The 69,645-nt window shown below is 43.9% G+C and overlaps 5 protein-coding genes across 8 annotated transcripts; 3 read left to right on the top strand and 2 right to left on the bottom strand.

The window, feature by feature from the left end:
- Nucleotides 1-2,860: 2,860 nt before the first annotated feature.
- On the top strand, nt 2,861-8,336 carry LOC121675573. The gene is made up of 4 exons (XM_042051137.1): nt 2,861-3,128; nt 3,830-5,607; nt 7,158-7,298; nt 8,170-8,336. The coding sequence occupies exons 1-4, from the start codon at nt 2,968-2,970 to the stop codon at nt 8,334-8,336; spliced, it is 2,247 nt and encodes a 748-aa protein (XP_041907071.1). The 5' UTR covers nt 2,861-2,967.
- A 3,186-nt stretch (nt 8,337-11,522) lies between these two features.
- On the bottom strand, nt 11,523-29,135 carry INTS13 (integrator complex subunit 13). Of its 2 annotated transcripts, XM_042050480.1 has the most exons (18): nt 29,055-29,135; nt 27,722-27,953; nt 26,762-26,836; nt 25,815-26,017; nt 25,464-25,544; nt 24,198-24,288; nt 23,130-23,258; nt 22,957-22,980; nt 21,384-21,468; nt 19,216-19,305; nt 18,659-18,748; nt 17,523-17,701; nt 16,616-16,786; nt 16,081-16,235; nt 14,898-15,128; nt 13,848-13,987; nt 13,045-13,180; nt 11,523-12,238 (listed from the first exon to the last, which is right to left on the bottom strand). In XM_042050480.1, the coding sequence occupies exons 2-18, from the start codon at nt 27,944-27,946 to the stop codon at nt 12,199-12,201; spliced, it is 2,145 nt and encodes a 714-aa protein (XP_041906414.1). In that variant the 5' UTR covers nt 27,947-27,953; nt 29,055-29,135; the 3' UTR covers nt 11,523-12,198. The 2 variants fall into 2 exon arrangements, with proteins under 2 accessions (XP_041906414.1, XP_041906415.1); XM_042050481.1 differs by lacking the exon at nt 22,957-22,980.
- A 1,362-nt stretch (nt 29,136-30,497) lies between these two features.
- Nucleotides 30,498-41,711, top strand: FGFR1OP2 (FGFR1 oncogene partner 2). 2 transcript variants are annotated; one of them, XM_042050478.1, is made up of 6 exons: nt 30,500-30,615; nt 33,490-33,626; nt 34,758-34,875; nt 35,774-35,916; nt 38,910-39,023; nt 39,370-41,711. In XM_042050478.1, the coding sequence occupies exons 1-6, from the start codon at nt 30,612-30,614 to the stop codon at nt 39,505-39,507; spliced, it is 654 nt and encodes a 217-aa protein (XP_041906412.1). In that variant the 5' UTR covers nt 30,500-30,611; the 3' UTR covers nt 39,508-41,711. The 2 variants fall into 2 exon arrangements, with proteins under 2 accessions (XP_041906413.1, XP_041906412.1); XM_042050479.1 differs by lacking the exon at nt 38,910-39,023 and having other exon boundaries at nt 30,498-30,615.
- Nucleotides 41,712-44,319: 2,608 nt separating this feature from the next.
- Nucleotides 44,320-62,564, bottom strand: TM7SF3 (transmembrane 7 superfamily member 3). Of its 2 annotated transcripts, XM_042050980.1 has the most exons (12): nt 62,435-62,563; nt 56,227-56,381; nt 54,255-54,405; nt 52,997-53,117; nt 52,064-52,235; nt 51,569-51,746; nt 50,204-50,290; nt 49,730-49,810; nt 48,874-49,026; nt 47,689-47,786; nt 46,984-47,146; nt 44,320-46,515 (listed from the first exon to the last, which is right to left on the bottom strand). In XM_042050980.1, the coding sequence occupies exons 1-12, from the start codon at nt 62,502-62,504 to the stop codon at nt 46,253-46,255; spliced, it is 1,692 nt and encodes a 563-aa protein (XP_041906914.1). In that variant the 5' UTR covers nt 62,505-62,563; the 3' UTR covers nt 44,320-46,252. The 2 variants fall into 2 exon arrangements, with proteins under 2 accessions (XP_041906914.1, XP_041906915.1); XM_042050981.1 differs by lacking the exon at nt 48,874-49,026 and having other exon boundaries at nt 62,435-62,564.
- A 1,029-nt stretch (nt 62,565-63,593) lies between these two features.
- MED21 (mediator complex subunit 21) lies at nt 63,594-67,817 on the top strand. The gene is made up of 4 exons (XM_042051225.1): nt 63,594-63,705; nt 63,949-64,063; nt 64,295-64,395; nt 67,100-67,817. Exons 1-4 carry the CDS (start codon nt 63,664-63,666, stop codon nt 67,274-67,276), a joined length of 435 nt encoding a protein of 144 aa, XP_041907159.1. The 5' UTR covers nt 63,594-63,663; the 3' UTR covers nt 67,277-67,817.
- The last annotated feature ends 1,828 nt before the right edge of the window (nt 67,818-69,645 follow it).

The raw sequence follows: 69,645 nt of genomic DNA, 5'->3' as shown, positions 1-69,645 counted from the left end.
CAGCTTGAAGCCATTCCCCCTTGCCCTGTTACTACGCGCTCTTGTATGAAGTGTCTCTCCCACTCTCATTTTTGTTTTTATCAAAAGGCATTCACCCAACAGAATGCCACATGCCTCTGTTGCAATTTAGCAAGAACAATTCATTATGAGGTCAGTAATTATACAACAGTGAGGATTACAGGGAGGCTCCAGAGAAATTTTAAAAATCTAATTATTTTAAGCCGTTGTACATTCATGGGAGGTTTCAGTAAGTTTATACCCAGAACACTATGACAGCAAACATTGTTAAAATATTCTGCCTCACGTGACACTACAGAGTAAATACATGATGTCCGCTGCTGTCAAAGCCAGGGGGACAAATGTTGCTAAGAAGGGACAGGACCCAAATAGGTGGAACACTCACTGGCACCTCCCCACCTGAAGCACAGGTGTGTCCATAGGCTTTGGATTCCTGCACTGGGCAGATGTTGCCCTTCCAGGGGTGGTTTGGACTCCTGTAAGCTCACAGCAACCAAGGCATCTCGGAGTATTCCCATCATTTCAGAGCATGCTGATGATTCATGCATGGTTACATGGCAATATTTACTCAGCTCTCAGGAGGCAAATTCATTAGGAGGTATTAATCAGCTGTCAAGCACCCATTCCCTTGCATAAGAATGATACTCCCTAAGTAAAAGTCCTTATCTGCAACTTGAATTTCTGCCCCACCACCTATTCCCTCTTTTCATAAGGGGTGAATGAGGACTTGTCATTGTTTCCAGGGATTGCAGGAGAAAGGAACACAGGAGATGTTGACAGTGAAAAATGGAGAGGTGAATGTAGTAACTTGTTTCTCAGCACAGCTGAGCATAATCAAAGAAGCACAAACTTTTGATTTCTTCAGAGCCAATCTTGGTTACAAGGGAAACAAAGTTTGCTGGATAAATGTTCATCTCTGGCCAAAAGCAGACATCAAGCACTGCACACCTATCAGTAGGGTTTCTGTTTTTCCCAGAGTATAGGAACACACTGCAGGCACTAGCAAGCCATTGTCTTCTGGTAGATACCACACAATTTTTGTCTTTATGTAAGATTTGCATCACCACTTCTTGCTCTATCCAAAGCACGCTCGCCTCATAGCTAAAATGGAAGGGATCTGCACAACAGAGCACGACAGAAAGCTTGGCAACTACTGCAAACACCTCCACAAACAGAAGCAAGAAAATACTTGTTAAAAGCCAGCAGAGCAAAACCTGATTCCTTGATAAATGGCCACTGGGGTTGTAGGGCCAAAGCAAAGCAGGCTGTGGTTTTCAAGCCATCTTGCTGTCAGAGCTGTACCAAGAAAGGAGCACTCCCTGCCCTGCTGCTGCAGTCATCTGGCTCCAAAACATCATCCATGCTTTCTCAGTTCTATCTTTTGAGCTAGTAAATGTTCTTTTCTTCTTGCGTGCTTTTAAACAAAGCTGTCCTTAGCAGGATGGACCAAGCATGTTGTATGCACTGCTCATCTAAAAGCTGGAAGCCACTCACAGGTTTATGAGAGCCCTTATTACTGTTCTCTTATCCTCTCTTGTAGAAGCAGCATCAAACATAGCAAATCGAATTCCAGCCCTCGATGCTACGAAGGATAGTGAGTCTCAGCCTGCCTTTGTCCCCGTGATCAGTGCCATTTGCCATACTCACCTTTCCTTTTGTCACCACTACACCACAAAATCCTGGCGGGTCAGGTTACTGCACTGTTCACCTGGCTCTGCCCTATGTTGGAGGCCCCCCTGATGAGGCCCCAGTGTAGCATTTCACTTCTGAGTGGGCTTTTATCACAACAGAAACAGAGACGGGAGCAACAGCAAGACTGAAGGCAACTGGGTTAAAAAGCATGATGAACCAGCTTTGTTTCCCCGTGGAAATCCTTTGGCTGAACAGAGCAGTGATGGTGAGTACCGAGGCTTCTTAAAGCCCAGAGCCCTCCCCAAATGTCACCGTGGCCCAAAGAGACCAGCAGGGCTGTAACCAATGCAGTGAGAAGCCTCAGACATTTGCCAGCGTTCTGCTTCGCTGGGAGATGGGGCTGGCTGATCTGAGGAGCACATGCCCACAGGTTTGGGTTTTCTCTTTCCCCTACAGCTCCAGTAGCAGCACCCAGCTGCCAGCGGCACTGGATGAGATGGATGATGCCTGCAGGTACCCAGGGCACATCCAGCACAGCTCTCCTGCCTCGGGGACCCCTGTGCTCCCAGGGCTGAGAGTCTTGCCCCTGCTCCCTCTTCTCTTTGCGCTGCTGTCTGTCTGTGTGAGCTCTCCTGCTGAGGTTGCCAAGGGATTGAACAACAGATGGGAAGAAACAAAGAACCTGCAAGGAATAATCCCAGATGCAACTGTCCTCATGGGAAAAATATTCTATTATACAGTGCCAGCATTTGCCTTTCAGGGAACAGTAACTCAGTACAAGGTAACACTATTCAATACATTTCCTGGTACAATCCTGCAGCAAAGACATTTGCTTTATGTTTAAAATGAATTCACTAACAATCTCCTTCTAGAAAGTGCCTCAAATGTATTAGAAACAGGTAGAACTGATGGCAAAAATCTCACCAGCATTCACTGCTGGTGCAGCACTTCCCTACTGAGCAAGTAAACAACCTACAGACACATGTGTTTTGTCTACCTGCAGTCTAAAGAATGCAGGGTCTTGGAAATGGACAGTAAGTGTTGCCACTATGCTAAAAAACACCCAAGACAAGCACTACATAAAAAACCAAGGCACCGTGGTTTCTAAGATTTCCAAATGGATCAGTTGTGACTGTTTCTGAACTTTTATCCAGCTAGAGCTTAGAGTATGTAAAACTGGAGTAGTAAAAGCATTTGCTATCACTAATTCTGTTCCTCTGCCATCCTCTTACGGAGCAGGTCACTTTAGCCAGTGGTGCAGATTTGCCAAAATGGCTGGAATTCAACCCCAAAACAAACACGTTGCAAGGGCTGCCGATGGCAGGGGAGGGAGGAGTGTACCTGTTCAACATTGCTGCCTCTGGAGGGGTGCCTGCCCAGGAAACACTGAGGGCTGCTGGAAACTTCACCATCCATGTGCAGGACAGCAGTTTATCCTTGGAAACGCAGAATTTGAACCGCATGCCAAACAGCTACCAGTGAGTACTGCTGGCCTCCGTGGCTTCTGCTCTAATCAGTGAGGGGAGGGAAAAATTATTTAAAAAAAAAAAAAGATGGGTGCTCCCTAATTGACACAGGGCAGGTTTTTCCTGCTGTGGAAATGTGACATCAGGGAACCAAAACTAGAACAAAACCCCACAAAATATTGAACAAGCACATGCTGAATATAAAAGCTGGAGGCTTTGTTGTCCCAGAGCTACAGTGCACAGCAGACATGGGCACAGGGACACTGACTCTCCATTGTACAGATGGCATCCAGCCTCCCTGCTCCAGTTCCTAACTCTTCTGTGAGCAGGGAGAGAGGCAGGCTCCCAGTGAGCCTCCAAATTGCCCCATAAGACACTGTTACCACTGGTGGTACTTTCTCAGTGTCAGTACCTACATTTGATGTCTAATGGACTGGGAATATCTCTGAAGTGAATTACTTCCATAATGAGGACAGCGTTTGGGAAATTCAGACCACGCCGCTGTGTTCTGCACAAGCAGTGGGAACAAACTTAGTGATCAGTGAAGTTAGTGGAACGGGAAACATTCATATATTCATGGAGAAGGAAGTTTTGGATTAAGAGGTAAAATTTTGAACAATGATCTACTAAATTCAAACAGGGATCTTCACAAAAACTGGGAGGGGTAAAAAGAATTATTCTTATCCACTTTAATTCTGGACTTTCCATGTCAGGTGTGGGAAGGAAGCTCCCATCACTTCTGCTGAAATCATTCTCTCTGCTGGAGCGGAAACTCTGGACATCCAGGAGCGCCTGTCCGTGGTGTGCAGGATGGCTGAGTACCTGCACCTGGACAGCTCCCTGCTGACCCTGCTGCAGCACCCAGGCCCAGCAGCAAGGGCCTCACACATCCTAGCTGAGGACACCGGGCACATCGACCTCACCACCAGCCACTACGTGGGGCTCTCCTGGCCGGTCACGTGCGGAGGCTTTGCCCTGCTCCGTGAATTCATCCAAGTCCTGCGGCACAACGTGAACTCACATCACCTCTCACAGCTGCTAGGGTATGAAATTGCAGGCTGGAGAGTACTCAGGAGAGGGGATTATGAAAGAAAGTCTCCAAGACTACACCGCAGGCAATTAATGATCACACCAACACCTGCATTAAAACCAACTAGAATTACCCAAAGACCAGCTGCAGGAGAGGCTTCCAGGCCCTTGTTCTTTACTGTGCCAAGCCAGTTACTCACACCACTTGTGCTGTCACCTACTCAGAGCTCATCAACTTTCTGTGCAGAAAGTAGAACCATAGCAAGTTACAAGATGCAGAATAATATCCACCTTGCAAGTCAAGAAAGCTTGGTCACTTTAGAAATGGACTCAGCACAGGACATGCCAACTAACCCCTCAGTATCCATTATGTTTGCAGACTCTCATTGTCCAGATCTGTCACCTTCCCTGATAACTGAAACCAGGCTTCTCTTCTCTGAACTGGAAGTGCTGCCTGCTAGACCTTCTGGTACATTCTTGCTGTCAGAGCAGCCAGAGCCTCACGTGCCTGAGACACACTCATATTTCCTTTCCAGCAAATCAGAGATATCCACATACCATCTCCTACAGGACATCACTTCAGGCACAGAGCAGCTTTCCAGGCCATGGGTGAGAAACACTCTTCAGGAATGGCCTCACAGCTCAGCAATGGCATTTTCTCCCAAGACAGAATTACATCCATCTTTGCCAGGAGAAATGTCAGTATCAGAAGTGCCAGATTACATCAATGAGGCAAAAAGCCACTTTCCAGAACTTGAAAAGCTTTCTGGTGCATCCCTCTCTCCAGAAGCACTCCCTTCACTATTCCAAAAAGCTTCAGTAAGGGCCACAGCTTTGTCTGGCTTCACATCTCCCATCGATGACACATTCCCAGCTGTCACAGCAAGAAGCAGTCTGAGCCAAGTCTTCACTAATGGCTGTGAACCTCAATCTAAACCTTCTACAACTATCCCACAGCCCAGTGGTTTTTCATCTGCTGGAGGGAAAAGCACAGCTTCTTCTGTAGCCCAGAGAGAAGCACAGACCCTCTATTCCAAATTGTTTTTTAGTCCCGAAGCCTCAGCCAGCTTTCCTCACACATTAACCAGCACTGTCCCTGGTAAAGCTGAAGCACCTCCTGGACCAAGTCTGATCACTCTGTCCCACCCTGACACTGCTCCAGTTCTTACTGTGCCAGACTTTTCTACCTTTCACAAGTCCAGGTTATCCAGACCAACAAATACATTTCCTCCTCCTTGCAGCAGCAGCATGCTCAGAACAGAGCCACAACCCGCAAGGATTTTATCCAGTGGCACAAAGGAATCACTTTCAGACAAAGATCTGGGAACAAGTGGAATTTTGCCAAATGTCACCGAGCCTACCTTGGAGGCACACATCATCTCAGGCATCAAGCCAGATGCTGTAGAAGCACCTCTGGTGACTTTATTTAATGCCACTTCTCACCTGCCCAGCAGCATACCGGGTACGTTTAAGATTTGACTTTCCTTTTATCCTCTTTCCTGCCCTGAGTCCTGCCAGAATAGTTCAACACAGTTTCTTGTGCAAAAGCACAACTTCCCTGCACTAGGGAGGTGCCAGCAGCAGTCTTCCCAATAAGCGAATGCAATTTTTTTGCTCAGCTGGGAGCAGATAACAGCTCAGCTGAATGACCAGGCCCAGCTTTGGCCATCCTATCTAAGGAAAGATGTGGACCCTTAAAAAAGCTCCAAAGGAACACAAGGATGGCCAGAGGTCTCAAGAACATGTCAAACTGAAACCATTAATCTAGAAGACTGAGAAAATACATAGCTTTATATAATATTTTGCTTAAAAGATAAAAGAAGCATTCTCAGAATCTCCTGGGAACTAACACAGCACTAATGACCTTCAAGTGCAGTTAAGATGATTTAAGTTGGACATTAGATAAACTTTCTCACAGTAAGGATGATAAAACATCAGAAAAGATGCTTGAGGAACGTTGTGGAGGGTTTTTAAGAACTGAAGAATAAATATTTATCGAAAATGACACAGAAGTAGTTGAGTATCTTGTGGAGTAAAGAATTAGGCCAGACACACTTTTTAGTCTGCCTTCTCTTTCAACTGCGTGAATCTGTGACTCAGGCTTAAGTTAAGACAACAGAGATCGTTTGTTTGTAGTGCCAGTTGGGTAAATTCATGGCATTATGCCTGAATCACCTTACATTAAATCTGTAAAAGTGTACACATGGGAGATTTTAAACAGTTACAAAGTGCAGAATTCCAAGCCTTGTTAACACCCCTCAGAGCCATCTTATTTGTAAAACTTTATTAGACCTACATTAAGTGTGTACCCAAAGCCTAAAACTTTAGCTTTGCAATCAGGTGTCTCAGCAAGCATCATTTGGAGAGAGACTATTTTACAAGAGCATGTGGGGTGTGACAGGAAAAAGGGGAATGGCTTCACACTGACAGAGAGGAGGTTTAGATTGGATATCGGGAAGAAATGGTTCCCTGTGAGGGTGGGGAGGCCCTGGCACAGGTTGCCCAGAGAAGCTGTGGCTGCCCCATCCCTGGAAGTGTCCAAGGCCAGGTTGGACAGAGCTTGGAGCAAGCTGGGATAGTGGAAGGTGTCCCTGCCCATGGCAGGGGGTTGGCACTGGATGAACTTTAAGGTCCTTTTCAACTCAGGCCATTCTTTGATTCTATGATCTGTCAAATCCCGCAGATGGACAATAGAGCCCTAACACAATACTGTTATTAGTGCTCTGGCAAGCACAGGCCATGTAAAAATATAAAAAAAAAAAAAAAAAAAAATTTCTTCTCCAGAGATAGAAGCCACTTGCATTCTCTCCTTTTTTAAAGGGGAGGTTGAACTCCAGCCTGCTTCCCATGGTCCTTCCTGTGCTGGCAGAAACTGGCAAAGGTCTTCAATCACATGCCATAAAAGCTTTTAAACTGTATTCCCAACACTGTGACACATTATTTACATAAGATTCCTTTCACATAGATCTAAATGACCTTTCACCTTGAACTGTAATGATCTCACTTTCACAGAGGTGGGTGAGACACTGCTGCCATCACACCTGGATCCAAGCAGCCGGCTGTTTCCCTCATCTGAAAGACTACAGTTTGTGGAAAGTGCAGGAACTCTTCCTCCATGTTCTGCTTCACAAGAGCTGCAGACTGTAATTCAAGGTAAAAACAAGTTTACTTTTCTGTTCCTGCTTCTGAACACAGCTGCCATTAACCTTTTCATCCACCCTGCAAGGTGCCTCTGGTTTCCTGTATTAGAACCCATGCAGTCCTCAGACTATTTATGACCTAAATATTTGTGTCCTGAATTAATCCCTCTCTAATATTTACATTAGGTAATATATAAGGAGATGGCATGATTTTACTAGTCCTTATCATAAGTGTAGAAAGCACAAATACACATGATCCAGAAATGGCAAGAAGAAAGGACCATTTTTGCCACAAGCTGCAGGAACTCTGTGTTGTGATTCTTCACTCCTTGAGCCTGGTAGCAAACTTCACCTGACAGTGACAGAGAGGAAATTTCCTTTCAGATTTGTCCCCACACTTTATCATCCTCCAGCTTACCTGGTGTCCACTCCCAAATTCTCTGGAACTCTTCAAACCAGGCAGACATGCAGCACTCACAGCAATCCCATCCCAGGCACCCATACTCTCATAAAATCCCCAAACAAAAAAATCCATGATTAATGCTGGAAATAGAAGATGAAACAATACCATGTTGTGGTATTTCTGTGTAAAATTTACTAGAATGAGATATTATTGTTTGGGAAGGGACTATACAAGACCTGAATAATATTTTGGACTAGACAAAACATTGTTGAGGATATTTACAGCTCTTTAAATAAACAGATACCTAAACGCTTAACAAATGAGGTTAAGATGTGATCAAGGACAAGACTTTACTGTTATAAGTTTCAGTTTCAGCACACTCCACAGTCCTGAGGCTGACAAGTTTTCTTTGCCATCATCCAGCAAGAGATAGCAATTTTTTCCTAATTCTTTCCCTCCCTTTTCTCCCTCCTCTCTAAAGGGCAAGCAAACATTTCCCCAAAGCTTGTTCATTCCATTAAATTCCTAACAGCAACCATCGGATGCCTGTTCTTTTTCCCTTTACCTGCCAACACATTTTATGATGAGGAAGATGGCAACTCCACTCAGTTATCTCTACAAATCCTCCCAGCTGACGGCTCTCCGTAGGGATCGGAGAGCTGGCTGCAGTTTGACACCTCCCAGCAGGCCATGCACGGCTATCCCCTGGAGATCGACTTCCAGTATTCCCCTCAGGAATTTGTGCTGTCTGCCACGGACTCCGGAGGTCTGACAGCCTGGGAATCCTTCACCATCGAGCTCCTGAAGCCCCCCGAGGTACCGTGCCACCTTTTCACCATGCGGACCAAGAACAGCTACTCCTCTTTCCTGAGGGAGAGGAAAAGGGTGGGTCTGTTCCTGGAGAAGCTCTCCCTCTTCCTGAACTCCAGCAGCCCCAAAGACATCGCACTGGCAGCTCTGCAGCCCGGCTCCACAGTCATCTCCTGGTACAACAGCTCGCTGTGTGCAAGTGCCAACAGATCTTCCAGCTGGTGCGGGAAAGACGAAATGCAGCAGGCCCTGGAGAAACTGCGAGTGCCAGCTGGGTCTGTGAGCCCACGCTTTGTCCAGGCCATGCTGCCAGAGTACAGAATCGATGTGACTTTCAGCATTTCCTACAGTGAGCACTGCCCTGCCAGCACAAAGCCCTTCCCCAGGCCTTGCAGCAGCACTGGGCCAACACCCCAAGCCAAGAACGACTCCACAACGAGGAGGAGCCCACGTGCCTTACTGAGCAGTGTTTGTGCCACTGCTGGCGTGGTGCTGGCAATAGTGGGCTGCTGGCTTTGCAGGTGTCCCAGGAGGATGCCTGGACCAGAGCCTGTGTCGTTTCAGACCAACTCCCAGCTAAGCCATGCTGATGTGGAACTGGATGCCCTGAGACCTCGCAAAGCCCCTGTACACGAGTGCAGGGCTTCACCTTCACCTCCATTATGGATCCCACCTTCAGGACCACTTCCCTCCCACAAGCAGTGTCCCAGGCCAATCCCTCACATCACACCACCTTTCCAGCCACCAAGATACCAACTCCCTCCCCACTATTGAGAGGCTCCGACCACCCAGCACAACCAGGGCAACATCCAGAGGCTTCAATTTTAAAAACTTTTAAATGGTATTAAGATCAAATCCACAAAAAGACAAATTGCATTACAAGGTGCTACCCTTAATAGAAAAAACATAAGTAGGCAGTTAGTGATTTTTACCATGTTTCAATTTAGAATAGAACATATTTGGCCTACACCTGACAAAGAGACAGTGGCAAAAGCAGAACCCAAGTGAAGGAGGCAAAGGGATCTCCTGATGAAGGCGTAGAATTACAACCCCGTGAAAGTAAGAACAAGAAAATACACATCAAGCTGATGAGGGGTCACAGTCAGTGCTGAGCAAATCTCACTTCATTGTGTCTGCCTGATTCATAAATACACATTTTACATAGAAGAGGCAGAACTGCCACAGAAGGGTCACTACAAAACATGATGTTTCCATTGAAATTCAGAGGTGCTACAACCATAGAGCCTCTAGGCTAGCTTGGAATTTTAGAGTTTTCAAAAAATGCCTGACATTGTCTCTGTCCTTTCAATCTTTCAAAACTTTTTTTACTGTTTCTGTAAATGCATCCTATGTAGCATTTCTAAAGGCAATGGTAGCTACTGAACTCTTCCTGTAATTTGGTGCAATGTACCTTTAAAGATACATTTTAAAGTTCCAGGCTTGCCTTCTTTACAGTAAAACTGTCTCTTGTCTGCTTCTACCTGGGACAGTTCAAGGACCACAGAGAATTCCTAAAATTCTGCAAAAGAATTTCTAAGGACTTTTCAAACATTTTGAAATCCTTCCAGTTTACCAGATTATCATAAGCAAAATGCAATTCATAACTTAATTATGAACTGCATTTGCAATTACATAATTACAGATTAAACTACTTAATCCGTAAATCCCAATTTTAATCTGCAAACTCTTCTTAGAGCTGACAAAACCTTCCCTGAAGCTGAAAGCAGAGTGTGAAACAGGAGCAAAGCAGCACCAGTGCCACTGTGCAGGGCAGCAGAGAAGTATGGAATGCCCTTTCCAGAACTGCAAAGACCAGCCCTTGCAGTCTCGTATCCCTGTAAGACTCTCCAAGTACCCCCAGTCACCAGGCCCTGCCCATTTCATCACCAAACAGACTGACCTGGCAGATGCTCCAAAAGTGGAGAACACAGTTAGTAAACAAGCTAAACAAATATGTATTTTAATAGCAGGTGCTATTAAATTTCTCTTCTGCTAATGAAGTATTTAATGCCTGTGCATATTTTCAAGGAGTGCAGCTGAATATTAATGGCACATGAGGAGATGTAACACAATTCCCAAGGCACAGAATGAGCTTTTCAGCTCTAACTCTCCAGCCTAGCAAATTGCAGAGCTGACATTTACATGCTCCCCAGCTCCCTGCCTTAAAAACCCCCCTAGTAAACAAGAGAAACATCCAGAGTGATGCACAGTAAAATCTCATTAAGACAACCCAGAGACTTATGAGAAGCAAAAATTTTGTGGCAGTTTTCTCCATCAGAACATTTCAGATAGGGTATCAAGAGATGTGGTGATGCAAGACATTCTGTTTTCAATGAAATAATACAAATAAAAGCAATAGAAGTCTTCAGACTAGGATCTCCAAGAGTTACAAATTGCTTCTGTAAAAGCTACAAATATTTCACAATATGATAGAAAATATTACCATGCAAGTACTATTTAATCACTCTGTAAAAACAGTTCTAAAATCATTTAACAGAAAACACACCTGCATCAGAGTGGCTGAATAATCACCTTGAAATTATTCATGGTACTTTAGCACAGCTGAAAAAAGGATTCAGTCACAAATGTTAAGTGAAGAATATTTGTGTTCAGATCTATACATCAGGAACTGTGGTATTTAAAGTTGCAGGTGAATATGAATATATTGATTTACTTTTAGAAAATCTCCAAGATGTGTCTCAATCAACTGCAAGATATCCAATCTGTGAGCCCTTCAGTTGCTTACAGAAGCCAGATGCAGATCAGAGGAAGGCCGACACACTTGGAAAGCTCAATAATTCATCTTTCCTTAGCCCATGTGGAAGACAACCCAAAATCTTACAAGGGATCAGATCACAGACGCTGGCTGAGTTTTCCCAGTTGAGAATTCTACTCCCCAGTAGAAGAGGCTCTACTCAAAGAAACTGAGGACAGATTACCTACTTTATCATTTCACAGCCATTCCTATTCAGTGTCTCAGACATATAACCATAAGTACCTTACAGAACACACTTCATCAAAAAATAATTATTAGCAAAAAATTTTATTGTACTTCTGCTTACAAAGCCTTAACTCCAACACAACAACCTGAAAGGCTTTGCTTTCTAAAGACCATTTACATTCCATTTTTTAAAAGTCCTTAAACCAACAATTTTTACCTGTAAAACCCTTCACCCTCCCACCCCTCAGATGAAAACCAAGACTGGCACTCTCTCAGCTCAGTGTCTGGGTACTCAGTGTGCAGTCTTTTCCATAATTCTGAACTCCTGAGGAATCCTCATATAAATAAAAAGTATTCATGAACCAAAATTAACAATGTTATCAGCTTATTATAAATTACTTAATTTTTTTTTTTCTTTTTAGACAGTCATCACTGATTTTGAAATAGTATCCAATGCTTCTGGGCAAGGACTTTAAAGCTGACTAACATTTTTGATTACTTGATTTACTCCACGGCAGCAGAGGTTTTCTTCATCCTAAAACTCAACTGGAAAACACTCCAGGACATCTCCAATTTGCACACAGCTCATTTAACGTGATATGCAGATTTCGAACTTCATAGCAAAAATAGGACTAGAAAAATGTAAAAACCAATCAAACCAGAGCTATACAATTGTATTGAAACAGTACCAAGAGCAATTCCAGCATTAAATATTTTTGCTATTTGGCCAAGTTTTGTCCTGAGAAACAGAATTAATCCTCACTGCCGGCCTGCTTTTCCATTTTCTGTCGTTTCCATTCTGAAATGCAAGACAACAATTGGTAAGGCTTGTTACTGAAAGAACAATCAATAGCTTAAAAAAAAAAAAAATTGCATTTAAATGTTTTCATAAATATTTTTTACTTCACTAATTATCCTATCTCTCCCTACCCCAACATATGCAATCTTATCTCCTCTTAATACTTCTTTAAGCAGCAATCATAAAGCAAAGGTTTCTGCAGAGATACATTTCAGCTGCGAAAACCCATCCATTATCAACCTCACCAAAACACAAAATATTCATGTGACTGCAGAATATTCATATAACTAGAGAATCTATTTTGAAAATCTGAGCTTTGGCAATTTGTTTCAAGGACTTCATTTTCACCCTTCTTACACTGAGCGTTGTCTACCATCATCTTATTTCCTTCAGAGGAGGCTGGTTTGGTTTTCCAGTATTTTTCGTAGAACACAGGCTACTGCCAACTTCATTACAGCACAGCCTAAGATTGAACCACTTTATTATCAACAATATTTCTGTATCAGCCATTTCTTCAGAAACTAAAGCAAGCAAAACACCTCAGCTACTATTTAACCCCCTGAAGTTTAATAAGAGTTTTGCTGCAAGGGCAGTCCCTGAGGCACAGGGAAGCCCAGCTCTCCGCAGTCAGCCTTGCTCAGCACAGAGGCAAAGAGAAGCAAACACTGCTCTGGTTCTCCATCAGTGCTGAGAAGCAAAGGAATGAATTTAGATATTTTAATCATCAAAAGAGTAGTATCTAATGCTGCAAACTCCACACTGACTACTGCCAAGATATGGGTGGTGATGCATTTCCTGATACAAACCCATTTTCTTCTTTCAGATGTTGATACAGCTCAGCTTTGTTGTTGACAGAGTTCAACCGACCAATAAATTCCTGGTGCTTCCTAGAGTTGGCAGTATTAATTCTGTTGCTCCATAAAGACAGCAAGGACATTGGCCCTAAAATTGTAAGTAAAAAGAGTCTAAGTGATGAAATTTTCGAATTAACATTACATCATTATAACATCTTAAAGGAATTACAGATTATGGTAATACAACATGTTAAAACCACTAATATTAAAAAACCTTACAACAGGGGCTAAATAAATCCAAAATATGCAAAGTGATAATGGCTGGGGAGTTGCTGCACATGAGATGGACTCTGCTTTAAATGCAGAATCTCAGCATCAGCTCAGCCACTGTGATAGCAAATAATTCACACCAAGGAAGAGAAGGCAGTGAGAACTGCCTGTTCTGACAATTGCACTGCTTAGGCAAGTTGATATTCATTAGCAGGAGACAGTGATTTCTGACACCTGCCCTCAAACAGCATTTCTCACATACAGTAGCTCAAACAGCACCAGCAGGAACATGGCCAACCCCCTGTCAACCCTAGAGTCTATCAGCAGAGCCACACAGTGTCTTGGCATCTCCCTTTTTTTCACAGACCTGGTGAGGTTAACATGTTTTTCAATAATTTCGCAGCATTTAGCATTTAATTAAACATGATCTTCACTGACTTAGCTTTAACTCCAAAATGATTCACCTCATTACTTTAGAAAACACAGACTGATGCAATAATGTCTACCTTTAAAAGAAATAATCCGTTGCAATTGTTCTGGTTTACCTTTTGCCTTTTCAACTGTGGGCATTTCATCCATTGTAATGAGAGGCTTTTTGTTGGGGGGCTCAGGAGAATCAGGGGAGTCTTTGATAACTTCAGCTTCTGCCAGTTCTTCTTTCTCCCGATCCAAAAGACCTTTTAACCTTTTTGAGAGGGAAGGAAAAATATGCTTGAGCAGGACATAATTCTTGATACCATTCTGTACTCCTCGAAATTATACAAGACCCATACCATAAGAAAATTTCTTTTGACCCCTTGGAATGGGTGACAAACAATAGGGAATTCTAGCCAAATAATCTTCTGGATAAAGCCTTACATAAAGGGAAGGTTCTTAATACAGAGTTTCACTTCAGTTGTTGAGACAATTGGTATCTGAATTTTGAAGGAAAGACTAAATAAAAATAAATACATATACAAATACCATACAATTTCCTATTATCTTCTCTAGGTGAATTCAGACCCATTCTACACCAAATCCTTTTTATCTCAGTCCCCATTTCTGTTCTATGTGTGAAAGCAAAGCTGTAGCAATGATCATACACAGGAAGGCATGGAAGCTCATCAGCATGGTGACAGCAGTGTAGATGAAAAGGTCCTCCCATCCTACATGCTCCCAGCACGCACAAAACACATGCAAATTAAGCTTATTACCATGAGCTTTTGGGATCTCTTCAGAAAGTAGTTTGAAAGAAGGAACAACACAGAACAGACTGACAGGTGCTGACCACTTAAGACAAGCTACAATAAGAACATGAATTACAAACAGGAGGGAAATGGACATTAATCCTTATGTTCAGCTGAAGAGAAGAGCCAAATCAAGCTGGGTTGTTTAATCAACATGAACACTAAACTATCTACAGCTCAAAGGAAACAACTTGTCCCACGTTTTCAGCCATGCTTTAGATTCCCACAAAGCAGTTTAACATCTAATAGGTGGTGTGGTTATGATAGAATCCAACAACAGGAACTCCTCAAGCTAAAACACCCAGCTAAGTGGTCAACCACTAAGAACAAAAGTTATGCTACACTTCAATTTCACTTCAGAAAACGTACCTCTCTGATTCCTGCCATGGCTTATCTGATTCATAGTCTTTGCCCAACTTCTCTGACTTGTCCTCTTTGTCTTCTCTCTTTCTGCCTCGTTTCTTGCGCTCCTCCTCCTCCGGGGGTTTGCTCCTGCACGCCATGAGACACTCGAGGACTCGCTGGTGTTTGTCAGAGTTGTTTATGTGTGCTCGGACAAGGGTCTCCAGCTCATTCCACATAATGCGGTACTGCTCATCTCTGAAAGGCCAAGAAAAACACACCATGTGAAGGATTACCAAAGTCATTCAACTACTTAATGAATGCAGACCTTAACAAACAAACAAAAAGAACCCCCAAACCAAAAATAACTCCAAAGAGATCGTCTGTCCTCCTGTACAGAAAGTCTCCCCTCCTGGGATTACTCCATTCTTGAAATCACATTAACATTTCCCAGTTAACACCCAGAGTGAAGTTTAAATTGAGATGGATTATGGCCACTGAAATCATGTTGTTCCACAAGACCTCACTGCCAAAAGGCACTTGTAAAATCTCTCAGGTGCTTGCTAACAATGCAATGTCAGAGGGCCACTCATGTACTGACAAGCAAATGAATTATTACATTATTTGGGTTAAAAAAAATAAGGAAGAATTGCACCACACTACTGTCAGTAACTCCCTGTCATGTAGGCAAACCAGAATTTCTTTTCAACCAACTCTTGAAAATACAAGAAACACATCCAAATGACTGAGGTATCAGAATATTCTACGCTTATTTTAAAGAAGCACCCCATATTTTAAATAACTGTTTCAAAAGGATTTAACTATTCTCATATATACCAGTTTTAACGCACTGTTCATTTATAATATACTTAAGTTTTCCTTTTTATTAATTTGAAATTATTCCACTTTGTTTGTCCAATTTGTATCAATCTCTCACCTTTCCTGATGACTATCTTTGATTTCATATTTTTTAACATATTTAAATTCTTAGGCAATAAAATTAGAGCTTTTTTCCTTAACATACAGCAGTAATGTTATAGCCCCTAAATGATACAGGTGAAGTACTCACAGCATTTGGGTGGTGCACATACAGCATTTAGTTTACTATGTATTATTTTTAGCCATACTTCAAAAATTTGGTATGAAAACATTGTCAACAGAGTATTTCTGAAAATAGTCCAGCATCAACAAAGAGAGATATGCATGTAACCTTTTTGGCCCCTTTCCTCTGGTACCAACTGTTGAAATTGGCAGTGGATCGTTCTTCCTCTCCATGTCTACCAAATTGTATATTGTTTTTTGACAATTCAGCACATCCTCATCAGTCATTGCTTCCTTTACAATCACACTGGCTAATGGCACTACCTGCAGGACAAAACAGAAATGAACAAGAAAACGTGTGCATGTCACAGGAGAGCAACAAGAAGAATAAAATCAAAAGCAATGGAACAACACACAACAAAACCCCACCCTCTTACCCTCAGTTTAGTACTAACTCCAAGTATAAGCAGATGCTTTCTTTACCCAGCAGCACTGCAGCTGTCAGGTTCAAATATTCCACCTTATTTAAATGGCATTCCAATAATCTACTGCATTAAATACAGTTACTTCAGTAGAAATAAAGCTGAAAATAAACTGATTTTGTGGCAAGGGATTTATCACCCAACAGAGCTGGTATTTCATCCAGTGACAAGGGGACGCAATCTAGGAACAGAACAAAAATTTACACAGCCCAGGTTACTTACAGCTTGCATGTTGAAGATGGTGGTCTGAGAAATAATCATAGGCCAGTAACGAGTATGTTTCTCTAACTGATCTTTTGCACGTTCCAATGGAATTTCAAGACTTCCATCGATCTTATATCTGGGCTCTAGAAAAGGAGTTAATCGGTTTTCCCTCATAAATTCACCAAAATCCTAATGATAACCAAACAAGATACAATTAGGCATTTCTCTAACAAAGAAACTTTCAGTGAACGGGCTAAACAGCTTAGCCTTGCTTATCACTAACTTTGTACCATCCCACTGCCACACCTGACCCTACCAAGCACAGCCCTGTCTCTAGCTCTCAGATGGACATGCATTAACCAGGGGGAACACAAACACAGGGGCACAGAAATATGAGGTAAAAATCAATGTACAGGTTTTGATGAGGAGGACTTCCAGATCTGCAAGGTAGTTCATGTATGGGAAGAATTACTTTTTCCAGAAGGAACTTCTGCTTGTTTACAAGAGATATCAAGAATGTGTTGAAAAAAATAAAGGACAAACAAAATGCATGTCAGCTGATTGTCTGACACCAGGGTTCAAAGCTGACTTCATCTTTTCTATTTATTGTACACACCACTCATGTGCAATCTCTCCTTTGACAATAAGCACGATACAGTCCGATGTGTAACCAAGAAAAATGTTTTTCTAGAACCAGAACAAACTAAACACTCCTAGTGCATTAAGGAGGCATTCCTTGACACAGAAAGTATTTTATAAAGCCGGGCTAACAATTAACAAATGTAGTATTTTGTACTAAATATCTATCAAGGTATTTATTACATAGGAAACTGGACCATGCAGTCCACTCCAACATTTCCTTCCCACATGACTGCATCTGTTGTCCCGTGATAGAAGCGGCAGTGTAGGACAGAAAGACCCTTACTGTGATCCTGTAGTCAGTGACCCTCCCGCCGCACCCCTCGCTAATTGAGGGGGGATCTTCCAGAATCGAGCGGGAGCTGCTCAACACATGCAAGAAAATCTCTCCCCCGTGGCTGCTGAGCATGTGGCTGATGACCTTTGAGCCAGACTTGCGTGGCTGTTCCAACAACACCGAACGACCTGGTGGAAGGGAGATCAGTTTCATTCGCTACTGTGTGCTGCAATTTTAAATTCAGAGCTGCATAAATACAGGTTTGTGCTCAGCCAAGAAGAATCTGAACCCACCAAGGTGGTGTTCTCACCCAGCTGAACAAGAAACTGCCATCTCCTCATTGTTTTGACACAGAACAGCCTTAAAATTTTACAAAGCAACACCAAAAAGCCTTTCCTGGACCAACCAATCAATATTATTCTTAGGAAAAGATACACATTCATAAAGCATTCCAATGACCCTGCTGGAGAAACACTCTCATTAAAAGCAACCTCCAAAAAGTAATAAAATAACCTTTTGAGTATAAAGGTATCAGTTGATACCCCTTGCTAATGCTTAAAATGGACACTGTTCTTCAGGCAGAGAAATAAAACTGCTTTTGTCCTATTTTCAGTAAAATACACCAAGCATAAAAGGGTGCATTCTCCAAATAAGTTTCTTTTTATCAGGAAGCAAAAAGGACAAAAATCAGAAGCATGTGCTTATCTGAAATATGTTATTAATTTTGGTTCTAACCATTTTTATTAATCAAAGGACATTTTCACTACACAATCTCTAGGGAAAAATACACTAAGATACAGTGTTTAAGAAAACCACTGCACATTTAGACAATCAAATGACCTGACTGAAGGAAACATTCCATTAAAAGGATGTTTGTAATGCCATTTTGTTTGGAAACATACAAACCTCCATTTCAATACTTGTTCCTTCTTTGCATCTTTCCTCCCATCTTTAAGCTCCAAAACACATTTGCCTTGGAGGACATTTAACAACTTTCTTCTCTTATTTATAGGACGTGTTAAAATAAACTCAGCATTTTTACAGTCCATAGACATTACTGCTATACAAACCAAAATGTGCTAAGTGCTCTATTTACAGAATTAAAAATTAAAACATTGAATAATTAGCCAAGGACACAAATTTACCATTAAGGAGAAAGTTTGTAAGGCAGGAAGAAGGTCTGCTATTTACATCTACCGGTGAAATTCTGTATGCGCCAGTGCAATAGTGCAGTTCTGAAAAATAAACGAGTAGAAAAGTTGAGTGTAATTCCAGAGTCAGAAAAAACAGTCCACAAAATAAAAGAATGGAAGAGGAGGAGGCTAGTCCACAACGAGCAGAACTAAGAAGTCTAGATGCCTCTCAATCTCAAAGTCCGCTCCTTTCACCATCTCCTCACTGGGAGGACTCCCAAGCACCCACAGCTCTGAGAATCTCATACATTCCCAGGCCCTATTTCCAGCAGGAACCCTAATTCTTTATCTCCTGAACTGCTTCACTGAACAGTCTGTCTGCTCTTATTTCTCTTATCTGTATTTTCAGCCTGCTGGCTCAATGAGTCAACATAAATTGCTAACAGTTAAGAGAGTGCATAAGCTGAATGGCCACACGATTCCTATGTTACCTCAGATCTTCCCTTTCTCTCCTGTACTCGCATTTGTACAAGTTACCAACCAGTTCTGGAGGATTCCGTGTCACCTACCCACACTGTTGGTTCGTGGAGTGCACCACTTCAGTGTCACAGTTTCCTTAAATGTGCCTTCTCTGCTATTGCCACCCATGTGATTATCACCTGCAGAGAAAGGCAGAAAAAGGGGGTGATCAACTAGTTTCTTTATTACAGCAGAACAACTTTTAAGGTACAAAGTGTATGTAACATGAACATATACACAATGTAATGCAAATTTAAAACTTAGATACCTAATTTTTTGATTTGACAGTAAGAAAGTTCCACATATGTTTAGTTCTATCAATAACAGGCAGTTTTTTCCTGCTAAAATGCTCAGGACTTTTAAGACAGTATCTTTTTTTAAATTTTGCACACAGAAATCAGAACTCTCAAACACTAGAGCTGATTGTTTCTTGTACATACTATATTCCCAAAGTCAATTAAACTGATCTAAAGGCACATCTGACAAGTTTAGTTTTTTGGGGAAAAAGTATTTGGCCTCATCGTCCAGTCTCTTTGCCATGTCAGATTCAGCCTGAGTTCTCTCAATGCATTCAACTGACCACAGATGCTTTATTGTTAAAGTACTTTCATACAAGGTCTCACTGATCTTGCAAGAGCCACCTAAATGCCTTAAACCACCTATTATCAACACTCCTTTACATTAAACTACATTTCTTCTATACAGTTTTGAGAATCTTTATGATCTTTGACTCTCATTGTCTCAGGAAAGGATTAACAGGATTAACTGCAGAAGTTTCAGAATTACAGCAGCACAATATTTGGGAGGAATGACACAGGTACATCAACATGCAACACTGTAGTACAGTAGGGTTGAGTCTAATCTTACAACAGGTTTTATTTCCTATCAAAGACATTTATTCATGAAGGACTCATTTGATGTGCTTATCAGCCATGCAGGTAACTTGTAATAGTTGGGGGATTTTCCATTAAATTAACTGGAACAATTCAAGAAATTCTCTCTCTGAGTATCTGAAGGGCAAATTTATTTAATCTGAAAATTCCTTGGCAACATTTCAGAGGAATAAGACCAATGCAATTGAATTCCTGCTTTCCTAGCACCAGAGCTATTACAGCTGAAATACGTATTTAGAAACAAATGAAAGAACCCAAAATTTACAGCAGCTAAGTAGAGACTTTTTCCTCTCAAAGTTCTGATGGGGAAAATGTGGAGAGGAAATGCTGTCAGAGTTCGCTTCTCTGTTCTTCTAGCAGACCTAATTCCTTGAGCCAGCAGGTTTTACAAAACTGCTTCTGAGCCCTGGCAATAAAGCTTCAAGATTTCAACATCATAACACCAGTTCAGCTGAGGCCGAGGTCATTACTGGGACACCCAGTGCTTTTCATCAATCTTTAGTCATCCACTCCCCTAGAATGTGGAGGGCAGCACTTGGAGATGACAAAGGAGTTACCTCCTCTTCCTCTAAGTAATGGAAAAAAAGCACAAACTCCCCAAAATGGTTACTTATGGATCATATGACATTTAATTCTACTAATACAGAAGTTACAAGCTGATTTTTAACGAAGTTTTGCATCAGGCAGTTTCCTCAACAAAACAGTTCTGCATAATGCTTAGTGTTGTGCTTTTCTAATTTCAGTTGAGCTATTAAAAATTCACCCCAGAGGAATACTAGGCAATAACTCCAAATTTACAAAAAAAAAAAAAAAGGATAGTAGGTATTTCAATACAACAAAAAAGCTCAACAGCCAAACAAGTCTTGTTTTTTCCAAAGCAATTATTGTCATAAACAGGCCTGTGGGATGTGATGCAAACTATTATTACTTAACAAAGCTCAATTGTGCAAGGCATAATTTTGCACAAATACCCACAAGAGGGACTTCATTTTGTAACATCTCCCTGCACATCTGGTCTTTTACCTACTTTTTATATCTCAGTAAGAAGCTGACATGTCCTTCAAATCTCTCAGCAATATCCTGAACATATGTTGAATTTCACCTATTTTCTCACTGCTATATTCCTATTGCTGTACTAAAGTATGTCAACGAGTAAAACTCTAATGCCGACATTACAAATGAAGTTTTTTGGGTTGCAAGGAATAATTGAAATATTTTCTATTTGAGCCTGAAATTTACATGGATTTGAAGCTCACAATCTTCCTTTGTGAATATTCCCAAAGAGGCTGATCAAAAGCCACCTTCAGAGCACCATTTCTACTCACCACTCTTTAAAAAATCCACGTGTGCCTCTTTGTGATGAAGCAGCTCCACATCATAGTTGGCTGATGTGTTAGCATGTTGTTCTTCCTTCAAAAGAGAAAGGTAGACAGAAATAGAAATATTTTAGCTAGAGATCAGCATTTTCCTAAATGAATGATTCCACATTTGCCTTTCAGTCCAGAAGAAAACAAAAAGCCTCCAAGTGCCTCAGACAACAATGGGATTGCAATGTTGAGGAAACTGTTTGCTCTCTGAGCAATTTAAAGATGCAGCCAACTGCTTTTCCTCATATTTTCTTTTTTTTTTAAACCCTCTTCATGTTTTTGCAAGTGTCATCACAGGGTGCAGAGTATCAAATAAAGGTAAAAACTAGGCTTAACTACTTTGTTTAAATTAGTGAAGTTAAGGAAGCCTTCAAAGTGTTAAATAAACACCCGAAGTTATGGCTTACTGAGCAGCAACAAAGGGTCACTGCAGGGTGGAGTGACAATTATTTTTCATAACCAAGAATCAAGAACCCAAATCAAAACCCGCACTTTGAACTTACTATTTCTTAAGCTTAAGGTAAAAAGTGCACTTGCAGCTGCAAGTTTATAACTAAAAAAAATGTACTTTTGTAAAGAGGACACTGCATCTTTAAACAGCTGCAGAGGATTAGCAAAAACAGAACAGTAACTCTGATAACTTACTCCAAGTTTAAAAAGAAAAACAATTAAGAACAAAGAAAAAAACCACAGAGAACCCAACATAGTCTATTACTATATGGACAAAGGCAGAAGGGAGAGGCACACCAGCAGCACACAGGTCAGAAAGTTATAGACAAGGTATTTGCAAACTGAAGTCACATTTATGCCATGACCCACATCAAACTCATAAAAGCTGTGAAAATTATTTTGGTATCATGTTTTAACTTATAAAATCCATACAATACTGCTAGTTTTCAAAGATGCAATTAATGATTGACTGTGTTAAAACTTAATGAATTTTTTGTATCATGGAAGTTACCTGCCCCTGGCTCTTTTTGTTTGAATACTGACACTTCTGTCTCAATTGTCTCTTGCTGCCTGATCAGAAAATTACTGTCAACTTAATACTTGACATTCTCAACCACACTAATTTCCAAGTATCAAAAAAAATTAAATATATGGACATAACTTCCACCACAAGATGCTTAACTGATTATGTTTCTTAACTATGTATATCCTGTCTCCATCTCATGTTTATGGATCTTCAGAGTAGAAAACTCACTGGAAAACCCTTGGTCAAAAAGCAGCTATTAGTTACAAACACCTTTATGTTGGGTGGGCATGATAATGAAACAGAGGAAAAAGAGACTCACTATGCCACTATAATAATGCACAAGGGTCAAGAATATCTAAACACAACTAGAAAAAGACAAAAGAATCACAGACAAATTGATCTGAAGTAAACGAGATTGTATTTATATAAAGTAATATAAACAGAACTGAAATAACACTTGTATTGCTACATCAAAAATTGAGATTCAGCAATACAATGTTTTGTTCTGTGATCCTTCTTTACTTTTTTTTTTTTCCCTTCTTTATTTTTACTAACCTGGTCACAGACATTGAATGTGGGCTAATAAAAGAAAAAAAAAAAACAAAACAGAAAATATGATATGGAGAGAAAAACAATGTAAAAAGTCAATTAAAATAAACATCAAAAGTTTTCAAACACATTTAGAAGTGATGCAGCTGGTTAACACAGAGCTGTAGACACAACATTACCTTCATAGGGATGTTAGTTATTGTGGTTGAAGCCAGATCAAAGTGTTGCTGTACCAGAAGATTCAGTTTTGTAGCCAGGTGCCTCCCTGCACGGACACTGTGCACCTCACTGGTTAGAACAGGGGAGAGCTGAAATAAATTGATATATGGAATTCAAGGTTTAGGCTGGGGTATCATTCAACAGTACAGTTTGATCAACTCTCAAATAAGCATTTATGCTCCTAAAACTACCACCCAAAAACCCATGCCAGGGGAAACTACCAAGGAAGAAGCAAAAACTATTCGCATTCTGAATTTTGAGCTTATGCTACAGATGCAGTTCCTACAAAAAAAAGTGTGCTAAAAAATGTGAGTCACTCATTCTTAAGAGGAAAAATTGGTACCACAACATGGGGAATAAATCTTAACAGCAGCTCTGGGCAAACTTTTTCATTCTTTTACCTGCTGAGTAATTTTTAGCGAAGTAATTTTTAGATGTCTACCTGTAAGTGCATCATACATACACAAGGCAAATAAACACAAGCTAGAAGATGCACTTGATTTCTTCCCTAGCCAACAAGAACATTGGGCTGGGGCTCAAAAACAAAACGAAACTAACACAAGAAAAATTACAACAACAACAAAAATCCCCAAAAGCCCTAAAACAAGAACCCCCAAGCAACCAAAAAAAGAAATCCCAAGACCCAAACCCAGTGACTGCCTTAGAGAGAAGTAGTCAATTTATTATCTTCCACTGACAATTTTTTAGCACAACTACAGCAGAGTTCTGTAGAAATGAATCACAGGAAGGTAGCCCCTTATAGTCCTTTTTATATACCAAATAATATGCAGCACTAAATGCCTTTCATGTTGAGATATTTTTCTGGAGTCTTTTCTTACAGACAGCACATTAAAATGCAGAGCAGACTTCTGAACAGCAGAATATATTACAGATATTTTGTATGTACTTGGTTTCAAACAACCACCACATGTGCTTTTGCTACTGAACAACTGAGAATAATTTGCACTATTTTCAGTCTGACATGGTTCCTAATCCTGGGATAAATTTTCTCATTTTAAGCTCCTCACCTCTTTTTTAGGACGATCTGAAACAAGGCTGTCTTCACCAACTGGGTACGTGTGGATTAACACCAGTTCACATTTCTGAATCTGCATTAGACTTAAAAACAAAAACATTTTGCTTAGCCTACAGTATGGCTACAGACTATCTCTTAAAATTAAATTAATTCTGATATCTAGAGCACAGAATCATAACAAATGTTAACAACATGTTGTTTCTGAAAGTGTGCTGCAGAAACTAGGTTACAGATACGATTTTCAAAAGCACAGACTTCAAAGTAAGTTCTTACCAGATTAAAAATAAAAGCCTAACATTTCTTGCTCTTCAGATGCTATAGCACTGTGCTTCTTTTTGGACACATCAATGGAGTAAGTCCTTAACTGGTGCAATCTGTTCAGCTTTATTCAACTGAATATTGACACTACACAGGATTTGTGTCTCCAAGTGTAGGTATGAATGAGGGGACTCCAGGGAACACAAAAACAACTACCCCAAACAGCATAGAGAGATGGGACACGTAATAGGATATATGCTGATATACTGATGTGAAAGTTTGGAGTGATACAGATATTGTACCACACCTCTACCTACAGGAATGAGACCTTCCTGTCTTTACAATGGATTTAACACCTAATTTTCCCAGCAAGACCCTTTATACATCCATGAAACTACAACTGCAGCAGGAAAAAATAGTAGACTGCGGCTTCTGCTATTAAAGTGCCTGAGGAGCAACCAGGAATACGATCTCAACCTACTACAACTTTACAAGGCAACACAGTCCCATGGCCAAACACTTCAGAGTTTAATTAGACAAAACATATGGTGGAGAAAGACTTCTCAGAGGAGATGCACTCTGTATTTCAAGATTCTTTATCTCAAGTGAAGTGCCAGGCAATAGTCATTTAGAAACTTAAAAAAACTAGTTTCAAAGAAGTTAGCTGTTTTAGTCAAAGAAAGATAAACATAAAAGTAATACAGTATTACCAAGAAAAACTGCACCAGATGAATTAGTGATTAAAAGCACAGTGTATAACAAGGTATAGTTATGTGTCTCATTTTGGAGCAGATGTAGAGGGTAACAAGCTAAAGAAATCCTGTCCTATTAGAATGAAGGATGATACTGGAAAGATAATGATCAGCCAACGATATCATGATTCACCACCTTCTGCTTCACACAGACATTCATTCAAATAGCTTATCAGAGTGAGTTTTGTGACAAAAATACATCCGTATTTCACAGAGGATCCAAGACACTCTGTAAAAAGTATACTCACTGGTCAGAGTTAGCTGCAAGCTTGTTGTGCTCATGAATGGTCTCCTGAACACAATCCTCCAGCATCCGAACATGGCTGTCACTACAAAGAAACGGTGGATTTCTTTTAAGGCTGATTCATCAATCCTCCTTTTCAAAGCCACTGAATATTCTTCTACTGTCTCAAGCGGGAAATCTTTGAAACTTGACTTTTTACTGTTAGACCCCCATAAACAAAACCTTTGATAAGGTGAGAAGTGCTCTAACAAGGACCTGTGCAAAGAAGCTGCCTGCAACCCTTGTGGGAATACCTGGAATCGCTCTGTGCAGGGGCAGGAGCCCCAGCACACCCACAGACTCCCATCTCCCCCACCTTTTGGCGTTGGTGATGCAGATGATCCTGCCCCGGTTGCCCACGCGCTCGGCGTTCTCCATGAGCGTGGTGCGGGCCTCGTGCTGGTACTCGGTGATCTTGCAGAGCGCCTCGACGGCCGCCACCAGCCCGTGCAGGATGCTGCAGCACTCGGGGTCTGCGCGCGGGTTCGGCGGCCCCACCGCTGCCAGCGCCGCCATCAGCTGGGCACAACAAACAACTGTTATCCAAAGGGACCTCCCACAGCGTTCAAACCAGCAGCGAAAAGGCAGCCTTTGAACACATTGGACATGCAAATCAACATTGCTGGGACAAAAGCAATTGAACAGTTAATGAGCATTATCATGTTGGCAGCTTTCTGGAAAACATTTGGCCCTAAATTATCCTTTGCAATTCAATTTATTCATTGTGACTAAATATTCTCATTTTTTACAGAAAAACACCTGACCATAATAACAACTTATATCAAATATCTGAAGGACATTCTAACATTGTTAGTTGTCTTCTGCTTTTATTTTCTGAGAATTTGGAAATGCATTTCCTCCATAAAGTAAATTTTTCAGAGAATGAGCCCTTTCAGTAAGACCACAAAGAGGATATTTACAATTAATGTATTTAACACAGGTTATTCGCCTCTCATGTAAATGTTTTCAAAAAGAATTTAAGTTCAAGAAGCAGCACCAAATTACAGAAGAAATACGTAACTAATTTCTTCATAACGTTAATTTTAAATATTTAAGTCTATACTTAAAGACATTGGATTCTTTTCAAGTCTTGTCTATAGAATAATCCAGGCTCACAGGCAGCTACTTGAAATTCTGTTATACAACAATTTCAGACTAGATCCACCAACATTGTAATCAACCAGAGTTATTTCATACTGAACAAAATGTTTATTTCACAATGAAGTCAGAATTACAAAACAAAAGAACGGCTACAAATCATACCTCCTGCAAATTCTGATCTTCTTGAGTCCAAGAATTCAACACATGAGCCCCAGAGTCACTAACAATGAAATTCACCTACAAGGATCAAAAAAGCACATTAAGATAACAGCCGTTGCATTGTTACTTCCCCAAATCCAAACAAACACGAATTGCACTTCTTTTTCTGATAGTAGGGAGATAACATGCAATGACAAGCCAAACTCAAAATAACAAACCCACAAAAATCACACACTCCTGCTGTATTCAGTTTTCCCCTTAGTAATATGATGAACAACTTCTACTTATATTTGTATGCCACAAAATCATTTTCTACACCAAATTAGATTTTCCAAACATTAGTATTTTAAGAATCAGATAATATTTCCAGTAGAACAGCTACAAAATAAAGTGAATTCTAATACTGTAAACTGCACATCATTCTCCAACATCTGTCACAGTACATCATGGGGTAGGTATCTATCAAGATCTAATAAACATCACTAAGAAAATATGGTCTTCTAAACAAGGAGCTGTGTGTACCAGGAGCTCTCGTTTCATGATGATCCTACCTCTTCCTAAAGCCCAGAATTCCTTCAAAGTTGATCCCACAACTTTTATGGAGCGCTACCACGTGTTTAGCAACAAAATTCAACTTGAGACAATACTTCACTCATGTTTTTGTAAAGTCATAGCTCAGGAGAGCACAATAAAAAATCTCTAAGTTGCCCTAAAGCAGCTCTCTGTGTTTTGCACCAAGTTGTAAAGTGGCAGTAAGACAAGGAAAGGTTCCAAAATTAAACACGTAATGAGATTCATATACTACCACAACCAATTAAAGGACTATAAAGTATATAAACAGCAAAAATAAATTTTTAAGTGATAAAACTATATTTGGTATTTCACTCTAAACACCACAAAGATTAAAAGACTTAAATAAAACATATATCAAGCACGATATGCAGCATGGCTGGCAGAACTTACCAGCTTCTTGAAAGGGAAAATATCATACATTATTCTACAGTACTCCATGGATGACTCCACTGAGCAGGTCCACAGGGACTTGGAGATGGGTGCCAGAGGAATAATCCCCTGGGTACGGTTCTTCACTAACATATCGAATTCCACGTGCTGCCTGCATGATTCTGCCATGTAGGGGCAGTGATCCACAACGAAAACAGTTTTGTGAGACTCAGAAAATATTTTCATTTTCTTCCTGAAAGAAACAGACATCGAAAGCAGAAAGAAATTGCACATGGTGACAGAAAAACCAAACAAAACACACCATAAGAGGACTGTGCAATCTACACATAACATCCTAGAAATATGCAGGTCTTAAGAGTCCAAATTTAGTAGACTACATCTTTTATGAGAAGAAACTATTTTTCCTCAGGAGGAAAAATACAGAGAAAAGTGGAATTATATTGCTGAAAAGGCAAAAAAAATGCATAGTATTACTCTCCCCACTTCTCTATTTAAAACCAACTTTAAAGAAGAAGTACAGAAACTGCTTCCTATTTAAAGCTTATTTCCTAAAATAAGTAACGCGGAAAAAAGTAATTTATGATGAAGCTCTAAAGACCTTTAAGTAGCATAATCAGAATTTTAAGCCGATTTTCAGTCCTGTCTTTGCTAAATATACCTTTATTTTTAAACGAATAATTGCATCTGTACTTCAACACCTCACTGACAAATATCCCAAGTGTGAAATTATAAGAATCTCAGAACAGTTACAACTGGAAGGAACCTCCGGAGATCAGCCGGTCCAACCCCCTCCCAAGGCAGGGTGACCTAGAACCGGTAATGCCTTCACGGGGGTTTGGAATGTCTTCAGAGGGAGACTCCACTCCCTCCCCGGGCAGCTGCTCCACGGTTCTGCCACCCCTTAATGTACAGAAGTTCTTCCTCATGTTGAGGTAGAACTTCTCGTGTTTTAGTTTACGGCCACTGCTCTTCGTCCTGTCGCTGGGCACTACCGAAAACGGCAATTTCTACCGTAAGAATTTGTTTTTCCATGTACTTCTGCTGAATTACAGAATACACAGAACCAAAAAATACATACAAGCTCATAGAAAAGCCTAAAATATTAAAGCAACGAGGATCACAGAAGTCAGACGGCGGCTTCCTCGGAGGGAGGGAGAGGAGCAGGCTTGGGCCCCGTGCTCGGCTGCAGCTGGCGGGGCTCACCGCGGCCCCTTCGGCGTGAGCCACGGCCGCTGCCTGCCCGGCCCGAGGCCTCGCAGCCTGTCCTCGGCGAGCCCGAAGGGCCGGAGCAACGCCGCTGCAAAGCGTTAAGGGGACAGCAAGTGTTTCTCACCTGGGCCGGCTCCTCCTGTGGTGCAGCAGCCCCGGTCCCGCTCCTCGCCGCGCCCGGGCGCGGCCGCGGCCCCGCTCCGAGGAGGAGGAGGGACGAGGCCCGCGGGGCGCCCTAGACGGGGCCAGGCGCGGGCGCCTCCGGCCGGGCGCCCTCCATGTCCCTGCAGCGCTCTGCTCCCCCTCCTCGGGCGGCTCGGCGGGGAGCGCGGGGCCCGGGTCCGGCCTGCGCGCCCGGCGCCCGCGGGGGTGGGAGAGGCGGCCGGAGCCCCCCCCGCTCCGCCCACCCCTGAGCCCGCGGGGGCCCCGCGCGGCCGCGGGCGCCGCAGGGACCGCGGCTCCCCCGGGGGGAGCGCCCGGCCCCTGTCCGCACCTCCCCGGGCCACAGCGCCCGGCCGGGATCACTCGCCCGACATGCCGAGGCCGGTGCCGGCCCCACTCCCGTTGCCGCTCCCGACCCCGATCCCGCGTTGGGCGCGGACGCCCCGCCCGTCCCTGCGCTCCCTGCACGGCTCGGGGGAGGAGCCCGCGATCTCGCGAGAGCACGGGACGCCCTGTGGGAGGGCCTGGCCGAGGCCGCCGTGTTCTCGCGAGATCTGCGGGTGAGGCACGCACAGGGAGGGGCGGCAGGTCTGTGTGTTATTCCAGGTTGCGTGGGAATTCTGCGTTCAAATATGCGGAGAGCAGGAGGTGGAGCATTCCCGCAGAAGGCTCCTCGATCATCGAAACGTCACACTATTTATACATTTTAAGAAACAGAAGCATCAGCGTTCATGGGCTTCAAGTTATGTAATTTGTCTGTTAATGAGTACCCAGCCCCGTTCGCTGCGTGTCTCTGGCTTCTCACGCACATGAGTGCGCAGCCGGAGCTCTCACCAGTTGAGTCTGGGGTTTGTTTCTGGTAGGGGGTGGGTGACTGCGATCGCCGGCATGAACCTTCCCGCAGTTACTGCTCATTCCTGCGGACTTCACTCCTGATAGCTCTCAGCCACACAGCCCGTTCATTTTCAGACTGCCTCCCTTTTTTTGTGAAATATGAGACAAGCATTCGATCATAGAATCACACAATGCCCTCCCTGGCTTGGGAAGGATCCTAAAGCCCATCCAGTTCCAACCCCCTGCCATGGGGTTCCACTATCCCAGCTTGCTCCGAGCCCCACCCAGCCTGGCCTTGGACACTGCCAGGGATGGGGCAGCCACAGCTTCTCTGGGCAACCTGTGCCAGGGCCTCACCACACTCACAGGGGACAATTTCTTCCTCATATCCAATCTAAACCTACTCACAATGCAATTGCTTAATCCTAAATGTCCCGCTAGAGCTGCTGATGTACACTTTAACACAAACCCCGAGGTTTGGCTCCAAGCCCGGCTCACACCTGCAGGCCTCGGGACTTATACGAGGGCGGGGCGTCCTCTCGCGAGAGCGGCGCGCGGCCGGTGCCGCCCCCACCCCACGGCGCCCCCTGGCGGGGACGGGACGCGCCGCCCGCCGCTGCCGCCGCCATTTGACACCGGTCGGGGCCGGTCCGGGCTGACCCCCGGCGCGGCCGGAGCCCCGGGCATGAGTGAGTTCCGGGAGGGGATCGGGAGCTCGGCGGGGGGGCGCCGCTGGGCGATCGGGAGCGCGGCCGGACTCGCGTTGGGACGCCCCAGGGCCGGGGCGCCGTGAGGGGCGTAAAGGAGGAGGACGCCCCTTGCCCCCGCCTCAGACCCGCGGGCCGGAGCGGGCCGGGGACCCCTCACGTGTCTCGGCTCGCGGCGGTGTCACGACAGGCACCGGTGTCGCGCCTCAGCGTCGCGATGTCGCCGCGTTTTGGGGGGAGGAGGCGACGCTTCCCGCGGTGACACTGCCGGGACGCCCCTGCCACACCGGGAGTGCGGAGGGGACACCCCGGGATCTGTCACAGCGGGAGCGCGGCGGGGACATCCCCGGGATGCTCCTGTCACGCCGGGACCTTTGCACCAGCCTAAATTCCTTGGAATTCCTTGGAAATTGCATTCTGGCTCAGCGCTGCCAAACTGGTGACTGTGGTAACAAAACCCACAAGCCGTGGGAAACGGTGGCTTCCAGTAAGGATGGAAAGAAAGAGGCAGAAAATTAGAAGGCGGCTGTGGTCGCACAGAGATCTTAATTCTTTGGCGTTATTTTTTGGTTTTAATTTGGTAATGATGCCATTAGTAAATAGCAGGAAGTGACAGGCGATGAGTGTGTAGTAGGAGTGTTGCTGGGGTGAGTTGTTGCTCTGCTACCTGTTGACAAGATTGCACTAACAAGCATCTGTGCAGCTGGGCATCTCTGGTAGGGCAGGGCTCAGGAATCATTAACTTCAGTTCCCATAGTCATGCTCATAAAAAATAATACATGATAAGAATTTGCTTAAATCAAGTATATTTGAATAACTGGGGTTTTCCAACCCGCTAAATGTCCAGGCTAGCTCACAGATTTAGCTCAGTTCCAGGATCAGGCAAAGGTTTTGTTTCCCACAGGCAGCCAGAGAGCACTTTAAGTTTGAAGGATTAGGACCACTGTCTTGCCCAAAAGGTACCATAGCCAGGATTTAGGACCGATGTGAATTACCGTGATGCAAATAATGATTCTGCTTTTTGAGGTACAAATGCTGCCTGAAAACTGGAGCTGGGCCCTGGCCTGACTGGGGACAGTGACTGCAGAATTTGTGGGGCTGCATTCCACACGTCTTTCCCAGCACATTCCCTGGGAAAAGGGACATCAGTGGCTTTGCCACAAATCAGCTTCTTTTTCTTTGGTGTGGTTGGGCTGGGGAAAAAAATGAGAACGTGCATATGTTAAACATACACTGTTTAAAAATGTATATGGATGCAGACAAACTGTCAGAGGTGTTAAGTGCATTGTAGTCTGAATGCCAAAAGTATTCCCAGCTCATGGAGAGGCCTCAGAGGCTTTGTTTATACTGGCCAGAGAATTCCTGGACTGTGAGCTGAGTTAAAGGCTGCTCTTCAGCAGCTCCATGGATCTCACTAAGTCAATTTCTGTAGCAGTTCAGCCAGTTAGTGTGGAAGGTCATCTTTTGTCTGGGATATTTCTGTAAGAAATCTGACTGGAGGGAGGAGCAAGGAAAACAGATCCCTAAAAACAATGCAGTCTGATTCTTTTGCATGTCATATTTGAAAGCCCTCAAACTGCTAAGTCAGGCTGAATAAATTAACTACCCGTGATAACACAGCAGTCTGCTGAAGACCTTGATACCTCAAATACATCATATGGAAAGTTAAATGAAAATTCTGCCTGATAAACAGGATTGTTTTCTAATGCTAATGCTTTTGATAGCACATGAATCCCAGAAAACAAAGGTTAAATGTGTAGTGTTTGAAATATCCTTCCTTCTACTACTTACCTGAGACAGGGGCAAAAGGTCAGTTGAGGCGAATTTGAGGAGTTTTTTAAGCTTGGCTTAAAGGTCCTGGGCTATGATTCGTAAAGGTGCCTGAGAAAGTCAGAAAATCAACTTGATTTTTTTTTTCCACATAGCTGAGGAAAGACTCAATAATCTTTAATGCTTACAAAAATCTTTACTTTCACAAATGGCCTAGCTAAGAAATAGATATAGTTGATTCTTTCTGTACCTCAGAACATTTCCTAAACCAAATAGTAAGCCTGATGTCAACAAGGCCCATAAATCTCATAAACCTCTATCCCTGCTGTTTGATTGCTGAAATCTGTTCAAGAAGCTTAAATAGATTTCCTTTTCAGTAGGACGAGTCCAAGGTTTCTTAAAAGAAAATAAAAACTTAGGCTGAAAATCTTGGTCTTGAAACTTAATCTATCAAGCATGAATATGAAAAAATGTAGTGTAAAGGTCAGTATTGTTGGCAGTAGGCACAAGCATTTTGCAAGTTTGGCAGTTCCGGCAATCCATAATTCCTGTAAATAAGTACTGCAGTTAGAAGGCTGGTGTTTAAAGGATGCAGTTGGTTCTTTTCCTTAGCTGAGCTACTGTCTTTCTCCATGCTGTTGAAAATGTCACAATTCCATTCCATGCAGTGATGTTCATGTTCATTTATAGACATGAACAAAACACAAGCCTTTCATCTTCTGAGCTTTCCCTGAGCAATTTTCTCGACTCTGTAAGTTTGAGCTGCTCCTTCTCTGCTGATTTAAGTCATCAGAATCTTCCAGGCCACTGTAATCCTTCAGCATTTTCTTCTGTGCTGGATTTATACCTCAGTTATCCTGAATTATGGCTGTTAGGAGAGCACATTTAAAGAAAAAGTAGCATTAAAAAATGAGTGAGTTCATGTAATATTCTTTCCCTTTCTATATCACTCTGCCAGAAGCACGTGCACTGCCCAGCTTTCCTGTGTTCAGTACCCTGCCTCTGGCAGCTGCTCTGTCCCCACGGTAGCTGTGCTGTGTGGCAGAGGTGCTGTGGTGCCAACGCAGGTGCCTTTGTTGTGTTCAGAAATGAGCTGCACGATCGAGAAGGCGCTGGCGGACGCGAAGGCGCTGGTGGAGCGGCTGAGGGAACACGACAGCGCGGCCGAGGCGCTCATCGAGCAGACCACGGCGCTCAACAAGCGGGTGGAAGCCATGAAACAGGTCTGCTCTCCAGCCCTTCTTGCTCCTGGGAATAACAGCATTTACATCCTCCGGGTGCTTCAGTGCAGCGCAGAAGGAGCATGCTGTTGGGTTAATCCTGTAATGCACACTTGGTGTTTTTGTTAGAGGTGTGGCTCTCATCTAAAAATAGCTTGTTTATATAGTTGGAGCCTGTGAAAAAAGTTTTCACAGTTACTGCGGCTTAAATATTGAAAACAAGCATTTATTTGAAGAACACTGGTAGAAACAGACTTGGTATCTTACAAACCACTCTGTGGTGTCTCTTGGTTTGCTCTCCGGTGCCATACTACACATTTCCATTAATTTCAACATATCTATTTAATCGTACAGAGGCTCTGTCATGTTTTCTTCTGTACAGAATACTTTGTCTTTGCAGTGTCTCCTTTTATTTCCAAATAGCCTCTTGGGCTTTTTTGTGCTCATTTCTACTCTGATGTTAAGATGCTCGAGGCATGTTGTTAGATTGAGTGTGACTTTGACAAGAGAACTCCTGGGAAAATGTAAAGATGTCTTGTGACTTTCCATATGGGAGTTCATCCTGTCACTTTAGTGAACCCAAGATATGTTAATGGGCCTATAAAATAAAACCCTGCATGAAATTTAGCCCTGTAAAACTAGTCATGCAGAGGCTTCATGGCTTCAGATCAAGGGTGTTACATTTCCCCATCTATTGGGAGTCAGGATCTATTGACTCGGGCCTGAGTGACTTGTACCCACACAGCCTTGTGGTTTAAGGTTTTGGGAAGCCACAGTAAATGTCAAGAGGTTTGTACCTCATGGTTTGTCTTTACCACATCTCTATGAGTTTTAAATTACCTGATGGTGAACTTGGCCTGCATTAACTGAAGGTTAAATAGTATCCACTACACACATCTAAGATATGAAACTTGTTTAAAAACAAAGGTGATGCTTTTGTGTCTCTAAAGGACAGGATGTGTGCAACGCTCTCTGGTGTGTGTGTTTGATATTATTATTTAAAAGAAAGCATTGTCTTCCTGGTTACAGACTCTGAGTGACAGTAGAACTGGTGCTTTGTGACCTGCTGAGTAATGCCTGCCCTTGGTTAATCAAATATGCTGTGCCTTGTTGGTTTGTTTTTGTAATAACCAGTACCAGGAAGAAGTCCAAGAGCTCAATGAAGTAGCAAGACATCGCCCTCGGTCTACTCTAGTGATGGGTATCCAGCAGGAAAACAGACAGATTAGGGAATTGCAACAGGAAAACAAAGGTAAAACATGAATATTCTGTCATTTTCAAGCTCCAGCCTGTACCACTGGAGATAGACTTTTACCACTGATCTTCTTTCAAAACATAGCTGTAGAGGAAATTTTTTCTTCTAATTTCAATTTGTCAGTTTAACTGATCATAATACAATTCAAGAGTCCTAAAGTCCAACCTTTGGGACTGATGAACAAAAAGAGAGATTTGGGAAAAATTACTTTTTTCGGTCCTTACCTAATGTCCAGCACAAGTGAGGAGATAAATAGAACTTAATTCTGCAATATAGGGATCTGTTCGAAGAAACGTTTAACCACTGCTGAAAATAATAAGAGCGGTCAGGACAAGTTATGGTATAAGTACAGAAGTATGAATTCCTTCTGGAATTCTGTACACTAGGAATGCACTGTTTCTCCTGGAAAGCCTTAGGTATTCTAACAGCTCCATTCAGCAAGAGATTCAGTGATCTCGATTCAGATGAGTCTTGCCTCAAGATGAGTCTTCCCTCAGGGTTATTTATCCTTTCACTCAGTATATTTTGAACAGAAGCATTTTTCAACTCTGGTTTTACCAAGCTGCAGATTAAAACAGATCTGTGAATTCCTGCCTGCCTTTTGTACAGTGTAGCTTGTAGTGGTTGGGGTAAAGCCACACTGCAGATGGCTTTTGTCAGCCAGAGGGACTGAACACAAAGTCACACTAACAAAAGACTGTTTGTTACTGACCAGGAATTGTCCCAGGCTGGTCACCATCAAAACCATTTGCAGAGCCTCTGTCGATTTTATGGTGCAGGGAGAGGGGACACTCAATTACAGGCTTATTTCTGTTTTCTCAGGGTGAAATACTTGTGCATTTTGATTTGCTTCTTTGTGTCAAAGTCTTAAATGCATTTTAAATTCTGTTGGCAGAACTGCGCACATCTCTCGAAGAGCACCAGTCTGCTCTGGAACTCATCATGAGCAAGTACAGAGAACAGATGTTTAGGTTGCTTATGGCGAGCAAAAAGGATGATCCAAGTATAATAATGAAGTTAAAAGAGCAGCATTCCAAGGTAATAACTTCATTGATGTTTTTTGCTTTGTTTTTCATTTACACCTTAGTTTGTAGTGGATCAATTCAAAGCTCACTTCATGTCAATTTTTGTGTCATTGTACAAGTCCTAGTTTCTGTAATCCACTCCATGCAACTGAACAGGAAACTATCAGTTGAATAAGTCAACTTTACCAGCTTCTCATTTATTGAAACTTTCAACAGGTAGCATTTCACTACTGTGTTTGCTTAATTTACTTTTGCTTCACTTCCATCTTTAAGGCAACTGCCACGTTACACTGCCAGAGGTTACTAATATTCAGAGTTTTAGACCAGCTTTAACTTATGCTTGTGACACCAACAAATAATTAGTAAACCTGTGCTTACAGAGAGTAGGAGGAACAAGCTTTTTAAATTCAATATTCAAATATTTTTTCCCTAAATATTGTAAATAATTTTTAAAAATTAAAAGTCCTTTTGACCATTGAATAATTGGATGAAGCAGGAAACAAAAGTATATGTTCAGTTATTCAGTGGTCAAAAGGACTTTTAAATTTTGGGGGAATTCATATTCTGGGTCACTAACAGATCCAAACAGGAGCTTTTCAGCAAAGTATTACATGTCATTGAAAATGTAACATAATCATTAGAGCAATGCAGCTGTGTAGACATAAGTTCTAAGTGTTTAGTAACCTTTGACCACAGCTAACTTAAGTTTGCAAAGCAAAGTTAGGGTCTGCTTACTGGGAAGACAAAATTTAAGAATTTGATTCTTTCTTGCCTGCTTACAACATCCTAAGTGTGTAATTAGTGCCCTTGGTATGAAAAAAATTATTGGATTAGAACTGTATCTTTAACATAAAATCTTGAAAAATGACAGGTATAGATGATTTTCAACAGAAGTTACCTCAGAATATGGTATAGCATCTGCTCCAGCTTCAGGAGAAGCAACACAAGAGGGTAAAATTAAATCCATCCTGAAATGGACTGTAATAGTTCATTTAGGAGCACTTCAATGGAAAAACAAGAAAAAGAAACTAAAAAGAAAAAATAACGTCTCGTGGTATAATTGGAACAGGAGATTTAGGCTTCAACATTTTCATTAAACCTCTTCCTACATGAATGCCTGATGAAAAAGATATATCACCCTTACCCTGATACTTAGGATTTCTGGAATGTCATTATTTATTCCTTAGCTCAGGCTTCATACTCAGGAAGACTGAACAGTCTTGAAGCACTTTTTAAATACTTCTCTCTTGTTAAGTAAAAAATCCATTATAGTCCAGGAGTTAAGCTCCCTGTTCCCAGTAATGCTGTTTTCCCAAGTGCCAGCTGTTATTTTAGTGCCTGTTTACAGATTATTACAAGGTCATTGATTGCTGCAGATCAAGAAGCACCTCCTTGAAACAGAACAACAATTAATTTTGATAGCATTGTTTGCAAGAGAAAAGGGTGTGTTGGTAATAGTGACCCTGATCTAAGTGTGCTGCTTGAATTTGCTCAGCTGAAACAAGGCCCTAAAATGGGTGTGGCCCCTTTTTGGTTTTTATCTCTTCGGAGAGAAAAAAACCCAACATGTACAAAAGAAGGGAGGGAGAGACACAGAGGCTTTCACTTTCATTGCACTCTTTGGTTTTACCCCATCTAAGTTTTCCATGTGTGCCTTCCAGAGGAAAGCCTTCTAGTTTTGTGTTAGGATCTGACCTAACATCAATGACCTTGGAACAGGCCCAAAGTTGTATTGATCCAGAGCCTACATGAGCTGGGAATGCAGGAAGTAGGGAGGACAGCAGTATATCTGAAACCCACAGCTCCTACCCAGTCCTTCTCAAGGGTACATCCTTGCCTGACCACAGCTTCCTGTCAAGCTAAATTTGTGAGTTCTTAAAAAAAAAAAAAAGTTTCATGTCATCACCTGCACTGGAAACTGAGAAGAAAATAAAGATTTACAACAAGTTCTTCCCCGCCCCCTCACATTGAGAGTAGGCATTTAACAACTGCTAAATTATAGCTGGGGCAGTTGGAATGGCAGGGAGGAAAGGGCTGATGTTTGTTTTAGTAAAGGGTATTTGTTTTGGTCAGGTAAGTGTATGATTCCAAGTGAGGCAGTTCTTTGTGCTAGTTTAAAAGCAAGCTGATCATCTGCCAGCTATGTAGACCTCCCATCAAATTCATCATTTAAAGGTGGGATTTAGCTGTAGCCTCTACTGTCCTTCATTTGAGCCCTCCTGTCCTGCTTTTCCTGATAATAGCCAATAAATATTGTGGATTTTGTCCAAAGGCCAGGTCAGGCACAACTAGACTGGCATCACAGCAGAGTTGGAATAAAAGACAGGTTGAAAAATAAAAGCTGCTGGAAATACCATTAAACTGTCTGGCTTAACTGAGCAGCAGTGAATACCAGAGTGGCACAGGCTCCTCATGTAGCATTGCAGGGAAAGGCAGCAGTGACCCTTCTTTCTGAACCTCTGAAGTCCAGAGCCCAGATAAGCTGGAGTTGGAGGTGGATCCAAGCAAAAGAATCTAAACTAGAAAGTGGAGGACAGGTTTGAGTTTTGTAACATACGACATTGTAAGGATGACCACTGCACCTACTCTTTTTTAGCAAAAAATGTCTATCCATGGGCTAGTACTGGAGATCAGGTTTCAGACAACTGGAATATGGCTTTCCCTGCTGTTCTCCAGAATAACACACATCCGTTCCTGCTGCACAGTCCCTGCTGCCTGGGCAGGGCAGGCATGGCACCAACTTGCAGCCATCTGGAGGCTGAGGATCACAGTTGGTTAAGCTTATATCAAATCCCAGTGAGAGGGATCACTGTGGGGCAAACCAGGTTTATTTAAATAACCAAGACCACTGTGGCTGCCCACACAGGAAAGTTAGAGAGAATTTGTTTTCCACAATTGAGGTCTGTGTTAAAAAAAGTCACAGCAGTTAAATCACATTGAATGCTTTGCTTTTTTTAATAATGCAGAAAATATATTACTAAGATATTACTAAATATTGTATCTCAGGAGCTGCAAGTGCATGTGGACCAAATTACAGAGATGGCAGCAGTAATGAGAAAAGCCATTGAGGTGGATGAAAGGCATGGCTGCAAAGAGCAGGAGCGCATCACCCAGCTTGAGGTGAGGAGAAAGCTGCAGGGGCACCGATATTAAAGGGAGTAAAGATCCTCCCAGGTGTTTCATGGAGTTATTGTCCCAATCACTCACTGCTGTTGTGTTACCCTTGCTTTGCTGGAGGAGGGGAAGTACCACTACAGCTTCATGTCAAGGAGGGGATGCTTAAAGCCCATCCAAGAGAGCAGGAGCGTCACAAACCTCATTTGCTCCCTTGGAGAAGATGATACAGCACAGATTTCAAATCAGTGTTTTACTCCTTATGCATTAGTTTGGAGTAGAGGGGAGGTTTTAAGTTACCCTGATTTCTTTCTGGAGTCCTATTAATGCATTTCTCTCTCTCTGGTTTTAGCAAGAAAACAAAGGCTTGAGAGAAATTCTTCAAATCACTAGAGAATCATTTCTGAACCTGAAGAAAGAGGATGCATCAGAGAGCACGTCCCTGTCAGGATTAGTGACAAGCAGTGATCTGAGCCTGAGGAAAAGCTAAGGACTCTGGGAATCAGCAAGCTTCAGTTGCACACTTAAACCAATGGAGCATCAGGGGGCACTGGTCAAGCACTTGTTACTGAATAGGGCACCAGCAAGAGAATGCATCCAACTCCAGCTCAGTGGCTTTTATACTGTGTGACATAAATTCAGCTGGTATTCTGCAATACCCTCAGTGACAGATTGATTGCCATAGATCTAACCTCAGTAGGAAATGGATTAATGCACTTGCTGAATTGCAAATTCTTTTTATATGAACTTGTTTTACAGATAAAAGGTGAGATTTCAAGTAATTTATATAAATTATTGCTCATGCAAAGTTCAGTGCACCTCTTAGATAATAAAGGTAAGATTTCAAGTCTGATCTCTGCCTTAGAAAGTAGTAACTTATGAATATGCTTTGTGCATGATCCACATAGCATTTTTTCCTTTTGTTTTGGTTTTAATAAATTCTCATTTTGCAACAAACCTCTTTGATGGGAGGGGCAACACGTAAGGATTTCTGTCATTTAGCCTTGGGGTATCCCTTTCAAATACAAGGCCAATTTTTAAACATGAGGAATGCTGTCCATCAATAGTTTGGAATTTTTAAATGAAACGAGATTCTTTAAAATATGCACACTGAATTGTATTGTGAGAACATGGAAAGAGCTATTCCCACTTTGTTGTTCTCAGCAACACAGGTAGCAATACAATTCTGCCTCAGCCTTTACGTTCAGGAGAAGAAATCCAGCTCAGTTCTCTGTCAGTGAGAAGCCACAAGAGTCCCTTGTCTTTCTTCTCCAATTGCCTGCCCAAACTTCCTAAGTGAGGAATGGCAACTGGAAAGCACCCAAGCAGTGGCAGCAGAAAGGGGGGGGGTGGGGGTGGAGGAAGGAGGAAGCAGCTTCATGGCAGAGTTGGCAGCCTGCAATTAATACTCCTAATTTTCCTTTCTCCAGTACTAACTAGTCATCAAGAAGGTTTTAAAGTGAGTTAAGCAGAGTGAAAGCTGTCAGCTACAGAAAACTGTGGAACTACAGCTGCCACCCACAGTTTAACATTCTGGCTGTTCAATAACCCACCAAGCAACATGAGCTGAGCTATCCTGAAATCAGCTACCACTTAGTCAAGTTTGATTTTCAGTGACAACAACACAGAAGGAACCAAGCATCCAACGCTTCCCAGCGTGCCAGCTTCAGTGCAGCTTTCTGTGCACCACCACAGCTTCCCTGAGCTCAAGGTAAATGTTCCACAGGCCTAAGGGGGAGCTTTCAGCATCACTGGGCTCACTTAGGAGCAGCTCAGTACCTTTGTCCTGTTCTCTCTGTTGCTGCTCCTTCCTGTGATGCTTTTAAGAGGAAAAAAGTTAGAAAGGAGGATTAGCAGGCAGTAAATGCTTGTTCTCAGTGAATTAATGCGTGTGCTGAAAGGACAGGTAAATCAGGTCTCCCCATTCTCACAGCCCGCTTTAGAAATGGAGAAGCTGCTGCTAGGCTTCTTGCTGGGCTTAAGAACACACTGAGGACATTCACATCCATGGAAAAAAATTATGGCCATTTCCAGACTTGTGAAACAGCCTAGGGGAAATTCTGGGGGAACATTTTAGCTCAAGCACAAAATATTCTTGTCTGCTTTTATATTATCTGTAAAGCCTCACCAGTGCTTCTCTAATTTAGATTTTGCATTTTTGCTGTGGCTTGCAAGCTGCTGACTTACCAAAAGCAACATCTTTTTTCAGTGGAGTGTTCTGTTATTGCAAACTCACAAGGAATTTTGGGTTCAGTTGTTGAAAATCTTGTTTCTAGAAGCATCTTTTCAGCCATGCACTGGTGTCAAGAGGCATTTCTATCCATTTGATGCTGAATTCAGCTTCATGGCTGACTTCTGGTTTGGCTTCTGAATACAGAAGAGGGTTGTTGTTCTGTGGCAGTACTTTGAGGTTGCTCTATTATGAAATGATGCTTGATTAGTGTTTATTTTTGTAAATTAAACAAAAATGTGACTTAATTTATCTACTCCTAGTCTTCACATTTGATATATCTCCCCTTTCATTCCCCTGCCCTGATCACTTTAGGATTTTAAAGAGCCTTCACAGTGTGTGGAGTGACTATTTTTCATTGCATACCTGTTATTTTTGTAATGCAGATGGCTTGAAAAGGATTTATGGCTAGAATTGTGTACTGTACAGTAAACTTATTTTGTCAATAAAGTTGACTGAAAACATGGATGTCTCCATGATTAAAGCAAGATACTGGGTCTGAGATGAGCCTTATTGGCAACACAGGATAAAAGGAAAGGTAACCCAAACTGTTCTATGTGGCAGCTGTTCAGCTGAGGGCAGACTGAAACTAAATTGGGCTGGTTTGTACAACTAAAAGCTTTAAAAAGCCTTGACTTTTTAACAAGCACGTGGGATTAGAAGGTTGGTAAAATACAGAACTAATGGCACTGTTTTCATGCAGAGTTGCATGTAGTGAGATCCCTGTGTAAATACCCAAGCCATTACATTGGCTTAGGGAGTTTCCTTAAACACTTTTTCTGGTTAAAAGAGGAATTTCCAAGTCTGCTGTTTGAGTATAAAACTTGCACTTGTTCTTTTTGGAGATCCTGGAGTCTGAGTGTCCGTGGCACGACCGGTGGTCACTTTGGCCAGGAGAGCACTGTGGTGCTGCTCACAGCATGAGGGCAGAGGGAAGGTGAGACCTTAAAGCTCATCCAGTGCCATTCCCTGTCATGGGCAGGGACACCTTCCACTATCCCAGCTTGCTCCAAGCCCCGTCCAACCTGGCCTTGAACAGTGCCTGGGCTGGGGCAGCCACAGCTTCTCCAGACAAGTATTTTGTAATTTTTATCAGTTTTGTGATAATCAGCTGCACACACCTGTTATCCAGCCAAGCTGATAAGGCAGCAGAAGTCAACTAAATGCACGGGATGCTGTGTGCAAAACTACAAGTCATTCCTTTGCTTATGGACCATTTAGCCCAAGGAGGGCTGAACAGGAACTGTATGTGAGGAGGGACTGAGTTCCTGCTGCCTGCAACCACCTTCCTTTTCCCAGACATTGGGAGCCAGTGTGGCCCTTGTATCAGAGATTATCATTATTTCCCACATTCAGAAAAAACCTCACCTGACATCTGCCTTAACCAAGTGCCCAGCAAGGAGAGAAACACTTCATCATTGCAGTCTTGGAAGAAGCACGTGCTGGCAGCACTGCTCAGGCACCAGCCATGAACAGGCACAGGGGAAACCCACCAACTCCAGCTGCAGTCTCTTCCCTTTCCCAAGGTGAAGGTTTACTTTTTTGAAGAACAGCAGACAGTGATTTCCCTGCAGTGTTCTCAGCACCAGAAGTCTCCCAATCCATACACCTGAGGCTGGCTCTTCCAGCAGTGAGCAGCAGTAGAGCTGGTTTTGAGAAGTCAGTTCTGGGAAGCTCAAACAACACAGCACACCAATGGATGTGGCGTGATCAGCGCCTTCCCTTTTCCAACACTACATTCAGGAACATCGTAAACAAATTATTAAATGACTCATCATCTGCAACTCATTACATTCCTGGCTAAGCAATCAGCAGTTCCCTCCTACTATTGTCTATCTGTGCTTCTTCGCTTCCTGGGTATTGCTTTCCCCCTCACCTTCAGCATTCAGGAAAAAAAAATTGAATCCAGCTCATTTTGAGCATATTAGATAATCTGTTGTTTCACCAGATAAGATGGAAAAGTTGGAACTGGTGCTTCTTCTGATGAGGCAGCCTTTTGAAGACCCAGTTCTGAAGCAGGCAGGGAAGTTTTACACAACCCTCTTCTCCTGCCACTCCCTCTCACCCCCAAAATGAGCTTATTTATTACTCTGGTTTGAAGCTGACTTCCCCTAGCATGCAAGGAAGCACAAAGCCCTTCATGCTCAGCAGGAGTCAGCTGGCTGCCTGGAGCTGGGGGCTAGAGCAGACAGGGTCTGCGAGCAATAAAGTAAATACCATAAACAAAAAGCATCTGTTGAAGACACAGAAGTGTTATGGGAGCTGTTGTTTCCAGAGAAAACTCAGACACCAGAGCCTTCTAGTCCAGGATATGGAGGGGGACAACATAACCAGATGGATATTGGCAAAATTCAAATAAATCTGGATATATCAATTTATCAATGCATTCCAGCCTCTGAGTCGGGACAAGTAAGCTAACACAATACTCACCTTGCGTGCCCAAAGCCTTTCCAGATCAAGGACAGCTCTAGACAAGGACAGAAGGGAATCACAGAATCATAGAAGGGTTTGTACTGGAAGGGACCTTAAAGAGACCTTAAATAGATCTCACCCTGGACCTCAAGGGGTACACAAAAAAAGCCTTGAAAATACCCCTTCAACACTGCAGTGGATCAGTTCATGTATTCTGATCATCACCACTGTTATTCACTGTGGCTTATGGAATTATGGAAGACAGCTCCTGAACCATCTCTTGGCAGAACTAAAGAAAGGAAAGTCAGGATCTCAGAAAAAGAGTTCAAAGCCCGCTTAGCTGTAGAATTCCTATGTGATCTTGCACACCAGTTTTCAGGCAAGAAGGGGATGACAACCATGCCTTTGTTCTCTAGAGCCTCATCTAACAAAGCTCACAAAAGAAAGCCTCTCTGGACCACGTGCTTCCCTCAGTGGCTGCACAGAGCACATGCCACATGTCACAGCCTCTGGGTGTCACTGCAACGCCAGCCAAGCTCCCCCACCTCAGCCCTTGGCAAGAAGAAATTTTTCAAAGCAAACTCTCCCCTACAAGATCAAAGGCAGAAGCTAAACTGTAAAAGCACCACTGAATTCAAAGAGACCCCTTTAGTTCCAATATTCTTTGAAAAGATATCTTTATTATAAAAGATATAGAAAATTAGAGTTAAACTTGTTTCTTGCACAATGTTAATCGCAGCAGTTATAAAAACCCACCAAGGTAAACGTGTTTAAGAGCATTTCTATACCACAGAAGTGTTTGCTGCTTGCCGTTACACATGGCAGAGACATGCTCAGGATCAGTGCAGGGAGGACGGGCAGAGAACCGGGGCAGAGCTCCTTGTTTACACCATGTGCCACACAACAGCACAGGGCAACAAGACCCAAACTGCAGGATTTCAGCCTTGCTTTGCTGTTTGAGGCAGATGGTCCAGCTCCAAGCAATGATGGGATTTGTCTGTCTAAACATCAGAAGGGTTCAGTCACCTCGGACACTGTCTTTGAGCTCTCACTCCTCAAAGAAAAGCCATTTAAAAGTCATTCAGTCCTGTCTATACCAGGGTGTTTCAACTTCCAACCAAGTTCCCAGAAAAAGTTCTTTTGCCAGTTTCTTCAGAAAAAGCTGTTTCTTACATATTTCCTACTAAGAATTTAAGGTGGTGGCTGAGAGCTTAACCTTCCACCCCTGGAAAGTTCCCTCATGGAGGCTCCGTGCAGGCACCTGAGCAGCCACTCACATCACGCAGGCAGGACCGTGCACTTGGCTGCCCTCACTGCAGGTTCAGACACAGGGAGAAGGAGGAAGAGTCACCATAACCTGTGTCAAGGTACAGGACGTGAGACTTGAGCCATCCTTCAGTGCATGGCAGACCCCCACTGGAGACCAGGAGGGGGCACGGGGGGAAGCACAGGTCAAACAGCCTCAGGTCTGCTTGGGATGAGCCAATAATACATTGCTCCAGTTAGCATTTTGAAAATGGCTCTTGGGGTTTTTTTTAAGGAAGAGCATAAAGCCACCACACAAGATTGGTCCCTCGTCTGTTTTTATACTACATTCTGCTTTGAGCAGATGCAATTCAAATAGGTAAGGACCACATTCAGTCAGCAAGGTTCCTGGTCAGTATCTTGCTAGCTGAATGCTGTTTTCACCCCTTAAAGGCAAAATTAAAAGATGATTAAAAATAAATAATTAGTGTTTCAGCCAACTCCAGGGGAAAAAATTACCACTGGCTACAAACAGCTTATTTACTCTTTCATTTTATGACAGCACCATCAAAAAAGAGACTACACCAGAGCAGAAACAAGACACAGGCTGTTCAGAAAGCAAACAGGGACACAAACCTCTTGTGTTCTCTTACCAGTCATCTTTGCACAGACCAGATGACCAGCTTGCTACAGAACCACCCAAAAGTGAGGGAAAAGATCTTCTTAGATCAGTCCCTGTTCCCGAGCCCCACACTGCACACGTACAACAGTTAACTCAGTGCAGTTTCAATTCAAGTCATTTAGTTCAGCTTGCAAGGTTCAGTAACACTTCTTGGAAACCAGTGTGTCTGCAGCCACACATTTTGTACCTCTACTAGAAGGAGATGCTCAGTTCCTGCTGGAAGAAATCCTTGTGTGTCCAGTCCTTGGCCCCCCCCTCACAGCTGGACAGGCTGCTCACTCTTAGGAGCGAGTCAGGCACTGCCTCAGCAGAGGTTTCCACATGCAAGGGAACAATCAGCAGGTTGCTTTCCAAGGCCTGTTTGATATTTCATGTACCCAAACAGCAAAGCAGACCCCACAGGATCAACGGCTGTCCTTGGCCACGAGTACAGGATCCTGCAGCTGGACACAGGCAGGTTGCAGCAGGCAGAGCCTGCCACAGAAGAGTCACAAACAGCATGTAGTGTACTGGACAGGTAACTGCTCTGCCAAGCTGGGCAAACAGCAATCTCTTATTCAGCAGGACAAATTAGCAGTGGTAAATCCTGCACCACTGGCTGGTTGCTGGTAATCACCTCACCGTTCCCAGATCATCCCTCTCCATTCCCACCAGTTATTTGGAAAGTTACAGAAGCAGTGGAGTTCTCTCCCCGGCTGGCTGGTCTTTCTGGAAGAACACTTTGATATGCAGCAGCTTGTTGTGGATCCTCTCTCTCAGGGGAGGGATATGATGGCTGGGGTCTAAGATATTGGTGCTTCTACGCTCCCTTTCCCTCTTCCAGGTGAGATAGGGATGTGGTGGGAAGGGCACCTCACTCCTCTCCCGGCGGAGCTGCACAGTGACCCCGCTAAGGGCCAGCATTGCCCACACTGACAGGATGATGAAGTCTGGAAAAAGAGAAACAGATGCCTGCAGCAATGCAGAACATTCCTTGCTTTCCCCAAGCACAAACACACACACTAGTTTAGTGACAGAAAGGAATGAAGTATCATCCCCACATCCTCACATGCCCAGAGTGCCTCCATGCAGAGGCCACGACACACAGTGAGTTGGGAAGAGTCTCTTCACTGTATCAGGCCTTTGATTGCCCACTCTGCAAACTCCTCAGCAATCTGCCAGCCCAAGTCTGAGCAGCACCACAAGGGCCTTTGTCACAACACCTGCAAGATGGTTCCTGCCTTTAAGTCTACTCAGTATTGCTTTTGAAGGACTGGAATTTCTCATGTGGATGTTAAATCTCACACTGTACTGTGTTCTCCTTACATCCCCCTCCTGCCCTCACTCACTGTTTACAACAGAACCAAAGAGGCAATGATTCCTCCTTAAAAAGAGAATAAAGTCTTAGGAGGACTCACCATTCCTTTGAAAAGGCACGTTGGTGTAAGCTCTGCTGAAGTAATTGTTGAGGACCCTTCTGAGCAGGTCTAAGGTGATGTAAGCAAGGCTTGTGTAGACATAACAAGCAATGGCCAGGACCACTGTGTAAGAGCCCACTATTCCAGAGGCCAGAATGTTCAGCTAGACAGGAAGAAAAACACAGCTTTAGGAGGCTGATGAACATGCTTTATTCCCCACCTCCTTAAGACAGTAGAATCATAGAATGGCCTGGATTGAAATGGACCTAAAAGCCCATCCAGTTCCAACCTCCTGCCATGGGCAGGGATGCCTTCCACTATCCCAGCTTGCTCCAAGCCCTTCCCAATCTGGCCTTGAACACTGCCTGGGATGGGGCAGCCACAGCTTCTCTGGACAAGTATTTTGTAATTTTTATCAGTTCTTCTGTGATAAATTGGCTGTACACACCTGTTACACAGCCAAGCTGATAAGACAGCAGAAGTCAATTAAATGCAGTGGATGTTGTGTGCAAAACTACAACAAGTCATTCCTTTCGTTATGGACCATTTAGCCCAAATAGGGAACAGGAACTGCCTGCAACTGGCCCTGTGCTGAGCTTCACAAAGCTGTGCAAAGTTTTCTGTACATATCCCATGGTTTTGCATTAAGAAGTCTGACCCCTCCCCCTTCTCCCTCCCTCCTGAGATGACAGCACAGTTACTTACAATTCTTGGGCAGCCAATAAAAAGCACTGGAATCATCAAGGCTACACAGGTAAAGGTCACCCAGAACACCACATCGTCACGGAAGACCCTGTAGTTTCCTGCCAGGACACGATATTCATCAGTGAGGGAAACATTTCCTTTTTCACAAGTGTTTGGGGGTCAGCTTTTCCCCCCCAAAATTCTGTACATTCAGAAATACCTGGAGTACATTGTTGAAAAGCCCAGCTTTTGAGCTCAAATCCTGACTGTTTAAGATGTATTGGAACAGTTACTCAAGAACAAAAAAACTGTCCCAGTTGAGCACAGGTCCTGTACTCTGTGCTGGAACAGCAGATCTTGTCCTTGGAACAAAGATTTTTGACAATGTTCACATTCCTCACCTGGTAAGAATGAAAAGTACCAGAGTACTGCTGCCCAATATGGGTTTCTAAGCTAAAAATCTGCATCTGACTCCAGAGTATGGTGCAAATGTAGCCATCACAACACCACCAGGCAGCAAATTCTTCTGGCTCTAGGAAAATTAAATCACTCAAACCCTTCTTTGCTCTGTCTTCTAAGGCCTGTGGATTGGATTAACCAGAGGGGACAAGTTGACCTCTAGCTGAGTTACTGTTCCACTCCAAGGAACAGCAACCAGGGACTGCATGGATTATCACAGAATCATGGCTTCAGTCAAACACAGATGACTGGAGAATGAAAAACTGTCCCACCAAGGGACCTTAAAAAGAGAAGTTATGAGATTGGAAATTACAATAAAGTACAGCTCATGCTCTGATGTCCCAGAGGGACTCCAGCTCAGCAGGCTTACTGGCTTCTAAGCGAGTTGTCTACAGCTTTTATGCCTGAAGCCTTCAAAGTAGACTGTAGATTTTCTACTGGGATTTGTTCTGGACAGACAACAAGAGAGCAAGTGCATGCCTGGAGCAGAACTGGTGTCACAGAGATAGCACACAGTTTAAGTAGGAAGAGTCACCAAGTTCTCTGCAAAATAATGTTTCCTTTTCTTCAAGCAGTTTTAATTACAGAAGGTTTCAGGTCCATCTCTATGCCTCCCAGCACCAGAAAGGGAAAGTTAAACATCCCACTAAGATAAACCAGAGAGTGCCATTCACTCTTGAGCCTTGCAGTGTGCCTGTAGCACAGCAGGAACACAGCACTCACCAAGCAGAGGATTCCCGTGCTTACCTATGGGAGTAAAGAAGAGCGTCGCTGAGAAGAGAAATCCCAACACAAGCCCAATAACAAACATGCAGAGCAGGACAGAGCCAAATCTCCACCAGCTCACAACCAAAAGCAGGCCTCCAATAATTCCAGCCACTGCTGTCAAAATAAGACGCGCTGAAAGAGAGAAGAGAAAATTCCAGCATTCTGGAAACTTCAGTTCCTGCAGTAACATGTTCAGCAGCTTTACTTACATGCTTGTTTGGGTATTTTCAGAGAGTTTGCATGAAGTAACAAAAGTATCAGAACTTGCTTCATGCACTTCACTTAGATGCCAGCCTACAGTTGGGTATGCCTTGCTGAAAGGCTGGCGGGGGGGCTGGAATGGAGGCCTTGGTACCATGTACATCAGTACCCTGAGTTCCCAGGGAGTTCAGGTGGCTACAGCTACTGCACATGTATCAAAAAAGGAATTCTGTGAGGTGGGACAGACAAAGACCTAATTCTGTCTAACAAGCTGGGTGCAGACTACCTACTTCCATTTTACAGATGAAACCTGCATTTGACCTGAAATAGAGGTCCATGCATTGTCAAAGTAGGAAGAAAGTATGTTGCAAATTTCCAGAGTTTCCAAACACCTCTGATCTTCCTTGGATAGATGCTGAAATTAAATACAGCTATTAATTCTGCATCACTGTGATGCTGGAAGCAACACTTACTCTGTTGCATATTCAGTTATTATGGCAATCAGAGCTCAAGCACCCAGGCATCACTCTGCTATCCCTCCTGTGGCTGGCCAACAGCACAACTGAGATTGTCCCTGAGGGATTCATAACAAGAGTTTGGGAAGAGCACTGGGTATCCTGACACATCTACTCACCATCATAACTAAGGCCAGTTATCCTTGTAATGAATACAAAGAAGACGAATGCTGCGACAATGAAGCCCGTGAAGAATAAGTCTAGAAAAGAAGGAAAAAGTATTTAGCAGGCTTCATACCAAGCCCACTTCAATGGCTCTTCAGACATCTTCATATAACAATGGAGAAGGAACACAGCAGCTCACAAAAAGAGAGCCAGACAACACTTCGTTGTCCTCAAGCACCAAAGATAGTCAAAAATTACAAATTTATAGCTATATTGCCCAGAATGCACCCTAGTTCTAGGTTTCTATTCTTTGCATCCCAGAAACTTCCTGCTCTGAGCTTAAAGGCTCAGAGCCTATAAAAGCAAAGCAGTGGACGTAACTGGCACAGCATCACTATCAAGTGCATCTTGGTAGTAATACCACCATTCTAAGTTACACAGAGTAACATTTATGAAGTTCCAATGAGACGAGATGAAATATTCAGTACCTGTTTTCCAGAATCTGTGTCCAAAAAAGCAGGTGAAAAGACCAAGAACAGCAAAAGCAGTGAAGAATACTTTGGTAGAGAGTTTACCTACAAGAAGAAAGGTAAGTTTAGTGGAGTATTCCACCTCACAGTCCCAACAAGGACATTAAGGTAAGGTCAGGTTGCTGTCACAAATTTTACTGACAGCTTGAGAGCTGCCACTCTGTCAGATCTGCAGTGCCTGAACTAACAGTTGTCCTGGTAGGATCTTCAACAGAATATTGAAATAGTCCCAGACTGATTAAGAAATCAAGAGTTTCCTCCTTATTCAAGAGAAGTTTCTGTAAGTAGATGTAACTTGTTCATAATACAGATACAACTTTGCCTGAAAATCCTCTGCTCAGCTTTAAAAAAAGGGACATCCAGTCATCTATAAAAATCAGTGCTATGGGATTAGTGACCCAGGCAGCAACTACAGGCTTAATCACTACAGCCTTCACCATTTGTCTCCCTCTCATACATTTGCCAAGAAACAAAAATGATCATCAGCATCCCATTATGGCTCACCTCAGTCTTCTAGGCAAATTTCTTACCTATATTTAAGCTATTTGCAGACGTAAACCACATTTTCCATATGCTCTGAATTAGAGAGGTTTAGCCTAGGTAATTTGTCTCACGTTGTCATAGGACAACACTGAGTTTGACAACAGTCACTTGTGTTACAGTATATAAGAAAATAATGAGGACAAACCTTACTTTATGAACCAGATTCTACCAATTACTCGTGTCACTTCTGCATTCCGAATTGGAGTGGCAGCTTTGCTCTGTTTCTGCTCAAATTCCATCATTATATAGCTTTGTACAAAGCAGCATGACTTGGCAGTCACTCCACTACTGCTGACATTATCTTCACTCTTATTTTAGGTGACTGCCTCCTTTCCAAACACCTGCAGGTTACTGATTCCTGTTAGCACCCGCACAGTTAGAAAAATCCAGCTGGAGCCCAATCTAATCTGTGTTTTATTATTATTTAACTCAGCTTCACATTCAGCATCCGCAGTCATACAGATGATTTGAAATGATGTATCCAGTTGAAATGGACACAGCTGGAGTGGCACTACAGAGTTCAGTTACATTTGCAACCCACATATTAAACCCCCATTAAGTTAAACCTTTAATTGCTAATGGTTCTCCTTAGTCTTACTTCATCATTCTAGACTTTCTGCTCAACCAAGAAGCAGACTTCACCATGAAGCAGCAAAATACACACAGTGTAAAACAAAGATCTCCTGCACACATTAGAAAAACAATCTTAAAGCACAGTTAGCATGTTGGAGTACAACAAGCTGCAGAGGAGTTGGCAAGGACATACAATTCCCAGCTTACTGAGGGAAGAGCAGTTGTCCACCAGGTCAGCAAAGCTGCAGGCATATGTATGCACAGGTATGTATGCAGCAGAACTGTTCCAAAGAGGATCCCACACTATGACATTGTAGATCACACCTTGTCCAGGAAGTGAGGAGAAGTAGACATTGGTCTTGTCATCAGCTGTCAGCGTAAGCATCTGGAAAATTAAGTACCTGTGTTGCATTAAAGGCTCACAGGATGGAAGCCTCCCCTCTAGCACTACTGTGTTTTCTGACAGGGCAAAACATTTTCCCACTCCTATGTTTTGCTCCTCCCCGTTTCCAGATACAGTTCAGGTTCCCTACCAGCCTACTGACCCAGGTCTGGCCTCTGAGGCAGGCAAGGCTGCCATTCCACTCGCCAGCAGGGCCAGGGAGCCTGCTTACATCTCCCCTCCAGGAAGACAAGCACAGGGGAGGAGAAAACAAGAGAGCACCACTGCCACACAGCTGGTACCCAGCGCTTCAGGCTCACCTTAATGCCATTGGCTTTGATACTCTGCACCCCAGACATTTTCCGTATGTGGCTCATGAGCACCATCTCAGACAGGTCACTCTCCGGCAGGAAGTACTGGTACACATCGTAGCGCAGCCGCCACCGCGAGTTCTGACCAGTCCCTGAATCACAGGAGGGGGGGTTTGCTCCTCTGCAATGAAAAACAAATCAGCCACGTGCCCAGCACAAGCCCCCAGAACTTAACGTTGGTTTTAAGCAGTAACCTGTCCACAGGATTTGCCTCTACTCTTTAGAGGTGCACACCAGCAGCTAACTCAAAGCTGTACTGTATTTGTGAGCACAGAGCACAGCAGCATCACACAGAACCACCCTGGGACAGGTGGGGCCTGTGCTGGTACGTGCCTTTACACTTACAGGGGCTTCCTATGAATTACCATAACAAGAATTCCAAGAGGCCACAACAGCCAAAGACCACAACATTACTGTTTGTTTTTCCATGCAGTTCTAAACACAGTCTTCCCAATTCCCTGCCTATCACTTGTGACACCAGGCACCACTCAGGAAATAATGCCTTTTAACTTGAAGTCTCAAATTAAACAAAACTCTGGGTTATTATCATGCTTCAGTACTAGTAAAGAAATAAAACTGGCTGCAACACACAATTGCTCCTCAAACAAATCAAGTTGTTACAAGGAATGGAAAGATCCAGTATTTGCTGACTGCTTGCATTTCTGAAGTGGCATAACCTCCCCCACAAGACGTAATGAGAACTTTTATCTCTCTCTTGCAGTACCTCTTCCCCTCCTCTTTCTCCCCATTTACATTTGTTGCAGCAAACAAGATTCCTGCCAGCAGCTGGATGGTTCAGCTGTTACAGCAGGGTTTGTTTTAGCCTTTTGGCCAAACACAGGACAAAAGGTCTTTCTCAGTGCACTGAAGTTTTCCACACACCTGGTATATCCCAAGTTTGCAGGGGCAAACTTGATGTGTATATCAACCAACGTGTAGTCCAGGTAGATATTTGGATCCACTTCCAAGTCAAATTCTAGATTGCAGCCCCCAGGAATAGGATCTAGAACACAGAGAAGATAACTGCAGTTATACACTTGCAGGCACTGTCTGCTTGCTGACCACAAGGAATCATCAGGTTCTGGCCCTGCAGGCAGCAAAAGGGTTTCACTGCAGCCTGTGACAGGTCCCCACACATGGGTGACTCCAGCGACTGGAGTGTTGGAACAGAAGGATATAAGCTCCTGTAAGGTCCTGCACATGAGCCAGGGCAATCCCAAGCACAAACACAGGCTGGGTGGAGAATGGATTGGGAGCAGCCCTGAGGAGAAGCACTCGGGGGTGTTGGCTGACAAGAAGCTTGACATGACCCAGCAACGAGTGCTCACAGCCCAGCCAGCCATCAGCATTCTGCACGCAAAGAGGAGTGGGCAGCGGGGCCAGGGAGGGAGTTCTGCCCCTCTCTGCTGCTCTGGCAAGACCCCAGCCCAACACAAGAAGGATGTGGACCTGTTGGAGTTAGTCAAAAGGAGGACCATGAAGACAACCAGATGGATGGAGCACCTCTCCTATGAGCAAAGGCTCAGAGTAGGGGCTGCTCAGCCTGAAGAAGGCTCTGGGGAGACCTTTCCAGCAGCCTCCCCATTCCTCCAGGGAGCCTACAAGAAAGCTGGAGAGGGAACTTTTATGAGGGCCTAGGATTACAGGACAAGGGTGAATGGCTTTAAGCTGAAGGAAGGTAGATTTAGATTGGATATGAGGAATAAATTCTTCCCTGTGAGGGTGCTGAGGCCCTGGCACAGGCTGCCCAGAGAAGTTGTGGCTGCCCCATCCCTGGCAGTGTCCAAGGCCAGGCTGGATGGGGTTCGGACCAACCTGGGAGAGTGGAAGGTGGTCTTTGCCCATGGCAGGGGGGATGGAACTGGATGATCTTTATGGTCCCCTTCCAATCCAAACAGATTTCTGATTCCATGATCACATGCACAGCAGTTTTCTATTCTAAGGCTTGAGTTGTGGCAAGACCACAGAGTACATCCTATACACAACTCACAATTCAGCAGTGACAATAAAAACTTTTTCAGCCCATTTCAGAAGAATTTCTGGTATCTCCATCAGATTTCCACCATGTAAGACTGAAAGGTCAACACTTCATTCCACAGACGACTTGACTAAGCAGAGCTGGCATGCCCTGAGCACGTACCTTTCTCCATGTAGGGAATGGAGATGGCAGTGCTGAGCACCTGGCCAGCATCCAGGGCGCGCAGGTACCACGTGCACACGGTCTGCTCTGGCCGAAGGATGGACACCAGCCCTTTGTCCACCCCAGTTCCTGAGCTGTTCACCAATGGAGTCTGCATAGAAACAAATTATAGAAAAAAGCAGCTCTTATTGAGAAGATTTCTACTGTATTTTGATTACATTTTGATAATATCACAGGAGCCCAGTCCTGCCACACACATCAGTGCCAGTTACAACAGATCAGGCTCTGCCCAAGATGTATTTGTGCTTGGAATTGTCCAGCTCCATGTGCAGGGCCTTGCACTTGGCCTTGCTGACATCTTCATAGGCCCACCTCTCATCCCTGTCAAGGTCCCTCTGGATGGCATCCCTAGCTGGTGAAAAAAGGGAGCTCTGACACCACACACTGCCTGGCTCAGGCTCAAAAACCCCAAGTGACAAGTGTGGGACTACTAAAGAGCTGATAATCACAAGCAATTTGCAGAGCTGATAATCACAAGCAATTTGCAGAGAAATCTAGCTAGTAGATCTGGCAATGGATTGACTAGTAAAAATGTAAAAGGGCTGGAATATCCCTCACAAAATGTTGTGAGATAGCAGCAAGGAAGTGTTCTGGGAGCCAGTGTACAGAAGCACCTTCCTATCTCCACCAGAACAGAGATGACTGTATGACAGCTGCCTTAACACTAGCAATGCCAGATCTTTTTGGGGCCAGGCCAGCTACTGACCCAATCCCCAGCACCACCATCCCTTCCACAACCAGGGCTCTTGAGGAAAGATCAGGAAGCAATGACAGTATCACAGTCTCACAGCTGGAACAACCAGCTGACCTGCAGTCACATTTTCAGCATGGAAAGTGCCTTTGGCCAAGGCAGCCACAGTCACCCAAGGCAACACTGCAAGGAAGCACACTGGACCTGGCTCAACTTCTTATTTCTAGAGGCAGGCCAGCCCTAAAAGCAGTACAGCTGCATTTATGCATCACAGCCCTTGGCCTGGTAAGGCCGGTGAATGCAAAGAGGATCTGAAGTGGTAGCAGAAGATACTAGCAATGGTAAGCAAAGATTGAACAGGTGTAACAGTAAAGCCTCAGCCCTGTAATCCTGGCTGTTTCACCAGTACAAGGATGGCTGAGCTGGGTGACTTGTGTTACAGGTCAGTCATCTTCTAAGCTTCCCAGGATACTTCCTGGCACTCAGCATATTCTGATTTCAAAGATGCTGATGGAGAGAGGGGAACTGGATGGCAGCTGTCAGACACCATCTACCACCTTCAGCTTAGTAAGTGTTCTGTTCAAATACCAGTGAGAACCTCCCAGCACCACCACCACAACAACAAAAATCAGTATTTTAGATTAGCCTCAGTTTGTCCCATCATTACTGGGACACAGGGTATAGCAGCAGGAATGCTTTTATTGCTGTCTAGAAGCAGCAGATTTCACTGGAGTACTGTGGAGAAATTTCTCCATGTGTTACCAAAGGAGAATTAGATTCAGGACAAGGAGCTGGGATAACAACGCATCGTATCTGCAGTGGTTAGATCCAAGCCATGGAAAAAGCAGACAAATAAACATCCCAAGGTGATTGTGCATAGGGCATCTGGCACACACTTACACAGATCTGGTTTTAATAAGACAAGCTGATGGACAGCAGTCAGTACAGCCACATGACAAAAGCACCACTTCCACCAAATAAAGTGCCTTGAAATATTTTCAAGCCAGCTCTGAAATTCCTTTAGCGTTCAGTTTTTCAAAAAAGCAGCTACAACATCTGAGTACAAGAAAGGATTTCTGAAGCTACAGTAATACTGTCTAAAAGCCAAGCAGGTAAAAGACACTCATTATTTATACAGCTTCAGTTCATTAGTCCTGCATGTACCAGAGCCAAGTCCTTTGTTGAAAGAGAGGCAGCACTTAACAGAAGTGACACTCTTACCTTATCAAAGGATATCACCACATCACTCTGCTGGGCATGCACTTGAAAAATAACCACAGTCACGTTGCTGGCGATGTTCCTGATTACAGCCTCCACTGGATTGGTCTGGTTAAGTAGCACATTTCTGAATTTTCCCAAGGAGAGCTCAAGAAGACCTGCATTACAAAAAAAGGAAGATACAGAGTTGGTTGGTTTTTTTTTTGGTCCAGAGGGAAGCAATTACCAGGGAGGCCTGGAAGTTTCCAGTAGCCCAGTATTAGTCAGCTGGGAGCAGAGCAGGATGTTGCTTTGTGCTGCTCTCATCCTGTGAGCTGTACCAAGGTTTCAGAGACTGCTGCACACAGAGCTGTACCTGCAGATACCAGCACAGCCAGAGTATCTGCCCTGCAGCCTGGCACTCACCTGAGCACAGGGACAGGGCTTCCCACCAGGAGTCAGGATTTGATACAGCTGAGCTCACCAGCTCAGCCAACCAGCCAGCTACACCCCAAAAAGACAGTAAGACAAGATACTGAGAACTGCCTGACCTTTGGCAGACACAGGTCACTATGTTTGTATCAGCCAGCCAATTTGCACAATATCCATCAGACTTTCCAGGTGAATTCCTACAGACCATGGGAATTGGAGTCAACTTCTAGAAGACAGTCAAATCTGTAGTTTACATACATACACTTACCCTCTTTCAGCTATTTCACATGGTTCTTTGCTGCCAAACTGTTTTTAGTCATTAGGACTGCTGCATCCCCATTTCTAGACCTAAAAGTCTGACTAATTTTTCCTAGACACAACCTAGACCATTTCTTCTTACAATGAGTATAACCCCATGACCCACTGTCATTCTAATTTAAAGAGAACCACCTGACCTAGGATGTAAGATCTTTGAGAATCAGCTTTGGCTTGTCATTCAAGTCCTGCAAGCAAGCCTGGCTTCTCCCTGTGCTAGGTTCTGGAGGGACAGGGGATGCCAAGGGAGGAAAGCGAAGCAGCCACAGAGAAGCTACAAGATGCTCTTTGGTTGGTGGTTGCAGCCAGACTGCAAAATGCCTTCCAGATTTTTCCCTGAATTCCTCTGCCTGCATGCAGCACCCAAACAGACCTAACACTTACCAAGCCTAAACACACACACACATACACACACACTTCCTCAGTGAAGTTGCCTCTGGTGGAAAGGGTTGATACTGCCAAGTACCCTAACACAGTCACCAGCAGCACCATCCCACAGACACTTGCTGATGACACAGGGGGGCTCCCATTCACAAGGGAGGGACAGTTTTCTTATCTGAAACTATACCCAGTACTCTCTAACTGCTTTCCTGTTACTTTTCTCTCTCTCCTGCCAAGAACTGCCATCATTGGCCAGTTTCTTTGCCTCTTGCTATGTAAACAGAGGGGAGCTCCCATCCTCATGCTTCCTCCACTCGTTACACAGTGAAGGAAGGAACTTCAACCCTTACGTGCTCACTTCCAAAATTCAATTAATGCCAGTACTGCATCACCAATAAAACCTCAGCTAAAATATGGGGGAATCATAAACCACTTGTGAGGAAAGAAAGACTCTCCATTCTTCTGTTCCATCATCTGCAGTTTGTGTTAAGGTAGAAGTTTCTACACCAAATTTCCACACAGTACTTAACGTAAAATTAAAGCTGCAAGAAAAACTTTGTGTATCCTTCAGTTTCTGATTCTTCAGAGTCCCTTGAGCAGCATTCAGATATCCTCAGATCTTTCCTCATTAGCTCAAGTTCAATGCAAGTAGCAGGATGAATGCTAAAGAAAAGCATTCAGAAGGCAGAGACTATACATCCATACACTCAGAAGTTTGCAGTGAAAGCTTACAATGCCAGAAAAATATTTTTCTTTGATGTTTAAAACCTTCAGCAGAGCTTCCTGAACCGCAAGACATTCACACTCAGATGTTTTTTTAAGAAAAAAGCTGAAACCATACACATTCTCTGTGTGATCTACATCAAGGGGAAAAAACTGCGTTGCTTCACCTTGTTTCTCACCTCCACTCCGTACCCATACCCAGGAGCCTCTGCATAAATAAGGACAGATTCGTCAGCAAGACACACAGCCACTACTTCAGCATGATCATGAGACTCTAAATGTCAGAGGCAATCTCTCAAGTTTAATTAGCGTGGTGAATTAAGGTATGGTGTTCTATATTGCTTTACTGTTTGCATAACTGCTCCAAGAACAGCACATGTGACACACATTATCCCAAAGTCTGGGCACAAGAGCAGACACTCAGGGTGAAGAACAAGAACATCTACACCCACCACACAAGTATTGTTCAGCTTGCTGTTCACAGGCTCCTCAAACCACACTTCCAGTCAGGCCTGAAAGATGACGAGCACTGCAGAGCAACAGAGCCCTCTAAGAAGTTTTTGGAAGAGCTCCACAGCTACAGAGCACAGCACCCTTCCAGCCTTCTCCATCTCTGTCACGTGAACAAGTCACTCCTGGGGCACTGAGACAGAAAGGGAAGATGGTGAGCAAGACTAATTGATTAAATTAACCAGCTCACAATTCACCAGGCCTATTGCTATCACCAGTTCTCTGGTTCTAATACCAGACAGGTATTAGACTCCCTGAGCCACAGAGAGCTCAGTCTTGTCAAATATCCTTTGAAGGACGGACACAGAGACCTCCATGACCACACAGTGCTGGCCACAGCATGCAACCTTCTCCTTTGGGCAAGCTTGATCTGCCTGGAGGTGGCCCACTAGACAGGTCTGCAGGACGAGCAGCACAGTTAACACCACCTCACAAGCAAGAGAGTTGATCCAGCAAGTCGGCAACAGAGACAGGAGCAAAATCCAGGCATCCCAACTTGTTTTATTGCTTCCAACAGTGAAGGTCTGGGAACACTCCAAGGTGCCAGGCAACCCCTCTTCCTTGCCCTGTAGGAAGAACTGTAACAGTCACTGCACATCAGAGTAATTTTGGGTTAGATACATGAGAGGAACCCCTACTATTACAGAGCTTATCAACTGAACAGATGCTCAGAGGAAGTCAGCATTGCTGAAACCAAGCAGCAGCAGAGCAAAGATGGAGCACTGAGCATGTATTACTCCATACACAGTACCAGCAGCAGAACTGGAGCACAGATAGTCCCACATACAGAACTGATGAACAGAGGCACTGCACTATCTTTTCTCTCACGTGAAGGGCAAAACCAGTAAAGACAGCAAAGAAACAGAACTTCCTGGAACTCTTCTGAGATCAAAAGTCCTTATTCCTAACTCTAAGCAACAAGACAATCAATTCCAGAGCCTCTGCATTTGTTATCCCTTCCCTGTGACACACAGTTTCCCCAACAGGCTTGAACCGTTTCCATTGTTCTGATTCAGTGCCAATCTCTTGGCTCCTCTGATGCTTTGAGTAAACCACATTTCCAGCTGCAATAGCCAAGTGTCACTCCCCATCACCAGAGAGCAGTTAACCACACAGGGTTCTTGGTTACACCTAGCAGTCCAATTTCCAGTAAGAAACACAACTGAAGAAATGCCACTGCTGCCCATACAGAACAGTCTTCACCTACAGAGCCATGCTCAAACATTATGCTTCCCTCAGAGAAGTTATGTGCAGTCAGAGAAAACACACTTCTACAGGGTGCTGAGCACTTTGCAGTGGATATGCAGAACAACCCAATGTAAGCAAGCTCCAGGAGCTAAGGAGAACTTCCCAGTGCAGGGTGTACAACAACAAGTAGTTACATGAAGACATTTAATGAAGATGAAGTGCAAGCTCAGACAACCAGTTTGAGTAAGAAAAACATTAGCACACAGTTACTTAACAGAATAAAGCCTGGAGCCATATCCTATCAGACCTGTAAGGCCATGCAGACACCGATGATGGGAGAGCCCTACTACTAGGTCTCTGTCTTCCTACACTACTGGACTCCCCCAAAAAGGCAGCACCCACCCCACTCCCAAAAGAAGCAGGAACATTTCTGAAAGCTTCTGAACTTTGACTGTGTGTGTACTGAGACTCATGCTTAGAACAGCTTCATGCTCAAAGCAGATGACACCAGAGAATGTGGCTTGTCACCATCTGCACCATTCCCATCCAGAGGACTATTTTGCTCAACACGCTAGAGGTCCTTACAGCCTGAAAAGTGAGAGAAGAGTTTTGTGTGAACCTCTGATCATAAAATATCATCTCTGCATGGACTAAGCCGCTGGCACAAACAAGTTTCACCCAGATAAGCTCCCTTTAAAAAAGCACTGCTCAGTCCTGACTACACTCTAAATTCACTCTAGTTTTTCCAACACTAAACAACCCGGTCTGGATGTAGCAAACACAGCCAGCTGAACTCCTCCTCAGGAGGACAGAGCTCCTTGGAACACAACAAACACAATATATAAAACACCTCTGCACAAAGACCAAGTTTGAAGAGCTGCAGACCATCAGAAACCCAGAGAGGTAACACAGGCCATCATGCAAAGATTTTACTAATCAACACTTTTAAAATGAAGCAGGATCTTCAAGGACAGGAGTCAGCAGAGCCCATCCCTGCAAAGTGGGTGTCCACAACTGAATAACCACAAGACAATTTCAAATCAGTGAACCATTAAGCAAGTGGCCTTGTTTAAAGGGCCTAATGATCAGCTAGTGTCTGGTACACAAATTACACAGCTTATTAGCTTTTCACAAGGGAAATACTTTCTCCCTCCACCCTCAATCCTGCAAGGAAAAACAGCAACAGGTTCCTTCAAGGCAAAGCAGTTTGCTTAGTCTCACAGTTGCCTTGCCTTTTTACATGCTGTAAAAAAATTACTCAACACATGACCCATTTCCATCAAGTCCAGGAGACAAACTGCTTGTTAGCATCCTTTAATATAAACACTAAGGTCTAAAAACCCTGAGCCTTCATTCTCAAACCTGCTTGTCACCATCAGGTGCCCAGCCAAAGCTTTCAGGTCTTGCAAGAAACAGGGAATACTTGGCTCTCCATTAGGCATCTCCCTTGGGCATGAGACCTGGGCAGAGAGAAGCCCTCCACACCTGGGACTGGTCCCAAATGCTGTCCTGCAGCCCTGCAAAGTATCCCAAGAGTCTCCTTTGGGACAATTAAGCTTCATTCATTCAAGGCCAGGTTGGGTGGGGCATTGAGCAACCCGGTCTAGTGGAAGGTGTCCCTGCCCATGGCAGGGGGGTTGAAACGAGATGAAGTCCCAAACAATTCTATGATTAGAAACAAGTTTAAAAGTAAAGCAAAACTAAGAGGAGAAGGCTTATATCAGCCCTAACAAGAAGGGCTGCTTGCTTATCTCTGAACTATCTCTGAGAGGAAACTGTTTATTTTTTCCTTTATTTGAACAGATAAGAGTTTAACCAGAAAAAAAAGCAACTGTAAATCTTCCCAAACTACACTTATTACAGCACACTTAACTCTGGACTCATAATTTAGTCACATGCAGGAACACAGGGAAATTACAAAAAAAGCCTATGCCAAATAAAGTCAGATTACATCAGTACAAACAACAAGTAACTTTAGGAATCAATATGCAAATTGTAGGTTTTGCTCCTTTCCCTAGTTTTATAGCGACAGCGCTTTTCAACCCACCATCCACTGGGAGTGGTGGGAACCCATGACCACCTGTACATGGTTGGGGGAAAAAAACCCAACCAACCAAAGACAAACCTACTTTTAACCGCGTTCCCTTTGCCATGTAAGCTCATGTTCATAGGTAGCGAATGCCACCTTGTTTCTGCACAGCGAAGACAGCCCTACACCAGCATCCTCAGCTGCGCCGCATCCCCGCAACGGCGCGGTTCAAAGGATTCCGAATTATCCATGGAAGAGTTAAAATTACGGCGTCCACAGCAATTAAGGTGTAAACATGAGCAAAAAAGGCAAAGGAAAAAAAATAAAAAGGCGGAGGGGCAGCGAAAGGGGGGAAAAAAGAGGGTGGTTCTCCTTGTCCGCATGAAAGATTAAGATAACCACGAATACACACAGCGCTTCTGCAGCGCCGCAGGAGCTTTGATCCGCGCTCCTGCACATCCCTCCAGACAGCGGCAGGTCGCCCCGCCAGCACCGGGAACACCCCAAAAGGCTCTGCAGTCGCAGCAAGCCCCGTGCCGCTGGAATTAACCCGGGCACAGCCTCGCAGTTCCCGGTACGAGTCGGGCTCCTCCGGCCGCTTAATGGCGGCCACAGCCCCACGCGCCCCCCCGCTCCGGCTCACGCCGCCCTCACCTGAGGCTCCGCCATGGCGCAGGACCCCCAGGAGCAGCAGGAACAGCGCGGGGGAAGGCAACACCCGCATAGCGCCGCGCAGGGAACGGGGAAAGGGGGCCGAGACCGGGAAAGGGCCGGGCAGCTGGGGCGGGGCGCAGGCGGGGCCCGCCCAGCAGGGGTCGCTCCCGCCCCCTCAGGCACCTGCGGGAGGGCCCTGCCGGGCGGGGCGGAGGGGAAGCGCTCGGCCGCTGCCAACTCCTAAAAATGCACGGTGGGGCTTGGACCAGCAGCCTGGGACTTGGGATTTAACTTAGGAGCGTGAAGGGGCCCCACCTCCCAGCTTACATGCGCAGGCAAACAAAATCGGGGAAAACACTTTGGGCGGATTAGTTTGTATCGTTGCTGCACCCACAGCATCAGTGGCAAGGCTGCAGTGGTGATTTGCAAGGGCATGTGGTGGCAGGATAAGAGAAATGGCTTCAAACTGACAGAGATTAGGTTTTGATCGGATATTAGGAAGAAATTCTTCTCTGTGAGGGTGGGGAGGCCCTGGCACAGGGAAGCTGTGGCTGTCCCATCCCTGGTAGTGTCCAAGGTCAGGCTGGACAGGACTTGGAGCAACCTGGGGTAATGGAAAGTGCCCCTGCTCGTGGAAGGGGGTCGGAAAGAGATGGTCTCTAAGGTCCACCTGGGGGAAGGCTGGCATTGTACCCAGCTGTCAGAGATGAGAAACACGAGCACATACTGACTGGCACGAATGGCATTTATTCTCCAATCCCCGACCACGGAGGCCGGATGCTGGCTCTAAATTGGCTTGTTGGGGACACTACACTCTGGCTTTTCCCTGCTGGACGTGATGCCTGCTCAGATCGGGGCTGGAATGAAGCACCTGAGCGCTGCTCCTGCCTTCAGCTCGGATCAGAGCGACTGCTGCACAGCAAAAGCTGTCCACGCCGTGGCAGTAACAGAATCACTTAGGTTGGAAAAGACCTCTGAGATCATCAAGTTCAACCTATGACTGACCACCACCGTGTCAGCCAGACCATGGCACTGGGTGCCAAGCCCAGGCTCTCCTCAAGCACCTGCAGGGACGGTGACTCCAGCGCCTCCCTGCGCAGCCCGCTCCGATGTCCGATCCCCCTTCCTGCGAATGGATCCTCCCTCCTGTCCAACCGTTCCTCCCGGCCGGCAGGCGGCGCTCGCGCCCCGCGTGCCCGGGCCTCAGGGGCGGCGGCGGTGGCGCGGCCATGGCGGACCGGCTCACACAGCTGCAGGACGCCGTCAACTCGGTGAGGCGGCCGCTGCCTCCGCTGCCCCGGCGCCGCGGGGCACGGCACGGGCTGCGCCGCCCGGGCGGGGATGCGGGGATGCGGCCCCCCGCCGCAGCCCCCCAGCCGGGGGTACGGCCGCGGGTGGGGGGTGCGCACCCTCCGCACGGCGGGCATGGTGCGCGGGCTGGGATGCGCCGTGAGCCGGAGGTGGCTGTAGCGGAGGGGCAGGGTGATTAACGCGGTGTTAATTGGTGCCGGCAGCTCGCGGACCAGTTCTGTAACGCCATCGGAGTGCTGCAGCAGTGCGGCCCCCCGGCCTCCTTCAGCAACATCCAGACGGCCATAAACAAGGATCAGCCCGTGAACCCCACGGAAGGTGAGCCCGGCTTCCTGTCTTTGCTAAATGCGAACGTGCTTTGGCGTAGAGCCCTCGGGAATGCGAAATCCGGGCTCGGCAAAGAATTCCTCCCGTGGCTCGTGGTGTGATGGAGGTTAAGTCGTGAATGGGTGTCGGTTGCGCTTTCTGCAGAACATTGTGACAGCAGAGTTGTGCTTGTTTGTAATAATTCCCTGAGTGGTTGCCTGAGTTGTGCTGTGTTTTGTGCAGAGTATGCCCAGCTGTTCGCAGCTCTGATTGCTCGCACTGCCAAGGATATCGATGTTCTCATAGATTCCCTGCCCAGTGAAGAATCCACAGCAGCTTTGCAGGTAGGAGTTTTCCTAATTCCAATATTACAACACTCCTGAAGGCAAACATCCTCCTTTCTTTTTTTTTTTTTAAACAAATTTTTTCATCCCTAGGCCGTGTCGTTGTTGAAAAACTATTTTAATACAAACCTGAATTTTTCATGAGGGTAGCCTGTGAGTACTTTGTAGGCTTAGTGGAAATACTGAACTTGCATCTAGTTTTAAATAAGGTTATACTCAGTATTTTAAACTTAGTTTTCTGTTAGAATGTTAAAAAAAAAAAAAAAGGTGGCTTTATCACACCACCACTATACTGGAAACTGCTCACCCTTTTTTTCAGATATTGGCAGAACAGATGGAACAGTGCTGATGCTTTATGCATTGTTTTATTCTTTTTTTTCCCTTAGAGAATACTTCATATTTTCTCACATTCCATTTTGTAGCTGCAGAACCAACACTTTACAGAAATCTTTTGTTCTTCCACATTGGTTCAAGAGTTTGCAGGGTGTCCTTTAAGTTCTTCACCTCTGTCACAAAATAATTCCAACACTTTTCGATAACAAGGAGTCTTTCTTTGAACCAGCCAAACTTGGTTTTTATTTTGGGGGATTTTTTTTCTGTTATTTCACATATTTTATTTATGAAAAAGCATCTTTTTTTCTTTTTGATTCTTAACGGCTAGATTACATCAAGTATTTTCTTTTTGGAATGCATAAAGGATGCAGAGTGCTGTTTCCCTGCCAAACCTGATGATCACCTCTAAGACCTGCATTGATACTCTGTAACCATTCAAAAGTGTTTTACAAAAGATTAACACCGAATGGGCCAAATAGAAATGACTTGGCAGTGGCATCACGTTTTGTTTTAAACAGAGGAGGTTAAATTTGGAAACTTTGCCAGTCACAGTAATTGCTGAACGTACTAATTGGGCTCGTTAACACTTTTCAGGCATAATTTCATGTAAGTGCATTTTTAATAGCAGAAGATAGACTGCCTTCTGCAGACAAATTCCAGTTTCTTCCATGACTGAGCAGGGTCTGATCAAAGTGGCAGCTGATGTGGGTAAAGCAGGCTGCTCCAGAAGGAGGAGCTGGTTATCCAGTAGGGATATGCTTTCCTTAGAGGTGATACTTCAACAGTTTCTTGCTGTCTTAGTGAAGAACTTCATGTCACAAAAATTTCTGCTACTTTCTGTCTAGTGGGGTTTTAAGATAAATTAGCCTGGATTCCATCGCTTAGATTCCAGTTTTGATTTTTATTTTCTGTTGCTTAATTTGGTGCAGTATTAAGTATTCTGATAGTCTTCAAAGAAATGGTGTTGAAGGTGCTTGAAACACTCTCAAATATGCAGTATAGGTTTGGTTGAGAAGTGGTAGGTAATACTTGGTTAATAGAAATGTACTTAGGCTGATCTGCTTTCTTTATACTAAAGTTGTCTTGGTGTGTGTTTCAGATCTGAGTCTTGTCTTAAATGATAAAAGGAGCTGCTACACGAATGCTCAACACAATTTACCTACCCCTTTTGAGTTCCCTTTTGGTGAAGCTGGCAGTACAAATTCTGCTCTAGTCTGTGAATTAGTTGCAGTTGACTATTAAACAACTGAGACTGAAGTCACTGAGCTGCATTCTAAATTTCAGTCTTTCACCTTTGCCACCTTCCTTCTCTGAGCCTCCCTCCAAGGGCTATCAAATCCTTCACTCTTACATTAACCTTCATTAAACACATCAGTCCTGCAGAACACAAGTTGAATATCTGGATAGAATCTGCCAGCTTGTTCAAGTAGGACTTAGTAAGGGCCTGTATAACTACTTTTAAAAATTACCAATTTGAAACTATTTTGCTTTGCCTTTTCTGTTATTCAGTTAGAACAAGTTTTAGTCGATTTAAATTTGGTAAATATTTTAAAGTATTGAAATATTTTTAAGTTAAAATGTTTTATTCAGTTCTGCTGAGTAGAGATCCTTTCATTAGAGGATAAATACTCATAAGAAGAGCTGTACTGAGCCAAGAGTCATAGCATGAAAGAAGCTAAAATTCCTATTTTTTTTTTGATGCGTGTTTATTCCTTGTGGGTATGCACTGGTTTAGGTTGCAAACTGTACCAAGTTGCTGTGAAGATGCTAGGATATAACTGAGGGGCTAAAAGAGAACCTTTCTCTTTTTAGGGAGCACCAGCTATTCCCTCAGCATCCTTGAGTAGCAAAGTCACTTTAGGGTTCTGTTGAAGATCCTTGATTTTCCCTGTCACCTAGTATCAAAAGAGGAAACTCTTGCAACAAGGTTAAAATAGTAAAATAAAAAACAGGCCTTTATTGGAAGCTTTCTGGTGTCCCGATGGTCATGGGCATACCCAGCATCAAATTTCTACTATTTTATAAGTTTAACAAATTAGCATATCTAATAAATATTGTCCGATTAGAAGAGTAGTTGGTTAGGTAGTTTTCCCTGGGTTCTACCCCACTGGAGTTGTTCCAGGGCCTTCTTTGCCCCATTTCTTATGTTTTCTCAGATTCTGATTTGAAAACAAAACGTCCTTGTCAGGCTTCTTCTTTGTAATAAGACTAAACAGAATTCCAAGTGTGCATTAGAAGGGTTAGCTTATTGTTCCAAAGGGAAAGGGTAGGAAAAATAATAGGACTATGTAGTAGCCTCCAGAGGTACGAATATATGAAAAATACCTAAAAAGCCAAAATCTTTGGGCATCATGACGGTTTTACTTTGAAGGCTGAGAGCCTGTACCGGCTGGAGGAGGAGAACCACGAGGCGGCGGCACGGCTGGAGGAGGTCGTGTACCGCGGGGATGTGCTGCTCGAGAAGATCCAGAGCGCGCTGGCCGACATCGCCCAGTCGCAGCTGAAGACGCGGAGCGGCACCCACAGCCAGCCCCTGCCCAACTCGTAGCGCCAGGGGGCAGCGCGGCCCAGCCCGAGAGCCTCGGGAACGCTTCTGGATGCGCCGGGAATGGAGCGGCCGGCCCGGCCCTCCCGCGGGGCTGCCCCGCGCTCTGCTCCGCGTTGGGAGCAGCGGCTCTGCGGGTTTTGTGTGAGAAACGCTTCTACAGGGACTCTGCTCCGGATCTGATGTGTGTTTCCTTGACTTGAAACGAGCTTTCTGTTCGCGAATGTGACTTCAATCGAATTTGTTACATATTAGAAGTATTTGTATAAGTTAATCCCACTATAGTCATGGTATGGTTTTTTTGTAAGCCCAGACACATTTGAGTTGGCCAGAGTTCCCTGGAGTCAGTACTGTGAATGCAGTGATGGTCGTCTGTTTTAATGAACAGCACTGGTAATTAAACATTTGTATTGTTCATTGGCTGGTTTACCACCCTTTACAGAGCATGTGAAAGGATAAGTAAACTCTGATGTTTGCAGAGTGATTGTTCTTGTCACTGACATCGCATTTACAAAGAAATAAACCTGCAGGTGTCTGATACTGACATTTATTATGGTTTGTAACTCACAAATGAGCCTTTGACTCCATTGTTGCCACTGACACACTTGCTCTTACTTGCTTGTGCTATTTCTCTTCTTTTGCTGATACTGTGTATTCTCTTGGCAACTGGTGAGTGCCTCTAAAGCAGGCAGTGGTGAGGAAGCATTGGGTGACTGGGTAAAAATTAGCAGCGAGAAAACTGAAAATAGCTTATTACATAAAGTCGCTTTTCAGTGTAAGCAGTGGCTGCCACATGAATGATGTGATCCTAAGCAGCAAGATTCCCATTGTCCCCAAGGTGCTCCACAGAGGTGTTTTTATCCTCACACACTCAATCACTGAATGAATTTTTGCTCTTTGTTGTAGGACTATAGAAATACCAGTATCTCTTATTGATATTTAAAATAAAACCCCAACACCAAACCAGCAGGTAATGTAGGGTTCAAAGCATGAACTTGGGGTTAAACTTGGTCATTTTTTGTTGTTTTGAGTTACCAGCCTTGTTATTTATTGCAGGGTGTTGTTTGTTGCTACAAAACATCTGCTCATTTCATGATCAAAACCACCTGTTTCTATATATTGAATACACTGTCATGGACTTGAAAGTTACACATTGCTATTGCATCCAGACAAATAAGAGCAATTCAAAAATGCCTTTAGCATGCTGATCCTTAAGGAAATAGATGCAGCCTCTCACTTGACTGCCCTGGTGAAAGAACAAGTGTAGCACAGCACAGTGTTTTGAGGATTAAAAAAGACAAAGGTGTTCCTACCTCTAACAAATACTTAAACCAGAACTACTTAATGAGACTGGTATTTTATGAAATGGGCGTATCTGTAGTCATAAATATAGTCTGCTCTTGTGAAACTCTTGTACTATTGGATTCTGCAGAAGGAAAAAAAAATTGGAGGGTGAACAGGCTACAGTACAGCCCCAGGCCTGTGGCAGTTTATCAAGCCACATGTCCTTTATTTATTATGCTCATGTCCTGGGGAGGCTTAAGAGGCCAGATTTTCATTTGAAATCAGTCACGGGGCCTGTTTTTTGGTTTTTCGTGGAAAAGCTACATCCAGTGCATCTCAAGATGGTTGGAATTAGGGTGGGGTGAATTTTTGTTGTTTGCTTGATTTTTGAACTAGTGGACTTAAAAAGAGGGAAAAATTTGGGCTTTGTGGATTTTTTTTTTTTTTTGAGATGTCTTAAATTGAGATTTGTAGGTTGCTGGAAAAGGGGTTTGATCTTCAAAGTAGATTCCCTCTTACACCTTAACATGTGCATCACCACACACTTGTTAACTTGGGAACTGTGGAAGACAGTGTACATCTTCAGGAACCACAGTTCTTTTCATTTCATAGCCTTCTATTTTTTTATACTTGAAAACTGTGCATTTCTGCAGCCTGATACTGCCTAACTGTGGAATCTCTTTCTTCTAGCTGCTGTTTATGCATCAAACAGGTGGTCACACTTGGAAGTAAACCTTAACCAGAGGTATAAATAAGCTCCCTCGTAAGTGTGTTTGATGTTTCAGTACTTCAGCTGTTGTAGATTTTCACCTGCTCTTTCACAGTCTGCAGCTTGGTCAGCAAGGTGTGTATCTTCTGTTGGGTCTGACAGAAAAAAGGAGGGAAAGCATTGGTTTGCTGCAGCTGTCTAATGGACAAAGCGTAAGTTTGGGGCCTGGAGATGCGGATTCCTTTGCCCTCTGTCATGTACTGATTTGTCCAGATGCTGCTGTTGGGGTTTGAACATCTCTGCTCAGAGCACACTTTGCAATGGTAGTGATGTCCTTGTACTCAGGCAAGAATTGTAGGGCATCCGAGATTACTGGGTG

The sequence above is a fragment of the Corvus kubaryi genome, unplaced genomic scaffold (genome assembly GCF_017639235.1).
Source record: "Corvus kubaryi isolate FWS band 111438036 unplaced genomic scaffold, C.kubaryi_AGA036_p1.0 74, whole genome shotgun sequence".
In the NCBI taxonomy this organism is placed as follows: Eukaryota; Metazoa; Chordata; class Aves; order Passeriformes; family Corvidae; genus Corvus; species Corvus kubaryi.
Note: the sequence above shows the minus strand (reverse complement) of the source record. Positions and strands in the feature narration are given on the sequence as shown.

Coding starts and splice junctions, on each gene's coding strand:
- TM7SF3 (XM_042050980.1), bottom strand. CDS start 62,504: ATGCGGGTGTTGCCTTCCCCCGCGCTGTTCCTGCTGCTCCTGGGGGTC. Junction 56,382..62,434: donor GCGCCATGGCGGAGCCTCAG/GTGAGGGCGGCG, acceptor TTTGTAATGCAG/GTCTTCTTGAGCTCTCCTTG. Junction 54,406..56,226: donor TGGTGATATCCTTTGATAAG/GTAAGAGTGTCA, acceptor GTTTCTATGCAG/ACTCCATTGGTGAACAGCTC.
- INTS13 (XM_042050480.1), bottom strand. CDS start 27,946: ATGAAAATATTTTCTGAGTCTCACAAAACTGTTTTCGTTGTGGATCAC. Junction 19,306..21,383: donor CGTGGATTTTTTAAAGAGTG/GTGAGTAGAAAT, acceptor CTTTCTCTGCAG/GTGATAATCACATGGGTGGC. Junction 13,988..14,897: donor CCATGGCAGGAATCAGAGAG/GTACGTTTTCTG, acceptor CCTCTCAAAAAG/GTTAAAAGGTCTTTTGGATC.
- LOC121675573 (XM_042051137.1), top strand. CDS start 2,968: ATGGCAGGGGAGGGAGGAGTGTACCTGTTCAACATTGCTGCCTCTGGA. Junction 5,608..7,157: donor CCTGCCCAGCAGCATACCGG/GTACGTTTAAGA, acceptor TCACTTTCACAG/AGGTGGGTGAGACACTGCTG. Junction 7,299..8,169: donor GCTGCAGACTGTAATTCAAG/GTAAAAACAAGT, acceptor TCCTCTCTAAAG/GGCAAGCAAACATTTCCCCA.
- MED21 (XM_042051225.1), top strand. CDS start 63,664: ATGGCGGACCGGCTCACACAGCTGCAGGACGCCGTCAACTCG. Junction 64,064..64,294: donor GCCCGTGAACCCCACGGAAG/GTGAGCCCGGCT, acceptor TGTTTTGTGCAG/AGTATGCCCAGCTGTTCGCA. Junction 64,396..67,099: donor AATCCACAGCAGCTTTGCAG/GTAGGAGTTTTC, acceptor TTTACTTTGAAG/GCTGAGAGCCTGTACCGGCT.
- FGFR1OP2 (XM_042050478.1), top strand. Junction 33,627..34,757: donor GGGTGGAAGCCATGAAACAG/GTCTGCTCTCCA, acceptor TGTAATAACCAG/TACCAGGAAGAAGTCCAAGA. Junction 34,876..35,773: donor ATTGCAACAGGAAAACAAAG/GTAAAACATGAA, acceptor TTCTGTTGGCAG/AACTGCGCACATCTCTCGAA.